Source organism: Vigna umbellata, chromosome 8 (assembly GCF_029865625.1).
Source record: "Vigna umbellata cultivar VRB3 chromosome 8, Vumbellata_1.0, whole genome shotgun sequence".
Classification (NCBI taxonomy): domain Eukaryota; kingdom Viridiplantae; phylum Streptophyta; class Magnoliopsida; order Fabales; family Fabaceae; genus Vigna; species Vigna umbellata.
The window spans coordinates 19,135,468-19,205,559 of NC_142172.1; the positions used below are offsets into that span (position 1 = coordinate 19,135,468).

A 70,092-nucleotide genomic window follows, 5' to 3' on the forward strand; every position below is an offset into this window, starting at 1 on the left:
TTATATTTTAAGAGGTAAAAAATGCCATTCACCTCTACCCCTAATTAACTTGTCCTGAGGCAAAATTATATTTAAGCAAGTATAAGTATGAAACTTTGGAACACAAGTGCATGGTATTGAATCAAATGATTTGATTAAAGAAGTATCATCTTTATACACCTAAGAAGGAAACATTGGCATGCCAAGAGTTCGGAGTTTTGTAGAAATTAACTTGTGAAAAGGCTGATTTCATTTTTTTTTATCTTTTCTAGAAATATTTATAGAAAATTTTCCCATTGATACTCATTATGTGAAATAATGACTCACTAAAATGAGTAATACATTATCACATGGATTTTTAGGAAGATGTTCACTCTTAAGAACTATTGATCTTACCATCTATCTTTACATAAGAATTTCATAAGAACTAATTTGTACTTTTATAAGGTAACTTGTTGATGTTGGTATAAAAGCTTCAAATTTAAAGATTTAATAATAATAATAATAATAATAATAATAGATGAATTAAAAATCTTGTACGAATATGGGTTTATGTCATAATTTGTGGTTTAAATTTATTGTAAGTGATTTCTTTATTTTTTATGTTGTTTTGTTTAAATGACTACTTCATGGGAAAGTATTTTAATTTGTTTAAAATTTTAACTTTTACTATTAAAATGTTCTTGTTTAATTTGTAAGAAAAATATAATTTAATTAATTAAATTTTTTTATTTTAATATGTTAATTTTGCTTAAGCACTTCAAAGTCTAAAAATCGAATAAAATAGTTTAAAATGTATACTTTAGTGATTCCAATCCTTTAAAAATATGTTTTACCATATTAAAATTCTGCAACAAAACATTAGTTTCATATAAATTCAATAACATTAATCTATTAAAACTTGACAATTTTATATAAAAGATATCTCAATCTATTTGGGTTATCCATTTGGAACAGGTTATAAATCATTTTTGAACAATGAAATTAGCTTTACAAACTAAAAACACACTTCTTAGATCGTTATCTTTTCTTCTCATCTAGTGCTACACTTAATCCATGCGATCATTTTCCTCTTTCGAATTTCCTTGGGGTATGGGCTATAAATGCCAAGTCCTTTCTTCACTCTATTCCTTTTTTTTTCTTTTTATTAGAATTCACTTCAATGAAGACCCTGAATAAGGAGGAAAGAGGAATGGAAGAGATTATGGTGGAAGCTATAATCAAGATGTACTTTGGGATGTTAATCAAGATGTTATAGCTGCCCAAGAATTCTCTTCATCTGCAAAATAGATGCATAAATATCAAATTTCATCGAATAAATGACTTCAAACAATGTATCATTTAACCGTTTAGCAGGAATTGCTCACCATGCATTACAACAATGGCCCCATACCATTAAGTATGGTCAGCTACATAGATTAGATGAAGCCACCAGACTCGGGAAAAAACCAAATTCATATGAATATTATTTGCAGATCCCTTTTAATATTTTTTTCTCTCGTGTCTGTTATGGTCTCCCTTTACCCGTTTTTCACAGCAAATAAAAAAATTCTTGTAGATTTTCTTCGATGGCACGTTGAAAAGCTTGAAGGAGCAGTGAATATAAAGCAGCCGGAGCAACTTCTCTAGCTGTTGCCCCGAAATATCACATCAGATAAGAACGTAAAACATGTACAACAAAAAGATTCTTAAAACTATTATAATATAGGTCTATTTGAAACAAACTTCTTTCTATATATTTTCGGAATAAAAACAATACATAAAGTAAAAATAGTGATGTATAAACTAATTTTTTGAAACTACATCTTATTAACTTCTCTAAATTTAATGTTTACCTCACCTATAAACTAGTTTTAAGTTAAATAGAGATCTTTGTTTCATTTTTTTCCTTCTTATTTCTCTCTTTTAAAATTATTTATGCAGAAATCTCTCCAAACATATACTACGTAACAAACAAAGGACTTTTCCTTCCAATTCTGAAAGGGTAAATGAAGAATTTAATCTTCAAGCCTTAAACTAAACAATCTTCTGTCAAGAAAAATCTGTACACCTAACCACAACATCCAGGTCTGCCCCATAACTAAAGCTAATTAATTAATTAATAATAATAATAATAATAACAATAATAATAACAATAATAATAATAATAATAAAGGCAAAATATGATGTCAGTCACTTCAGATTTGCCTTAGAAACCATGTGAAATTTAAAATAACATTCAAATACACTTAAGCTCCAATCAACAATAAATATTACCTGGAGTCGAAATTGAAGGTAGTCGGAAAAAAGGGGGAGCAGTTCCCTGGAACAGGATGCCCTAGTGACTACAAGCAGCATTCCACTCAGTAAACTTTCATAAATCACAACCAGTGAACGCAACGATGTATATTGCAATCGGGGAAGGCCTAGAAAATGTCAAAGAAATATACATCAAACAACCTTTTTCCTTTGCCATGTTTCCCAAAAGATGTCCTGTTAAAGAATTTAGGAAAAGTGAACAGATATTATATACTTGAAAAGGATAAAAACAATTGGGATTTGAGATAAAAGAATACAGCACATTATCTAGTCCAACATATGAAACCCAAAAGTAACTAGCATTTAATGACCATAAAAGTTAATTAAATTGAAACTAAAACTTCTAACCTTGTTTTCCACACATGTAGTGATCATTTGTCAAAAAAGCTTCCTCAGCTTCATCATTCCCACATTTTTCTCCAAAGCAGATGAATAACTGACTCCGATATCCGAAGGGAGCCGATTGCCTTCCTTTTATTGTAAAAGTGAGGCAAATCTTTATTCTAAAAATCCACCTTTACAAAGCTCATTTATTATATAGGTTTGGACATCTGGATGATAGCCTCTAATGAAAAGATACTGGGAAATCTTCCGTGCAGTCTTTGGCCTCCCACTTTTGTGCAACCCATTTATAAGTATATTGTATGTGCGCAAATTTGGACTAATACCTTGATCAACAATTCCATATTTTAATAGTGCAATTGCCTTGTCAAGTTGCTGCCTGTTGCAAAAAGCATCTAACAAGATATTGTAGGTTACAATATCTGGAACCAAATTCTTGAAACACATTTGATTAAAAAGATTCACGGCTTCCACCAATCTTCTATTCTTGCAACAGCCACTAATCAAGATGTTGTAACTCCAAACATTAGGGGCAAAACTTCTTTCAAAGATGAGATGTTTAAAAAATGCAATTGCCTTGCCAACATGCTCACTACTACATAAAGATTCTAACAAGATATTGTAAGTGGTTACATCGGGAGGTGGACCCCAATAACGCATTTCATCAACATGCTTCCGTGCACGAGAGATTTTCCCAGATTTGCATAAACCATCAACCAGAGAATTGTGAGTTATAATATTTGGAACTAAATTCGTAAGACGCATATGTTTAAACACACTGAAAGCTTCATCCACTCTTTCAATCTTGCAATAACCTTTAATCAAGATGTTATAGCTCCAAACATCAGGCACCAAACCCCTTTCAATCATCCCATGAAATAATTTTATTGCCTCTTCCACTCTATCAATCAAACAATACCCATGCATCAAAATAGTATAAGTAGTAATGTCAGGTTGTTCACCTCTTTCAATCATCAAATTAAATAACTCTCTTGCCTCATCCACTTTTTTGTTTAAACAATACCCATGCATCAAAATAGTATAAGTAGTAATGTCAGGTTGTTCACCTCTTTCAATCATCAAATTAAATAACTCTCTTGCCTCATCCACTTTTTTGTTTAAACAATTCCCATTCAGCAAAGATCTAACTTCTTTCCGTTGGCCCGCACGACACAAACCATAAATTAATGAACTAAAAGTGAAAATATCTGGGAAAATTCCCTGAACAATCATTTTGGAACACAAAACACGTGCCTCATTTATATGTCCATCTTTGCACAAACCATGGATAACTGTATTGTATATTACAATATTGGGCTTAACCTCCTCTCTCCCCATCTTCTGAAGCAGTTGAATGGCAGCTCTTGTGTTTCCCATCTTACTCTTACACAGCCCATTGATTAAGGTTCCATAGAGAACATCATCAAGCGAAATCCTTCGAGCAACCATTTCATTGTAAATGTGTAGTGCATCCAGCATCTTATCATTAATACAAAACCCCTTCATCAGCGTAGTAAAAGTCACAACATTTGGTTGACAACCCCACTTAAGAATCTTACCCATTACAGAGAATGCAAAATTCATCCGACCCATGTGGCAGAAAGAGTTGATCAAAATGTTAAAAGTGACAGTAAACGGCACAACACCCTTATATTCCATTAGGTTATATAGATTGATAGCTGTCGCATAGTATTTCATCTTCACAATCATTCCTAAGATTTTGGTGAATTCCACAATCGATGGCAGGGGATGCATATCAACCATGCGATGAAACAAAGCCACAGCATCATCAATGCCACAAAATCTGTAAGTGCTTTCCGATGGCAATGGCTGCGAATGTAGATGTATCCTCCTCATATGTGGCATAAGAAGGCGAGGAAGTTTCAGGAATTGCATACCTTGCCGTATACCACATGTGCTCTACTCCAAACACAACACAATATGCTCACTAAATTTCTCAGTCCTTCCCCATGTCCTTCCACGAGGTTTAACAACGAAACAGTAGAACTACATGGAAGAATGAAAACAGCTCCATTATCCATAAACTCTTTACTTTCTGCACTAACTAAAACAGAGAAAATATAAATTAACAGACAATGAGTATTGTTCAACAAAATAACCACAAACAAAATAAAAAATATAAGTTAAAAACCAAATGGGTATGTACCAATTTTTTTTTTCTCAAAAAAGTAATCCTATAAGAAAAGGAACTGACAAACAGGTAGCAAAGAGAGACATTTTGACAAACAGAAAGAGTGCATAGAGACACATACGTATTGAAAAACCATCGTTTTTTTAATAAAGAGAGATTGGTTTTCAGTATATAGATGTAATGCAAAATGACTGAGTCATAGCTACAAATTGAACAAAGTTGGGGGAACATAATATAACATGATAGGAGTGCAGAGAGTGAAAAGCGAGATGGTGAAAAATGGTTTAAGAGGTTACTGGAGAGGCAAAGACGTGAACTTGAGTATGGTAGAATGAGCGGCAAGAGTTGTTTGTGTTTCTTCCGTTTGCTGAGGCAGTGGGGTGGTGGCGGTGGTGCCCTCAACGTGAAGAAAACACAGCATGAGTCCACCTTAGGTATTCTTCAGTTTAAACTTTCTTCACACCATGTTTTCCAAACGAAAAATTAATAAAAAAAATAAAGTGAAAATGGAATGTTATAAATATAATAAACACAATTAAAAAAAGACCGCCAATTTATGAAAACGTAATTTTAACAACAATTTTTTTAAGGGGTGTTGCTCCCTCCACCTCCACAGCCTTCTCCCTCCACCTTCCCAATTATCTTTAATTCCAATTATATCCTTAAAGTTAAAATTTTTTATTTTTATTATTTTAATATTTTAATATTTAAATATAAACTAATATAAATATACATTATTAAAATACATTAAAAAGATATTCAAAAATAATAAATCAAAATATTAAAATATCTAATAAAATAATAACAAAAACATAAAATTAAAACAAAGCTTAAACGGATGACATCCTTCAACGGATGTCAACATCCGTTTAAGGCGAAACGGATGTCGACATCCGTTTTGCCTTAAACGGATGTTGACATCCGTTGAAGGATGTCATCCGTTTAGGCTTCGTTTTCATTTTACGTTTTAGGGTTAAAGGATTATTGGAAAGATTATTGGAAAGATTATTGGAAGGGTTTAGGGTTTAGGGTTTAGGATTATTAGAAGGATTATGACTACGTACCTGGAGAGGAACCACGACAAGCACATTACACCACAAACGCACTGCACCACGTACTGCACCGAAAGCAAGAGGAAGATTGCTTGATAATTCTTTTCACGATCACTGAGCTTTGCAGAAAAATATTTTACTCATACAAGGAACTACGTAGGTTATCAGTGAAATATGTTATAAATGAGTAAAATTAAAAAACAATAATTCTAAAAATAAAATTTTACTGAGGGGCAAAATAGTAAAGGGGAGGTGGAGGGAGAAGGCTGTGGTGGAGGGAGCAACACCCTCCATTGGATCACTAGCCCAATAATAATTTAAGCACTGGTACAATTACAATCCAATCTTTGACCTGGGTGAATGGACGACCGAACGGTGCTGAATGTTAACCGTTCGGTCTCCACTAGGTACTATACAATCTTAATTCTTACGATTTGATGGTTAAGGATTTTGTCGCTGTAAATCCACGTAAGATTAAAGTAAAACTACTATATTTTTCCTAATTTTTAAAATAAGAACATATTTTTTTCATACTTTCAATATAATAATACATATATTCTCATTAGGTTTCTAAACACATTTCTTAATAAATAATACTTATCTTATGAAAAATAAAAATTAAAGAAATTCTTATAAAGGAAAACTTGAATAATTTAATTATAGAAAAATTGTTGTTACTCTTTCTAAGATGTCTTTAAATGAAGTTAATATATCAATCTATGTAGCCAAAAACCCCTGTTTAATCTGTCCCATGTACAAAATCTACTTGGACAATTAGCTTTTAACACATTTGAGAGAAAAATGTTGGTAAAAGAAAATACATTATATTTTAATTTTAATTTAAAGATTAACCTTTATTGTACAATAAAGTAAACTATTAATCATAATCCTTATTTTATTTATATTTATATATTGATTAAATTTATTAAATTTTCTTAATTTTAATAAAAACAATTGAATTTTTTTTATTATATTCATTTTATTCTACCTTAACAAAATAAATGTATTTTTGTATAAAAGAATTACAAGAGTTACACTCTAATTATAAACAAATTATCGGTTATAAAGTAAATTTACTTTTTTTAGTACAATTAATAATTATTAGTTGTTAGTTATAACATTTCGGGATCATGAACCCAACATTTATATATTTAAATCTTAGAGAAAATTATGAATATATTCTTGAAATTCTAAAAAGACATAATTTTTCCAAACCTTAAACAGAAAAAAAGGATCGAAGAGAGTAACGTGTAATTTATTCTAATACATTTGCGACATAAATATATATTTCATATCATAAAATAATTAGTTTTTATCTTTTAATTTATTTCATATCATAAAATATAATTGACAATTTTTTAAAATAAAGAAAAACATTTAATGTTTTTGTAGCATTTATGGATAAATATCAACTTAAGATCAGTGATTTTTTCTAAAAAAAAAAGACTTAATTTAAACTAACCTTTTAATTGTCTTACTTTTCTTTTTCTGATATATTATGCAAAGATTTTATAAGAAAAAACACAATATATAAAAAAATTATATGCTTTTACCGTTTCCTATATAAATCCTTAAAAGGGACAAATTAAAACCTATGACTGAACTTTAAGAATTGCAGTTATTAAATTACTCTACTTTGCCTAGAACCTGAAATCATTGATAAATATTTAGCATGACGAACTGAAAATTTTCTACTATTGCAACATCTACAATGCCCCTTTAGGCAAGAATTTCTACAATAAAGATAGATTCATGAACTTCGTTTCCGATGCCTAATTCTTTGAACTATGGAAAACATTGTCGCATGAAACATTTTATGCATCTGCTAACAACTGCACAATCTAACAGTAAAACATTACTCTCTTCACATTTTCTTTCAAGGCTGGCAACGGCTTCACCACGCCGCACTCTCCACCACCTCCTCTTGTAGCCTTCGAACCACCACCACCTCCTGAGGAGCCATTTTCTTGCATGTCTGGTTCCATGTAGAACCGTGCTCGAAATGCAGCTAAGTGTGCGTAATATGCAGGAGGAACTGCACATCAATCAAATCCATTAAGCTTCATACTTTGCAAACAAATTAAATTTCAACTAAATCAATCACTACGGCTTACCAACAGACACTGAGCGTGTACACCTTGCATATGTATAACATAGATTGTTTGTCAAAGATTGGATTCCATCTGCTGTAAAGTTGTTTTCGTCCCAAAGAACATGATAATGAGCAGGACGACTTGTACCCTGCATCATAAGACAAACAACAATCATAATTCGACCAAATTACAGCTTTAGAGCTTCCTCTTGATAAGGAATCATGTTTTTCTCTTCTTAACCCAACAAAGAGATTAATGTTTCAGTACTTCCAACAAATGCAGAACATTATCTCTCACAAACCCTTTTAACTATCTAAGGGGTATCAAAACCTTGCAAAAAAAAAAAAACAGTTTGCTTCATAATCGACATTGTAATCATAAAGCTCAAATCTTCCACCTGGATACCGGCATGACTGCAGAGATAAAAATCAAATTCTGTTGGATGACAGATTTTAGAATCCACAACAGTCCCTGTGAACAAAAATGATCTAATTAGACAATCACTGTAAACAAAAAATAAAATTACTCATTTATTTGTTTACATGGGCAAGTGAATTCAGGTACAGTCATCATACCAGGCAATATATTTCCACTCTTATCTGTACTGTTTCTGTCCCTGTGGTTGTTTGCAAACAACCGAGTATGGTGTCTTTTTTGTACAACTATGAAAGTTACTGGAGGTTGATAGTTTGGTTCTAAAGAAGCACATGCCTGCAAGTATATACATATATATGTATTTTTGTCACAACATGTTTTATAGATTAAACAATTAGAACGTATGTGGGAATGTGTAAAATATCCTGATTCTGACCTTTCGAATTGCATCCAACTCGTAGAGTAGAACTTGGTAAAATTGCCCTTCACTTACACCATCCCTGTTCGAATTTCTTGTTAGCAGAACAGTTTCAACAAACTATAATGTTTAAAAAACTAGCCATTGCCTCATAATTAACATACATTAAAAATACATACCTATAAAATATAATCCTTAGAGGCTTTTGTCCTGTTGCCTTTCTAAAGGAAATCAACAAATCTCTGCAAAAAACGACACAGAACAAAATATTTAGATATAGGGGGAAAGTGAAACTTGCATTGCCAAAATCCCATCATTCCAAAACAAAACATTGAGAATTAGAAATGAGGATGTCAAATCTCTTGTATTACCGGATCATGCCACCACTAACTAAGCCACGAACAGGGTCATGCCACATTTTGTACAAGTCTTGTATAAGTTCCTGCCTATGAGCCTGAGCACACACTAAACCGGCATATTTTGTCACTTCAGGCCAGTCTTGAGATGCTACTACCTATAGATTAGTAATGGTAATAGATATCAGCAACCACAACCCAAAAGATTTTCACTGCAATATTATAAAAACCAAGACAAAAGCATACAGCTGCAATTGAAGGGCTGGAGTCTTCCCCATTTTCAGGGTGAGTAACATCTGCTCCAAATATTATAGTCGGTATGTCACTAACCAACGGTATTCTACAACTTACAGCATCAACCAAAACAGTGTTTCTACCTCCCATCTGCATTAAGTAGATGTCAAATGATCATTAAGGCGTTGGAAGCCTTTCAAAGCAGTTCTGACAATATCCATAAAGCAAGGATTGACTACATTGACCAGCATGACAATGTATTTTAGCGACAAAAGATAAAATAGTATCAATTTTACATCACTTTTGTATGTCAAAACACTCACTGCTGCTATGCTAAAAGCTTAAGCTAATAGTGAAATGCAAACGTTTTTTATTAGTCCTATCTGGATCAACTACTGAGATGTGGAACCCATTACTGGGAGTTTAAACAATGCCATAGGCAGCAAAGCCTTGACTAGCCAACAATTTATAACCATTTACACATGATTTTTATGCACAAAAATGCATCCATACCATAACAATGAAGAAAACCATATTAGACAGAATTGTCAAAAAATTGATAGAAGTTGACAGTAGACTTAAAATTCTTAGTTGGGAAAGTGCAATTTCATGTAACTGGGATCTGAGAGAAAATAAACCTTGACATTGATTTTCAAAGACACATTAGCCAGGTACTGCTTAGTGATCTTGAAGACATGCTTCGTCAGACAACATTGAGAAATTAAACCAAGGTCAGTTTCACAAATACGCTTTAGATCACCTGAAAACAAAATAAAGTTATGAGTTATGAGCATTTAAACTTGGAACAACGCTTATATGTCTGTCAACTGAAGTAAAACAGCAATACATAATCATGCACTTTTATCAACACTGAAGGTGGCTTACCGTAGAGAGAACCGTTGTTGTCAGGTAATATTGCTAATAAAAGCTCCAATTCCTTTCCTTTGGTTTTGTTTGATGACACATGATAAACATGCTTTAAAGCTTTCTCCACATGCTCAGGTTTGGCATTGTAGATGGGGATAACAGGCTCTGGATTAAATTCCTACAACCAAAAATCAATATGAATTTCAAGAAAGCTTGCGCACTCTTCAAAAATAAACAGAATAGAAGAAAAACTACCATGCCAGATACTTGGCACATTTGAGCTAGTTCGGTACAAAAAGAGAGAGCAACAGTGTCTTGTACACTTCGTGAAAAATTTATGCATGCCCACCGGCTGACAGTCATCCCATTTATCATTTTCTGAACCATTCAACAACAAAAAGGTAAAATATTTGCGTTCATAGTTGCTTGAAAACGGACCATTGTAATATCAATGTTCACCATGAAAACATTACCTTGTTCATCATATTCCATTGACCAACTTGGGGCAAACAATTCTTTTCTTTCCCACTTTCATGATATTTAAGCTGGCAAACAAGTACTAGATATCAATGAACAATGGCAAAAGAATTAATAATGTTTTATCTTGCCTCTGTTGGTGGAGAAGCAAATTACCCATGGGGCAGGAAGAATTCTCGCTTCTACCGAAGCTAGCTTCTCACTTATTTTAATCCCAAATTCCTTTGCATAAGGATCTTGATCATAAGCATTGTGCTGAATGGTCTGCATAAAGAAAAACTGAATCTTAAGTTTGATGGCCCAAATTTATATTTTAGCTTCTCGAAGTGTAGAGATATAAATGTCATGGTTGCATGCATTCTTCCTTATTCAACTTTACTTATTTAGTAGGATTTATTTTTCTGCAAGATCTCCCTCACGTGCTTCGAAGTTTGAAATATCATTTGCATCTTCCAATTTCAGCATTGTTTGAATCATATTATAGGCTGCAAGTTTTATACTATTCTGACTTTTAAGGTGTAAGTGACACACAGACAAGGGCTAGAACATATTTTTGCTAAGTACAGTTTAGGAAGGAATAATGAAAAGTGAACAACATAAATAGTGGCCCTGCAACCAAATATAAACATAGGTACAGTTATTCCTCTTTTCTTAAATTATGATGACAATAATGAATGTTAGCTTATTTGTAGTCATACATTCAGAGTGCCGCAGAGAGAAATTTTAACTGAAACTGCTTACAGCAAATGTTCATCAACTCAAAATCAACAAAATACCCGCAAAATGTCACTTTCACGATCACGGGGTCTTTGACAAGTAACTTTCAGGAGAGCGGTGATTTGCTTCTCATTCAACCTTTTTGTATAGCGTTGTCCCTCAACAATTTTGCAGGCCTGAGGAACCAGAAGTAAGAATGAAAAATAATTACTAGAAAGAAGAGAAGCTATGTCAATTACCAGGAATTCCCCTTACCTCCATTGGCAAATAATTTGCTTTCTTTTGATTTCCTACTTGAAGGCAAGGAAGGTGAGTATATTTAATTGTGAAACCATACATCTCTTGAAAATATTCAACTACCGACTTCATAGTTGAGTTCTCATCAACAGGAAACCTAAAAAGATACAACCTTGCCATCAAGACAACTTGTGGAAAATAAATGGAACTTCTTTGAACTTGGTGACAACAAGAGTTACTGCATATCATAAAATCAGAATTTTTACTCACACAAGTTCTCTGGTCGGTTGCGAAGTCAAACCAGAAACTCGGTACTTTCTTCTAACACTCCCTCTGTGGGTTACTTCAACTTTAACTCCTCTGAGAGCTTTCTTAATCTGTTAGACATCTTAAAGTAGTTCTGTAAGTTTTAGTACTAATACTATAACAAAAAAATCATCTATGCAAGCTTTGTTCATGTAAGTACTTTGATGCGATCAGCGTCAGACAATTGCCTTGACAGGATATCTTTTCCTAATAGCTGGCCAACATATTCCACAACTGGAAGAGGTTCAATGAACGCAGCAGAAGCCATATCTATGAAATGCAAGAAGAGTACAAACAGAAATTGAAGTTATAAAACAGTACTTCCCTCAGCAAATGATATCCATGGTGAGTAATATACCAATATTGAGGGAAAGACCCATCTGAGTGGGCCTTATGCTTTGGTAAAATCCACACCAAGACTCCAAACCTTCCCCAAGCCGTTGGGGTGTTCTAATATCCGGTGAAAAGAATGATCTCCCAATTGGACAGAACCTACAGAAAAAGCAGATTCTGTGAGAGACAAACAAGAACATAAAAATTCACATATTCTGTCAATTCCTTGGCAAAACTACCTCTTAGATGATAGCTCTCTTAATACAATGTCAAGAATTTGGAGTGCCTCTTGTGGAGCATCAGCACGTTTACCAGCCAGAAACTGGCCCAAGTGATGCAAATTCGCCCTAGCAACAAACTTGATCACCACTCTATATTCTCTTTCCCTTCTGAAAATGGGGCAAGTGTCAGTTGGTTTGGAAATTGAACTTAACTCAAATGCATACAGTAGATACACACAAATGTTTTTGCTTTAAAGCCAAATAAACGTATGAGATTATTATATAGATTTATATATTCAGTATGTTTAAACTGTATATATGCAATAAATCTTACTTGGGGCCATTAACTCCATCCTCATCATCCACAACCTTTATCTTAAACTCTCTCCAGGAAAAGGGAAGTGGCCCTGCTGTGTACAGACTTTTTCTGCCATCATATGCTGGAAGCCTCATCCCAAGGTCAGACTCTTTATACAGCCTCACGAGTTCTGCTATTATGGACCTGTTCACAGCTTTGGAAGAGACTTCAGGGGTGATACTGACCTACAAAACACGGTAGGGGCAACAAACAAAAAGAACAAAACTTCAGACCAAATTTAAGGAGTCATAAATGTTACAACTGGGAAAAGGACAGCAAAAACATAACCCCATTCAGATCCTTCTGCAATCGAATAGCACATATAAGAGGGAATAACAGGAAGAGCTTAAATACTTCCAAAAATGGGCACAGTAGAGTGATGTATGAGTCACTCACAGACCCCAACTTATTTTTTCTTGCAGATGGCTACAGTAGCGTGATAGAGGTCAAGCAAGCAAAAGGAGCTTACATCATACTGGTTTAAGTCCTTGTCTGGTAACTCTGCAAAGAAATGGTTACCCTTCACAATGCACTTTGTTCCAACTTGTCCAAAGCCAGGCCTAGGAGCAAAGCTCAAAGACTTGCTTGATGTAGGGTATCCCATCTCTATTTCACCACACATGGTGCTTCCATTTTCAACACCAGTTGTCACAATAGGTCTCATCAAAACATCCCCTTGATCACATTTTCTGCCACCCCTGCCCCTTCTTCTCCCCTTGTTCCTAGCATGAGATGAAGTTTGGTTGTGGGGTTCTTGTGGCAGTGGTGGTGGTGGACCTTTGCCATTTTGAACAGCTCTAGGAACCTTCTTAGCTCCATTCATGGGGTTCTGCAAATGGGGCTTGATAACAAGATGTTGCTCTGAGCTCTCCCTCATCTGTCTCACTGGCATGTTCACCTTTTGTGCTGAGTGGTGGCCAATGGATACACAAAAGAAGATACACACTTTGTCAAAGATGACCAGTTTTTGACGTTTAGTCTTTGCTTATAACAGCAAAGCAGTGCCAATTGCTTCAGCCAGGAACAAACAAACAAAGATAGAAAATCAATGAGTAGTAATTGCTGTAAAGTAAGAACCCAAAAAGTAAAACTTAATTATTTCGAGTTGTGTTCTCAGTGGACGGACTAATGCATAAAGTAAAATATGGTGATGGTATGCTGTGAAAACTGTAAAGTACATGCATTGTTTAAGGATACAAACATTATTACTATTCCTTTGCAAAACTTAAAAATCCAACAAGTCACCCTTCTTTCAGCAAGCAAACCCAAAAATGGTGAGCTGGTAGAACCATAGGGCTAAGTATCACAAAAAAGCAAATTTTGAGAACATTTTCTTCTGCCCTTTTGCTTTAAAGGAAATCCCAATGCAATTTAGGAGCTCGGTCATAAAGTTTTTTGTGTCACTCACGAAATATCACAAACAAACGTAGCAAGAAAAAAATTAATCAAAAGAGAAAAACTTATTATAATAAAATATGATTAGACATATATATATATATATATATATATATATATATATATATATATATATATATGAAAATCCCATAAAATGAAAAATACCCAGAAGACAAAACCAACTCCTTAGACCTGTCTCCTCCTACCAAAAACTGAAAACATCACCAAACACAGGCACATAAAAAACACTTGAATAAATAAACAAACAAAAAAATTGGAATAAAAATATTGACTGTACAGGTTTGAAACAAACCTTTGAGGACTGCCTTGGAGTAAAGAATAAAACAACCAGAAGAAAACAAAAATCAAGAACAAAACATCCTAAGTGAAGAGAATAAACATTGAAAAGGGCAGAAAAATCACTGTCTAGAAGATTTGCAGACAGAAAAAAATTATAAATAAATATTAACAAAAAAATGTCATGCAAAGGCTATGCTACATAGCAAAATGCTTTCCCCGACAAATGCCTTGAAGCGTAAACAAAGTCAGAAAACGAAAATCGACTAACTTGAACGGAAAAGACAGAGAAAAAAAAAACACAACTTGAACTCACCCTCTTTCTCTATGCTAGCAAAGAAGGCCTTATGGCTAACAAACCAAGTAGTAGCCACGTGAAAACTGGTATGGGGGTGATTGGAAAGATTGAGAATTTAGAAAGACGGAGAAGGGAAAACAGAAGATAAAGGGAGAAGATGATTGTGGTAGTGGTGATGAATCTTATACACGCATGCAAAAGAGCTTTTGGTGTTTTCTTTATCACGTGTAAAAAAAAAGGCCTCTGCCTTCTCTCGTATTCCCTCTTACTTCTTCTTCTCTCTCCTACATTACACCCTTGTTGTTGTAGCAGCACAGGCTATGAAGAGAGAGATATTAAAAAATGGTGAAAGTTGAAGAGAGAGAGGGTAATGAGTCCAAAAGAGGTACTGAGGATTATAAAAGCAATGATACAAGGAAGAAGAATAATTCGAACTTGCAGTCCTCTCTCTTGCAGGCTTCTGCAATGTTATTATGTATGCTTTCTTTTCTTTTTCATTTTCAAAAATAAAAAATCAATCTTTAACTTCTACAAGAAAACAGTTTCCATAGAAGAGTTTAACAAGATATTAAATTTAAACATGCAAGTATATTAATATTAGAAAAACACAATTATAAGAAAGATTTTTCGTGTGAGAAATTCGATAGTAAAATCTGATTGATCGTCCCAATGCAAATGTCGCAATAATCTTTACTTTGTTAAGTGTTCACTGCCCATCATCCACTTACGGGTAAGCCTCGTAACGGTCGATTCAATGGTTTTTGCATTCGGTGGGGTCCACTTTCCAATTGTTATGTTACTCTCTTTTTAACGCCACTTTCTTTAGTTGGAGTTTTGCGCTGTGATTCACTGCTTCTCGGTTCACGGCATCGTCCTGAGGGCCAGCGGTTTGCACGGTTGATGCCTTCAAATCATTAGATTCATGACCATACGAAAGGGCTCAGCTTGAACCTCGTTCATGATTCTTCACTTTGCTGGGTGCGGGTGCACTGTGCCTTTGGCTAATGCTAATCATTGGATCAGATCATGGGGTGTGACTGTGAGAGAGACAAAATCTAAGCTCACTATTTTTTTGAGATTCTTTTTTACATTTAATGATGATTAATTTAAATTCCATTTTAATTTTAAAGTATACAAAAGTTATTTTTTATTTAGTGTTATAATGGTTCTCGAAAAATAGAAGTTGTGTTGGAAATTATTTGGAGGAGTTGTTGTGTAGTGTATGATGATATGATGAGTGGGGACCCACGAGAAATGAAATCGGACGGTGGGAAATGGAAGTAGGTTTTTGATGAAAGCACACTCAAGTATAATTTGGAAGGTTGCATGTTGGAAACCTGGTAGGGGATCATTACTTGTTGACCCCAACAACACACATTATACTTTTCGATCTAACTTTTATTTTGTTGCAGACACTACCATCCCATGCTTATCATATTCCTATGTTTTTTTAAAACATATTATAAAATATATGTATAAGGATGTTTCATTCATTTCAAATTCATGTCTTCTGATTTTAGGTCTGCATTTAAGGTGTTATTTGTTATGGAATATCTTTATTATTATTTACAGATGAAGTTATTTAAATATTGTAATTTTAATGTTTATTAAATAGTTTGTGCATTTAAAATAAAATAAAAACTATATACAATTGTTGAATTAGAAGTTTTGTGATATATGGTAAGTTTAATGATTTTTATTATAACTGCTTTAAGAATTACATCCATCGTATTTTTTAATAGTATATACTATTTTTTTAGAAAGTACGTTTGCTTATCTTTTAGTTTTGTTCATTTAAATATAATTTAACAGTCTATATTTTCTTTTTATTACTATTACTAACAAGTTTTCATCACAAAGATATGTTTTCTAATTAAAAAAAATCACCTTCGAACATGTAAATGAACCGTCAAAGACCATATGGGAAAGACATGACCTACATGTGATTTGCCCAAAAAACAAAGAGGGTGTAATTATTAATTAACTTTAAGAACTAAAGTATGTACATTTAAGAATGATTATAGCATATGATTGGTAACTAATGCTGTACGATTAAGGTTACATTACTCAGGAATAGTTTTTCAATTAAATTATAGCAATTTCATTAATTTAAACATATGAAAGTGTGGTTGCGACTATATATACTCACATAACTTATCTAACTATAATACGAGAATGAAAATCTACGTTAGGGTGTAATTATATATTCTTTTTAAGATTATTTTCTACATAATACTAATTTTATTAAAATTAATAAATTATTTAATAACGGATGAAATAAATTATTTAATAAATTAAAATTGATAATTATTTAAACCCTAAAAAAGTTGATGTATGAACCTAAGTCCCATACACGAGGGTGTGGTTCCCTCTCCAAGAACCTTTGTTTTGTGGTGTTGTTTTGGACCACTTTGACAGTGTTATGATTCACTGTACAACAACACCCTTCTGCTATCTTTTTTTCATTTTCTTTGATTTCTTCTTTCTTCTTATTTTCCCTCACTTTTAACTTTTTCAATAAGTCTTTCTCCACTTCCAATCATTTCCCATACTTTCAACCTATACCCTCTAAAATCTAACATCAATAATACAATCAACTATCTAAAAGTAATGAATGTTAGAAATTTTATATCAATTAAAGATAAAAAAATTCGTTTTACAAGCTAATTTTATAGACTAAATTATATTTAAAAGTTTTCTTCTTAAGAAAATAATTTATTTTTTATTTTTTAAATAGTCATCGTGTATTAGGTGATGGATTTATTCACGTCTCCATGCACGTACGTGTCTTTTCTTTTATGGTATAGACGACTTGGCTCTTCTCCCTCTCTTTCTCCAAAAGTTGTTTGTTGCTGAGTTATTTTATAACTATGTAAAAATTATGTTTTGTGGACAAAAATGCAAACTCTTATGGTAAAAAAATATTATTTAAGAAAAATATCTATGTTGTACTTGTTACAAAAATCATCAAATGTAGCTGAAATGCTATTTCTCTATCTTTGGCACTAAACATGAGAGAGGGAAAAGGTGTGTGTGAGGACCATGATTGTCCTATAAAAGATAATGATGGGTTATTAGATGGCTTGGGATGCATGCTCACATCATTCTATAATACATTTATTGCACCAAATCATTACCCTCCCCAGAGATGAGGACAAAACTGGAATTCTCAATCCCAATATATTCTATATTTTTCATTCTACTATTATTATTACAATAATAAGTCTCCATAACACATAGTTTTATAAGATTATGTTAATTATAATAATGTGAAAAATGTTAAGACATGTTTGATTGAAGTGATGATCATCTTCATCATGGTGCTTAACACAAACAAGCCATTACCTTTTTTTTGTTTCTTTAGTATCATCAAAGTTGAGTAAAGGTTAGAAGGTGTATTCAGAACAAGGCTTATAAAGAAAGACATTGTACTATATTATATATTTTGTTGCAAATGAAAATGTTTTCCTACAACTTTATTCACATTAATATCGTCTATTTTCCAAAACATCTGCATCCTCTCCCAGCTAAATAACAGTACATCGTATATGTTTCATCGTTTTTATTTTTCTTATATGTATAATTAAATTACACTTAATTTGCTTTAATTAAATGCTACTTTAATATTTTTTGATTATGTTATAATTTTTCTTACTACTTGTTAAATTGAAGTTCATATAGTTTTAACTCATAACTCAACAATAGCCTTTCTGCTACAAATACACGTACGTTATCACACATTATATTTGTATAATTTTTTATTCGAATTGCAAAACTTATTATATAATAATTTTATATAGAATATTATATCCTAAAATAAATAAAATGAGAAATATGAAATATGTATAATGTAACATCCCAAAATATAGTAATTACCATAAATTAGAATTAATCACATTTACATAATTAAACAGTGCAGTCTTAAAAGAACAGCTATCAAAAGCCGAACGTTAAACAGCTACAGCGTTACCAAAAATCAATACAGAATAACCAAGGACCAAGACGAACGGTTTTACAAAAACTAATAACCGAACGTCACAAAAATTCTAAGCAGACTAATCCTACTGGACGATCTAAGTCTCGGCCTTCACTTCGACGTCCACCTGGTTTTCTTCTTCAACCACTTCCTCCAAAAGGGTGTCTCCATCTGCTCACATCCACACGGATGATCATTGCATTGACAGAACGGACGTACATATACAATAGACAACACAAGGAAAACGCAAGGGTAAGCTTAGGTAATTTAATTCATACGACCAACATACAAATCAACATAAGCAATTCAACATACAAGAATTATCATAATATATATATACCAGTACAGAATTAATCATCCAAAACTCTCATAAGACAGACCGTCCGGACTGTATGAAACCATGTATCTACAGGCGTTCGCGCACCCGGGTGATGTGATAACTGGGATACACTCAACAGCTGCCACCCGAGGTTAGCCCTATCAGTCCAAAGTACTCCTAAGGACTAGGATCTCCTGCCGTTCCCACACATGACCTACTCCCCTCTATGTAAGGACGAGCACCACGAAACATCAGGATGAACTGCCATGAGTAGCTTTACCACGTTCATACAACACAACTTCTCATATTCCAACCATAGAGTCGTTCCTCCTTGGAACGCTCGTTCAAAATCCATAATCATAGTTTCATCTCTTATACTGTTCGCACATCATAATATCTCCTCTAAATCACATTTTCATTCTTAGTTCCACTTTCATAAAATGACGAGCGTTCAATCCTCTTCATAATGAGGACGAACGTTAAAAGCGAGATTAAAAGGTTCTCTTTTCCGAAAGAATAAAGTTGACACACTTTCCATGACGAGTGACATGTCAATTTGAGTCAGTTAAATGAACTAACTCTAGAACGATTCGATTTATACTTAGAATAAATTAAGTACCAATATTCAAGGTCAAAACCCACTGGATAGAAATACAAAAGACTAGTATTAAATGTACCAAGAGCAAATTTAGTTAGGGTAGATCGACTGTCAGTCAATGACCGAACACCATTTATACAATTTGGACGAACACTATTTACGTCCGTTCAGAAATCAAAGGTAAAGACGAGCGTTCAGTATAAAACCGAACACTACTTAGGACGAACGCTAGGTAGATGATCGAGCACTAATTAGAACGAGCGCTCGGTATAAGACCGAGAGCTCATTAGGACGAGTGCTAGGTATACGACCGAGTGCTACTTATAACGAACGCTTGGTATAAGACCGAGCACCGATTTGGACGAACGCTTAGTATAAGACTAAGCGCTACCTATAACGAACGCTTGATATAAAACCGAACGTTACAAATATATATGACTTCAATTAATTTAAGATCGTCGTGTACCACTAGGCTGAGCCGAACGCTCAATCCTAGCCTTTCAAGAGAGGACGCTCGTTCTCGAGCGGAATTCTTTCCAAATGAAAGAATTCCAGTTATCCATTTCCTAGAGAGCCGAACGGTATAAGACCGTTTGATGACGAGCGTACATTATCAAGGTAAGGAATATCATTTTTCATATTTTTCATCTATCTTAACCCAACATTTCTCATACGATTCATATCTTATAATTTCCTATCATTCATAAATCACATACTTTATAGAATTCATATTATCATATCATACTCTACAGAAATCATCCATTTTCCAATTCATACGTTTCATCATCAACATACAGTTCAAATAATATCAACCATATACATTCAGCACAACAGTGCTCGTTCATGCATACGTGCAAAACATACATCTCCTACATCCAGTTCTTATCATGTTTTCACAGTACATACAAGTATCAATTAAAATTACTAAGCTTCCCTTACCTGGTTCAGTAGTGAACGCCCTAAGAGAGTGATTTTTGACTCGTCCAACTATGGCTTTTCTACGCTCAACGACTTCCTCAAGTCCTTCACTAAATCTAATCAAAAGAAACGTAGAAGAATTGAGGTTACACCCTTGCATGCAGCTGAATCTGGGCTCGCATGAACTCCAGAAACGAGCGTCTAGATTTAAGAGGCTTACCGGTTTCAGAATCGGAATTTGTTCGGTTCAGACTGAAGCTCACAACTCCGGGAATGCTCCTATGGTTTCTGAAATGTGATCGGAGAAGGGGATGGTGAGTTATAGTAGAGAGAAGATGAAAGGTTCTAGAGAGAAGGAGGAGAAAAAAATGGGGTCTGAGTTTGGAGGGAAGAAGATGAGTGCAGGAGAGTGAAAAGGTTTTCCAGAAAAATTCACTTTGTTTCTTCTCACGTCCGCACGTTTGTGCATCTCTCCCGTCGACACTTGTACCCCCCATTACTGACTCCAATTTCCTCTCGGTGACACTTGGCGTGGATGGCAGAGTTATGAAAGTGCGTTTTTAATGCACTGCAGAGGGGTTTTCCATACATTAATTTTGATTTGACAAGGTTTTTATCAGAATTAATTTTCCAGGGTCCACATATAAAATATTAAAAAAGATAAAACAAAATTTTCAAATAATATAATACTAAAACGATTAAAGATCTCACATCTTTGATAATATATAAAAATGTAAATCTAACCTATTTCTATAAATCAATTATACTAAAACTCCACCTGTTAATAACGATTCTAATGATAAAGAAAGTAAAAATGAGTTTTTATTTATTTATTTATTTGAAAACTTAATAAATGCACTCCTGATATTTATTGTGTTTTCATATGATTTGCATTGCAATAAAATAGTTTTCTTTTAATATCTGAAATAATATCGCAGTTGCACACTAGTTATAGTAAAACCCTAAAATATTATTGCATTTTATTTACTATCTATCGAGTTTAGAATAATAACACACAAATATATTTAAATGAAAAATATTATGAATTACTAACTGATATAATATGCATAAAGATATATGTTGGTGGAATTCTCCCCATTATGAAGCATGCTTCGCATCATAATGATACTCAGATTCTGCCTTCTAACCACTTATTTTCTTCCATGAATGAAGATCTTCTTCATTATGAAATTATTACAACTACATCATAAAATAAACTATATAATTATTATTTTAATGTCTTAGGCTTCGTCTTCTCTTGTGTCTGGAAATGCACGCGTGTATTATAACTATTCCTTTTGTAATAAATCATTATGATTATCTTTGCGGATTAATCAGCAGATAATCTGGAATTTGAGTTTGAATTGTACAACTTTATTAAATATCCAATACAAAAAATTTTGTAATATTTTCATAAGATTCGAGCATGATATGAAAAAAAGAGAGTTACTGATGTTGGAAGTCTCACATCAACTAGAGATAGGCCAATTTAGTGTATATAAGTGGGTGTAAATCTCACTCTACAAGTCGATTTTGTGGGGTTGAGTTAAGCTTAAAATCTACTTCTAACATTAAAATTGTCTAATCTCACATTCGAGACATGTATACCTCGACGTGACGGGATGTGTTGAAAGTCTCATATCAACTAGAGATAAAACCAATTCAGTGTATATAAATGGATGCAAACCTCACCTTACAATCCAGTTTTGTGGGATTAAGTTAGGTTTAAAATCTACTTCTTGACATAAGAAAAAAACTGAGTATATGATATAACCTTTTTCTATTATCAACTTTACTCATTCGTAAATGATTTATTATTTATATGGTTATCATCCACTAATCCTATAGCGGAAGCCCCACATTCACCTTTTTTTCTAGAAAAAAAAAGACAGAAAGTGGGACAAGTTCAAAGAGAAAAAGATGTATATCTTTGTCTTTTATGTGTTTGATTTGGGCCCCACAACTGTCCTAAAGTCCATGGGCCAATTAATCTTTTTACTGGGCCATACAATCCATGTTCCGTACAGTAAATTGGGCCACCTCGGTACTCCCTGAGACCAAAATGCAGTGTTTATTGTAGTTGGAAAACGCAAACGAAAAAATAAAATAAAAAGAAATAATGATTTTTGCAAACTATGTTAGTAATGTTACTTTAAATTTACTACTTTGGTTCCAAAACAATAACTGAGAGGAGATTGATGATTTAATGAAAAGTAAATAAAAAAATGTGACATGATTTTTCATTGAAAGGGTCCCAAACTTTTGTAATTGCTTTAGTGTCCACTTTATGCCTTTATTGGAGCTGACAAAAGGATTGAGGTGGTCATGGGCCTATCAGCTGCAAAGCTAAGAGAAAAAAAGACATTTTAAATCCAATTTGATTCTTTTTTTGCTTTATTGTGCCTGCAACTGTTCATGGGAAATAAAGGCCCAACATTATCATTTGAATAAAAGATTTTTTCTATTTTCTTTTGTTGAAGAATTTTGTATATGCATGCTTCCTATGGTATGATTGTATTAAAAGTGTAGCATAGTGATTTCTTAACTTTTCTAGCAAGAACCAAAGTGAAAAATAAGTGATTACTTTTAGGGAGAAATTTCATGTATTGACAATTATATAAACAATGAGTGTGCATTATTCCCCCAAATCAGCCAACATTCAAGGTGAAAAGTTATTGTGAAGTAATTTTTTTAAAATGGAGGTGCAAATATCAAATACCAAAGGATATGTTTCTATAAAGTGAAAAATGAGTTTGTGAATAAAGTATGTGATGATGATTAATCATCATATTGTGAATGAATCCAATTTAGATGTTTTCAGTGATGCGCCTCTACAGTCTGCTTCTTTAATTAGTATGTTTGTTGCGAAACATGTCACTCTCAACATCATTTATAACATTTATATTTATCTCACAATGCTTCTGAGACATTTTTTCATTATTTGACTTGTAAAAGAATTTATTTTATAAAAGAATTAAAATTAACTTCTAAAGAGACTGATATACTTTATGAAATACTTTATAAAAGAGAATATTCTAATACTGAAAGAGACGATAAACCAGTTCAAAATATAAGAAAATCTAACAAAAATTGGTAAAATATTGATATTGAAATTTCTAAAGTAAAGACTTGAGATTTTTTTTAAAAGTGAAAATATTATTTATTATAATTTTTTTAATATGTTAAAGATTTTTCACTCATATATTTACTTTTTTTTTCATAATAAATTTATTTTGACCTTTTATCATAAATTTTGTATGGACTCTCATGTTTTTATAATAAAATCTTCATGGTAATGTATTGGGAAAAACATATTATAAATATTAAAGTTATGTTATTTATTGATAATTGGAAGTGTTTATTTTATTGTTACCTATTTTATAAGATTCAAATCCCAATGCATGAGGTGACCAAAGACCAATAAAACAATCTTTGTCTGACTATGTTTTTGTTCTTTTCTATGATATATATATGTTGCATTTTGTGCTTTTGACTTTTCCAGTGAATTTTGGAGAGAAGTGCTTCATGTCATTCTCTTTCAAAGTTCAAAATTATTTGGAAGAATGATTAGATTAGGGAACAAGAACATATGCATAAAAAAAAAGTGTTATGCAATGAACAATAAGGTTGTGATGTTGTCATGAAAAAAGCTAAAGGTGGTCTGATTAAGTAAAAGTTTGCATTTTGCAAGTTTCCTTTTGAGACTGTTATCATATATCTATGTACTGCGACTCAGGAGTTCATTCATTCATTTATATTCACAGCTACCAATAAAATTAGGCTAAGTGATTGATTAATTTCATTTGAATTTAAGGTGTACAAAATATTAACTATTAATTGGAGTTTCCTAATGCACGAAACCAAGAAAATATATTTTTATTTTTTAAGCAACAAATTATTGTTTTTATTTTATTTTATTTTATTTTATATCCAAAATAATAACACCAGAATACAAAGAAGGAACCACTCTGTCTAGAAAACAGGTAATTGCTATTTGTATCAATGAATATTGATATTTCTCAATAACATTTAATTTTAGCAATATTAATTAAAATTATTATTTTTAAATCACTTCCCTCTTTACAAATATAATCGTAAATTAATTATTTGTATTTATATTTAAGTCTATCTTACAGTTCTTTTAACAATTTTGTTGATAGTGAATATTCATTGTATATACATATATGTTTATGCTAATTGTGTAATAATTAGTCATTTGACTCGTGTGTTTTGAGACGATGAATTTTGTTTTCCTTAATAATTTAAAATAAATTAAAAAATTACAAATAGATATTAAACTTTAAGTAATAGTGATAAATATGATTCAAAATAAAAAAATATTAATTTTAAATTTATAATTCAATGCAACAATCTTAAATATTCACGATCATGAGAACATTAATGATATCTACAATTATGAAAATACTAATGATAGTAATATTGTTTTGTTCGATATGAAGGTTAGAAAAAGTCCATCTGTGCTTTAATTTTTCTCTTTGAAAAATTAAAGAAAATAAAAATACAAATCATTTTTCCAGTTTTTCTCTTAAAAAAATCTAACAAAATAAGTGTTTAAATAAATAAAAGCAAATGTGTAAATAAATGTATAAATGTACGTAGAATAATATAACGCATAAATGTATATAATATAATGTATATAATGTATAACGTATACATAAATGTATTAATAAAAATGTAGAATGTATAATATAATATGTATAATGTATAATATATAATATGTAGCAAATATATTTAATATTTAATATGTATCAAATTATTTTAATGTTAAACCACTGAATAAAAATGAAAGCCCAATCAAGTTTTTAATTTTCAATCCATTTTTTGAAAAAAATCACTTTTTAAAAAAGTCCATTTTTCCTTTATTTTTCTATTTAAAAAATAAATAAATAAATGCATACGAACACACAAAAAAACACACACACACACACACACACACACACACATATATATATATATATATATATATATATATATATATATAATAAAATAAAAGTTCACCGAATGAAAATACAATTCCAGACCCAACCTATGAAAATGAAGGTCCATCTACTGGTTAATCAAGTTTTTCATTTTCAATTCATTTCCAAAAGAAATTTCAGATTTTCAAAAGGTCCACCTCGCCTTTAATTTTTCTCTCTAAATAATAAAAGAAAACCAAAGAATATAAATTATACGGACATGTGTCTATACATTTAAAAAAAAATACTTAAACTTTAAAATGCTTTTCAAATTCTAAATTACAGAAGTTACTTTTCAATCTTAAAGAAGTTAAACTTATCATACATTATAACATTTCCAGGTATATAATATTTCTTAAATCCTATTTCTGACGATGAAACAAACACTTCTGTTCTTTTCGCAGCTTAAAGAATTACAAAACTAATTGTGATTTACAAACCCAGCATTTTCTACTTTCTAAATATGATACTGATTTATATAACATCTCCATATACTTGACAGATAAGATGATAAATGTAATTACCTATCATAGTCATTCACCTTATTCTCTTCATTGCAAGGGGATTACCATACTAAGAGCCAAAGTCAGAGACTCTGCCAACAGCTTTTTTTGTTGTGGTGACTGCAATTCAAAATACATAAAAGAAAAACAATTTAGTAGGATAATTCACATTTAAGAAGCTACTAATGATCCTGTGATATCCATGGATAAGCTGCACGAGGGGTTTATCAAAGAGATTTCCATCAGTGAAATTCATTGCCTATAAGCTCTCCATATCTTGTTTTTCTCTACAAACAATACAACTTGCTTCTGAAAAGTCATATACGGAGAAGAAATAATTAGGTACTCTGTTACAAAACCATAATCAGGTACTCTTATTTCTTCCTGAGATCAATTCCAGCCTTCTTTGCAACTGCATCAAGTCCATTCTTCTCTATGGTTTTCAATGCCTTAGTTGATAAACGCAGCTTCACAAAGCGCTTCCCCGCTTCCCACCAAATTCTTTTGTACTGAAGGTTCACAAACTGCAGTTTCTTTGTCTTATGGTTTGAAAATGATACTTTGTTGGCCCTGTTTGATTTCTTTCCAGTGAAGGGACAAACTCTCTCTGAAAAAAAAAATACAATAAAATCACAGCATTAGAACAATCAATCACCAATCAACTAGTTTTTCTTTTTTATTTTTTTGAATCAACAAAAACAAAATTTATTCAAACTTGTAGCCAAACGATCACAAGGTGTGACCCGCCAAAAAATGCACATCACGGATATGTATAAAATGTAATCTACATGGAAAAACAAAATAAACATCCACCCATTTGCACATATCTCACCCCAAAAATAACAAATTTAACATAGTAACATGATTGCAGTCTATGACGCACACATTCGATGTGGCCATACGAAAATTCTATTTTAAAAATAACAAGATATGTGTAAGATGCATATTTAAAAATTTATAAAATATAATAAATATATGATTGCAACTGTACATATCCAATTCATAAACACACATTTATTTGACATTACCAAAATAAATAAAAAATTATAAATCATTGTCATAATAACTTACTTTCTATTATTTTCATACAGGAATAGCACTGCCAATCTTAGTACCCTTTTAAAATAATACATAAAGAAAACAATTTCCATTTTGATTTATGAAGAGACAATATCTCCATGTTTCTGTATTACACGTACTTTATGTTTCTTATAGTTTAATCAGTGCTTCGTAGATGTATCAGAAATGGAAGTGTGAAGCAAATTAAAGTATCAGTGCTTCATAGATTGCAGTTAAGAATCACACAGTAATGACAGTGAAGATGACTCACGCTAACAAGTAACGATATTAGAAAATCGTTAGTTAGGCATGATCTCTTGAAGTTTGGCTTGAAAAATATTTTCTATTTTCAATTTTAAATAAAAAAATCCAGAATAGTGAAATTAAGAAACAATGAAACCCATAAAAAATGTTTTCATCGTTTGTAATATAAACTTTTGAAATCAGAGAACAAAGAAAAGAATATGATAGCTTAATAACGGAAAGAATCAGAGCAATTAATATAGTGCATTTTACATTAACACTCTGTATTATTTCTTCCAAATTCACACAATACCCAAGCCTTTGTTTCCCTACAGTAACAATCTCTTAATTTTAGAAATACACTACACTATACTGATACCCTATAACCTCAGAAATACATTGCACCATAAACTTCCTTAATTGTTTGAAATATATCACGCCGATACTCAATTGCTAAATCTTATAGTTTGGATTTGGATCCAACTTCACTCCATAATACTGGTTTGTAAAGTGAAGTTTTTACCCTACTTGTATATTCCTTTTTAACCATTTGACTAGCTGCTGTGGGACTAAAGAAACCATCACTCTTGAAGTTGCAATTTCGGAAACTCCAAAGAGAGTCACAACTTAGCCGGGCTACTGCTTTTCCAACACTTAAAAGAATACATTACACCATATACTACCCCAGTAAGAATAAAAACAGAAATTGCCATTGGTGAGTGTATAGCTAAGCACATAAGTAATATATCATTAGCATTTAAAGAGTAAATAAGCTCAGAAATGGATACTAAAAATTGGCATTACCTTTACAACCCCTATCTTAAAAATAACTAGAGTCACATATATTATAAACAAAATAAATATTTTTTTACTGAAACAATTTAACTAAAACAATCTCCCTCTCTCAAGAAATAATTTCCTTTACAGATTAAAAATACAAAATATGGATACAATTTTGAATATATGAAGTAAAAAAAGGAGATGATTTAGAGATTTTGAGGGTGGAGGAAGTATATTGGTACAGATAATTAAAAGAAGAAGAAGAAGAAAACAATGTTGGAAGAAAATTTCCAACTGGCTATACATTTCCTAATTACTAACGGGGACCAACATGAATGTTAGGGTTAACGAATTGGGTGAAATTCAGAGAAATGAAGAAGTAACGGGAATTGCTTACTGGCTACGATGGGGAGAGGTGCGGGGAACGAGGGAGAAGCGGTGACGGGCGGTGTGGGGAATTTGGGGCAGCAGATTCTGAGGCCGCTCAACTGCGAGCTGACGAAGCCAAGATCCGCTGAAAGTCAAAATCAAAATCATTGATTTCACAAACACAAACAGAGAATAAAAGATGAAGAATGGAAGAAAGAAGGAAGAGAAGATGAGTGTTACAGGGTTTGTTGAGACCGAAGCTGTTCCTAAACGACACCGTACAGCTTGCAGAACTCGCCATTGCCATTGCCATTGTCATTGCTTCTGCGTTTGTTATCTCTTCAAATTTCCTACTACTTGGTACCCACACACCATGCGCTGCACCCGGATAAGATGAAAATAAAATATTATAATTAATTTTATCCATATTATATCTAAACATATTTTTTATTTATTTATGATTTTTCAATTTTTTTCTTTTGAATAGATAGGCCAGATGCACCTAATTTTACGATAAACTTAGATATATAAGATTTATAAATTATAAGAGAGGATAATGATATTTAATCATAAAGGCTTTTTTGATTTTGGAGGATGAAATTCTTTGGAAACTCTGTTAAATTTTGTGAGTAGTGACAAAGAATTACTTCATTCCATGCAACCCAATAATAGCTTTACTTGTTATTATTATTCTTTTTTCAATTTAATTTGAAATCTAACAACTTGTAAGAAAGATTTCAAATGATTTAACCTAACTATATATAAGAAAGACGAATACTACTATTTTAAATTATCTCTCGTCTCCATGTGAATTTGTAAATTATGATCCTTTTAACGAAATCAAAACCAATGTAATAAAAAAAATATTACATTGAACTTTTTTTTAACAAAATTAAAAATTATATTGAAAGCACAATTTTTTTTAAAAAAAAACTCAATGAATAATTCTGAAAAATTATAACTATTATACATAAATTGATTAGGTAAGTTTGTCATTATTATACAAACTTTATTTGTATTTAATGAAAAGTTGGTCTGGACTATGAATTGTTCAAGCGTCTCTTCCTAAATGCAACCAATTTTCATTATATAAGAGTGACTCAAGAATTTGAAAAAGTCTAAAACAAACTTAAAAATAATATCAGTTTTAAAACCATTTTTTAAGGCATAAAATAATTAGTACTATTTTTTTAAAACATTTTTGTTAAAATCTAAAGTAATTAATATTAAAAATATATTTTTGAGACTTTTTTTTAAGGTCTAAAACAAGAGTTTTATAGACCTTGAACCAACCCTATCACTATAGAATTTTGTTTCTTTTTTCTTTCATTTTAAGATATTATTTAACAAAACACGGTTATATATATAAAATTAAATTCTTACAGAAATTAAAATCAAAACTAATTATCTTACAAAGACTACAGTATATTAAAGTTATAAGAAATTTAATCATTTAATTTATCGCGTTAGAAAAAAGATACTTGTGAAAAAGTGCTTTTTTGTACTAAAAAAATACGATGTTTTTATAAATCATTAAAAAAGTCAATAGAATTTCTTAGTCATAAAAATGATAATAGACAAACTTTTATAAAAATATCACTCCTTTGACAAACGCAACAAACTTTTCTTGATGTTCCTTTCCAAGAGTTAAACAATTGAGAAGGTGTGAGTTGTTAAACTTCTTATCATATAGAAAAGCAGAAAGTACAGAGAAATAATGCACACAATGATGAATCCAATGCCAAAAATTATGGTACTTGTTTCCCAAGCCACCTTGCATACAAAGAATCATCTTTATGTACCAGAAAAAGATTAAGTCCTAATCATGATCATCACACAAATGGAAAAGTAAATAGACAATGGCTATGTCATTCTCATTCTTTGCAAATTGTTAATGGACATGTCCCATGATCCTACCTGTATTCATCGGTTCCTTTGTCCATTCAGACATCCTTACTTTAGAAAAGCAAAAGCCCTTTGAGGTTGAATATGTTTTCCCAAAAGCTCAACAACAAACAGCATAGGAACAATGATGGTTTGTTATAACTTGTTAAATTGTAATGACAGCATTTTTTACAACATTTTAAAGAACACATATGCATAGGGTATATAGGCTAAGGCTGCTTAATAATCATGGACTCACCGAAAGTGAATGCTGTTTGGTCACATTATCTTAGATTATGAAGCAATCATGGTCTAAGTTTGTAATGCCAGATAGATAAAAAAGAGATGAAGTTTTACATGTGATCAATTACTTTAAGGGTGTGATAATTATGCAAACATATCTGACCCAGAATGAAGAATATGGAGCAAGCAAGACCATGTTACTGGCTATAAACACTCTGGCAATGTCGCATAAATGAAGCTGTCCTCAAATGTCTAAAGTTAAGAGCATGTGAACATCATCATCAGTATCACTATCATGGTATGGCATAGCCTTGTTGTTCTTGGAGATTTTTAACTCCGAGCCTTTTTAATTGATATATCTTGTTCTATTATAAGCAAATCAATCGTGTGGGGATTATAGCATAATCTCTTTGCATTGGTTATATTGCAGGATTTGGAAAGCTGAGCATGGGCAACGAAATGGGTAATAACAACACATCTGCTATCAAAGGTACATGTTTTTTTGGATTGCTGAAGAAATTTTGGTTAAGTACAGTACAATTTTTCCTGTCTTTAACTCTTAATTTCATTTTCCATTTTGCAGAGGAAGATAACTTAGGTGAAGCGGAGAAAAATGGTTTCCAAGACGATACTAATGAAACATCTATAGCCAAAGATGTTGCGGAAAAAGCTTCAATTGATATAACAAATGAGCCAGGGAAAGATACATGGCAGGATGAAGGTCATGCAGAAGATGTAAAAGGGAAAGCTCAAACAATTACAACAGATGAAGCCAAAGATGAAGACTCTCAAGATAAAACTATAGGCTTTGCTTCTGACCATACAACAACAGTGCTTGAAAATGATTCAATGAAAGGAGATACTCATGCAAGTGATGTAAATATGGAAAATCAAACTCCTCCAACAGCTGAAGCTGAAGTTGTTCGGGAGAAAGGTGCGGCAGCACTGGCTTCCGAAGATGCAACAACTGAACTTGGAAAAGTTACACTGCAAGAAGATAGTCATGGTGATCGTATGAAAGAAAACATGAAAATGCTTCCATCGGATGAAGACAAAGATGTTCAGGAGGAAGAAGCCGAAGCTTTTCAGGATGAAGTCACAGGGCTAAATTCTAACAATACGGAAAGCAGGCTTAAAAATGATTTGTTGGAAGAAGATACTTGCAAAAGTGACTTGAATATGGAAAATAAAATACATCAGCCAACTGCTGAAGTCGAGGATGTTCAGGAGAAGACTACAGGAATGACTTCCTACTATTCTAGAAGTTCACTTGAAAATGATAAATATGAAGGAGACCCTGAGGATGATGTTAATGCAAATCATCAAAAGCACAAAACAGTTGAAGAGAAATTCGATCAACTACACATAGAAACAAGCCTGGATTTTGATGATGAAACAAGTGAATTTGATGATAAAACTCATGAAGATAAACAAGAAGCTAATGCAGTAAACCTTACTGCCAATGGCAAAGATGTTCAGGAAAAATCTATCATCCCAGCTTCCGATGCTGCATTGAAGTTGACAAATTCTTTTGAAGGTTCAGGTTGGTAATTTCTTTCAAAATGATGCATATAAAATAACTAATACTGATTGTTCAAATCTCACTTAGACCAGATGTTATCTAGTCTTTATAAGCTTCAAGCAATACTTAGCTTACGAACTGATTTTGTGGAATTGATTTTGGTGAGTCCAAGTTTTAAGATGATATTTAAGTCTATCCAAAATATGTTATTGGGTCTCCTGTTTTTGTCTGTACTTTAGATGTCTGTCCCTAGGAATGAAAGGGTGTTGTTAATCTGGTCACCAACTTTTGTCCAACTTAAGATTATAAGGTCAACTTCTAAGGGTAATCTACAAAAATTACTCATAATTCTGTTTTATAGGAGATGAAATAACTGAAGTCAGACAACCTGAAAAGTCTCCAAGCGATGGATCAGTTGAAGCTAAAGGTGGAAAGTCTGAGAGCTTGTCAAGTTTTTCTTTGGAAGGCACTGAAGAATATGAGAAGCAAGAGGCGTGCTTCAGAGAACACTGGATAGAAACATGTAATCATCACCTTAATAATAAGCCTTCAATCCAACAAGGTCAGGATTTAAGGCTATACTTTTAATATTTTGGTCGCCCTTATCCACATTTTCTAAAACAAAATTGAGTTAGGCCTTATAAAAGATTGATAACGATTCTGTTTTGTAGGGGATGAAATAACTGAAGTCGGACAACCTGAAATGTCTCTAATTGATAGATCAGTTGTAACTGAAGGTGGAAACTTGGAGATCTTGTCAAGTTCTTCATTGGAAGACACTCAAGAATATGTGAAGCAAGAAGAGACACGCGTGAGAGAACACATGTTAGTAACAGATAATCATGACCTCAATAGTGATCCTTCAATCTTACAAGGTTAGGACCTTTTCTAGATATTTTGATAGTCTTGTCCATATTTACTTGATTAATTCCATTTGAGTTAGGCCTTCTTATCTAAGAGTAATTTACAAAAAACGTACTTATAATTTTGTTTTATAGGGGATGAAATATCTGATTTCAGACAACCTGAAAAGTCTCCAAATGATGAAGCGGTTGAAGCTAAAGATGGAAACTCTGAGAGTTTTTCATCGTTTGAAGACACTGAAGAATATGAAAAGCAAGAAGAAACCTGCTTGAGAGAACAATTGTTGGTGGCATATAGCCATCACCTTCATAATGAGCCTTCAACTGAACAAGGTTAGTACAGTTCTGTTAATTTTTTGACAGTCTTATCCACGGTTAACTGATTAATGCCAGTTGAGTTAGGTACCAAACCAAATTCTGAGAGTAATTTATAAAAAAGACTATGATTCTGCTTTTATAGGGGATGAAGTAACCGAAGTCAGTCAACCTGACACTTCAAACGATGGATCATTTGAAGCTGAAGCTGGAAACTTTGAGATCTTGTCAAGTTCTTCACTAGAAGGCACTGAAGAATACGAGAAGCAAGAAGAGTCATGCTTGAGAGAAGAAATATTACTAACACATAATCATCAGCTTAATAATGAGCCTCCAATCCAACAAGGTTAGGACAATTCTGTTAATATTTTGATAGCCTTGTCCATATTTACTTGATTAGTGCAAGATTAGATCCACTTGTTGAAATGTTTTAGATTTTAATCCTAAAGTTAAGCTTCCAAATTATCAGAGATTGTAAGCCCACACTGAAAATTTAAGATGTATTTATTGTCTTGATTTGAATTATAGCAGATGTAGAGGAATCAACGGTTTTAACATTGAGTGCTGTGAACATGTCAAACAATATAGAGATTCAAGAATCAAGTGGACATTCTGACAATGATGAGCCAGACAAATTTCTCTCCCAACAATCATTTCTAGGCACAGACTCACTCCTAGAAGATAATTTGTTGGATACTAATTCTCACTCTGAGCATATTAAGGATGATGGCTTAGCTAAAGAAATGAAATCCCATGTAGAATTATGTACTGACATGTTGGATACTACATCTGATTCCCTAAGTATTGACACCACCACCAATGGTAATTCATTGACCAAGGTAAATTATACTACTGAGGATTCCCACAACTCACCTCTTGAATCTTCCGTTGTGGTTAGTCCAATTGAATTTGACCATGAGGAAAATTGCAAGGTACCATATGGAAAAAGTATATTAAGCAGAAGTGGATCAATGGAGAATTCACATGATTGCAATTCAGATCAATGCATCAAATATTCATTGAAGGAATACAACATGGTGTATATATGTGATGTGTCAATAGAGTCTAATGGGGACTGCAATGGAGAGAGAAATATGTTACTTGATTCTGATGTCTTCAGGCTTGCCACTAATGATCAAGTTGAAGAATCTAAAGTCACCGAGAATGGAGTACCATTTGATGCTTATATTAACAACTCCAACAAGGCTTCAGAGGAAAGTGGTGCTACTTCAGAAGAAAAACATTCTGCGGTTCCTGAAGCCAAAAGGGTTTCTCTTATTGAAGGTTTAGCTGATGTTGATTGCAGACATGATGAAGGAAACGAGAATAAAATTGAAGAAATGAATGAAAAGCCAGAAGTTTCAAATGTCATGATAAATACTTTTGAGGGGACTGAAATGTCAGAACAGTGCAATTGTGATCTGGTAACTATAAATCAGGAAGAATCTTTTCCCTTGCAAAATAATTCCTCTTTGTTGCATTTGTATGATGACCATCAGGACAATGTAAAGCAAGACAGAAGTTTTACTGCTACCAGCATGCCAAACTTAGGTTGGAAGCAAACAAACAAGACCAAAAACTCTGGCCACACCATTGACAACTCTAATTCTTCTGAGTTAACAGTTCCATCTCTGGACTTGGATAATAAAGAAGCATTTGAGAAAGAAGATAAAGAAGATCCAGAACATGCAGAAGCAGAACTAACAACTTCTACAGCTACCATGTCCATTGTTGAACCATATTCAAACAAGTCCATTGAAAATGGTGCAAATGAAACAAAGGAAAGTATAACAAGGCCCAGTACTGAATCAAACCCTGACAATCCAAACACCTCGAGTCAGATGCAACAATCACCAAGCTTCAATCTCAACCTCAGAAAGGAAGCAAGGCCTGGAGAATCAGATAAGATTCCACTGCTTCATCAGAATAAGTCTGCAAATGAAAGCTTCTCAAAACAGAATAGTATGAATCTCATAAACTCAATGCCTCATTCTCAGTATGAGCAGTGCATGTTACACAGTGAAGAAATGCCAGTGGAAGAGAAAATAGTTACTATGGAAAGAAGTTACTCTAGGAAATCTAAAGCTCCATTCATAGGCCTCTTAAAAGAAGAGGAAGAAGCTCATCTTCTAGGCATGGCACGGACACAAGACAACCATGCTGGCACAAGGAATAGAGTGTCATCTACTTCACCTAAAAAAGATAAGCGAAAGCCTCGATCTTCCTTCTTCAGCAGCTGCATGTGTTGTGCAACTGTACCTTGAGAATTACACTTACAATTCTATTTTACTTTTCTCCTTTGTGTTGTGAGTTTCTTTCTAATTTATCAAGGTTTTAAAAACAGTCCATAATTACAGTGGTGGTTATAACGTCAAGGCTTTGAAGATTTCATGACCACCATGTGACAGCAATTGCAACCTTAACTGTGGCATTTCTCGACAAACCTCCCTAATATCAAAGATTTCATTGTAACTGTGACTTCAATTTAAAGCCTTGTAATTTGTTTTTTTGAAAGTGAAGTTTTGATCTGGAAAATTCTGATGGGCAATTTGGCATCATGGTGAGTTCAACCAACAGCGGGGACACTGCAGCAACCATGATCATTGGTTTCCGTGCTTATTTTCTGATGCAAGTTCAAGATGAAGTGAATAGACCAACTTTTCTGCTTTTGATTGTATGTTGTAACGTTTTTTTTTCTTTCCACAGTGAACTTGGACAATTATACTGATAAAACCTCATTCTTGTGTTTGACTTTTTTATGCACAACAGAACGAATATATTTATATATATATAATCATGAATCTGCATGATTAAAAAAGTATTGACCAAAAAAACATATATATAAAAGAAAATGTATCTAAAAGAGAACTGAAAAATAAGAGGCAACAAAATGTGTCAGATTTAAGTGGCCTCCGCTGGTAATGAGACATTAGAACAGTAGAAGAATATGAGACATAATATGCCTTAAAGACAGCTAAGTGCAAGCTCTGTTATGACTTGTACACATTATTTTTGGAGAAATCATGGTAAACATAAAGTCAGTGTAACAACTAATATGAAGGAGTGTTGTTTATTTGTTTTATGTATATCCCAAGGCTACTTCAGAAAGAGATGAAAGCAAAAGCAAAAGTGGAGAAAATGACAAAGTTCTCCATAAATTTTCTGATGATAAATTTTCTCATTCAGCAGTCGCTGTTGTCAAGTGTTGTTATATGTCGTGTTTTTGTTTCAAGAAAAAGACATATTTGTAGGGTGGTTGGATCTTAGAAACTAAGTTTGAAAGTACGAAAATTCATTGGCATTTAGAAAGCCCTGGTTCAAGAAGTTCCCAGAACTAAGAATATGAGACAGAGGCGTTATATTTATTGAGTTTGAGTCTTACATTGTCCTAAGATTTGTGGTGTTAAAGTTTTTAACTTTTTATTACTAAATTTTATTTTTAATTTAGGAGTCCCAAATAAAAATTACTTCAAGTTTTAGTATCAAATAAAAGCAAATAATTAAACTTATTTATTAATTTCAAAAACTTTCTCACTCAATTAAATGTTTCTATTTTAATTATTATTCAACGTGTGATAATTAAGTCAAACACTACCCGAGTAAATATATCTGACTTTGACTGTGTTTAAGGAACAAGGTTATATATATGTCAACACACCTCTTGCAGAAATTTTGGGACCTTAAAAAGAAGACTTAAATATAATGTTAGATAATATTTTTATATACTTTTTATAACTTAGTCATATTTTATATTAAGACATTCTAAACAATAAAAAAAAAACAATGAATAATATGAATTAAATAATAATAAGAGTTGAAAAATTACACTTTGATTTTTTTTGCTGTAACAATTATATATATACATATATTAAGAATACTTTTAAGGAACAGAAGAGTAATTGCTAAATTAACTTAAACCGTGTTTAGTGGATCAAAATTATAAATGGTTCCACCTAGCTTAACTTATTACATATGTTATCATGAAAATATTAATTTAATATAGTCTATTATGATTTGGTGAATTAAACAAGTCAATATACCTAAATTTGAAAATAAGAAAATGAAAAATATTTTTAAATTTTTTATACATTTAAGAAATATAATACGTAAAAATTAAAACTCCCAGAATTAAAAACTTTATGTAATACATCACGACTTAGAAATTTAAAATTGTCATAGTAACTTATTTTTCAATCTTCAAACTTGACGTGCTTTTAGCATTATTCTTATATAATCAAAGCTTTTGAAAGTTTTACCCGATACAAAATTCCAAGTAATATTAAAGTTTTAATTTAATGTTGTCGTTGTAATTAAACGTTGTTGTTTTCATTTTTTTAAATCGCTCAACTTAAATAATTCAGGTCATAGGAAAATCAAGTCTAAATTTTTAATTTATTATAAAAATATTTTCATTTTCACTTAACTCGACGCGGATGGAGTTAACCTATAACTATAAACTTATTTTAATCGCTCGTTATTGTGACAATATTTGTATTATTCATGTGTTTTTAAATCGTAAAATTCAAATACAATTTTTATATTTTAATTCAATATATATATAAAAAAGTAATAATTGAAATAAAGTAAATTGCAGCATACATTAACATGTCATGAAGGAGAGTGGCCAATATAAGAAATTCTTAAACCAAACTCCATTTAATTTTAAAACATAATTAAGGAATGTTAAACTGAAAATAAAAAATAATTATGGGTTGGAATTTTGAACAAATGAAATGATATATATATATATATATATGTGAGATGTGAAGCTAATGTATATTGGTCATTCACATCATGCATATGTGCTACATTAATTATAGTACAACAAACGTTAAAAAGAAAACATATGAAAGTTTCATCCAACGGTCATCATCATCTTCACAAATTCATCATAGTTAACTTGACCATCACCGTCCAAATCCGCTTCTTTGATCATCTGCGCCACCTCCTCATCACTTAATTTCTCACCCAGATTTATCATAACGTGTCTCAACTGCATAACAAACAAACCATTTTAATTTTATTTTTCAAACTTTACCTAAGATGGAAACTTTATCTTAAAAACCAATTTTATAAAATTAAGTTAAACTTAAAATATACTTTTTAATAATTAAATATTTTTATTTATAAGTTATTGATATGTATGGAAAGATTAATTGAAAAAAAAAAGGCCACCGCATGAATATCAATAATTGAAGGAGGAAATTTGACCAAGATGGGTTGAAAATTTTAAAAGGAAGAAAAAACCTGCATATGCAGCTTCTGCTACGTAGCCAGAAAAGTAAACGCACATTTATAGAAAGATATTGAAAAGGGAAGAGATTCGGTTTTGTTAAAGTTTGAAGAAACGCTTAGAACGCTTTGATTTGTCATTGCCGTCAAAGAAAGAAAATATAAAAAGTGAATAGAAAGAATAAAAAGTTCATATAATATATACCTCACTTGCTGAAATGTAACCGTTTTGATCTTTGTCAAACACCTTGAAGGCCTCTTTGAGATCTTCCTCTGCATCAGTTTCCTAAATCAGAAAAATGAGTTAATCTCTGGAAGAAAAGCATGGTTTGGAAGTATATACATATAATCATATACTTACTTTCATTTTCTTGGCCATTAAGTTCAAAAACTCAACAAATTCTATGGTTCCGTTGCCGTCTGCATCGACCTCGTTTATCATATCTTGGAGCTCTTCTTCCGTGGGGTTCTGATCCAGTGATCGGATAACAGTGGCCAATTCTTCCACAGTGATGCACCCTGTCAATTCAACATATATATAAAAGTTATTAGCATTGTTATATTTCTGAAATGAAAACTGAAAAAGAGAAAAAGTGAACTCACCGTCTCCATCTTTGTCAAACAAGCCAAAGGCTTCTTTGATCTCACCAATCTGTTCTTCGCTCAGAACATCTGCCATGGTGTTTGTGTTTATGCTTCACTCAGAAAATAGAGAGAGAAATTTGATTGATGTGTTGTGTATATAGAAATTTTGAACCTCAACGCGGCTATTTGTAGAGGCTAGCTTCAATGTAGAAAGCCTTATTTCTTTTTCAATTAAAACTTTTTCTTTTTAAAAACGTATAATTTAGTCAAACCACGTTGATGACTCTGGTGTGCTCCATTCTTGATATTGTTATGGAAATTTTATGAGTTTTAAACCTAAATCAATGTAAAATAAAATTTATATATTTTAAATTGATTTTATTTATTGTTGATACGAAATTTTTAATATATTTATCATATTATATATAATAATATTTTAATATAATTTCAAAATTATTTATGTTAAATTAACTAAAAGTGAACTTAATTTATAATATATAAATTTCACTTTATAAAATAGTTTTATAGATGGGTGAGAATGTAGATATAATGGCTTTCATATTTGTTTAGTGAAATGCAGAAATATTATATTGGGGGATGAAATTTGGATCAGTTAATGAATATGAAAACATTAATTAAAATTTATATAAAGTGATAACTGTGTTTGTGAAATAATAGATTATGGTTTTACTTAAAAAAGAAAAGTAAATATTTTTGTAAAGATTGAATTTGATGTGAGAAGGAAATTCTACGTTTGGCGTTGAATGCATTGATCGCTTTCGACGCGGTTTGAGAATTAGAAAAACACGCGTAGTGTTGTTGTTCTAATTAATTTCCATTGGGAACAACAATCGCACGTAATGTTCTTTCATTGGAAGGGGTCAAAATTTCTGTTTCCGTTATAAAAATTTACAATAATAGTAATAATTAACTGACAAAGTTAATTATTATAATAATACTTTGGAAAATGTTAATGGTAGGTATAAGAGATAACAATTATAATAAGTTACTAACGTAGAAAATTAATAAAATTTTTTTGTTAATAGTAAGAATTGAACACGTGTTAAAAGTGTACGACGTGTGTTTCATAATCTCAACAAATAGAAAACGAAATTAACTAATTCTTATGGAATGGTTGTACTTTCAAATTCAAACTAGGCTAACATTTTTTTGAAATCTAGAAGACTTCTTTTTTTAATAATTAATCAATCATTATTCTAAGTTGAGAGTTAATGAAATTACTATTTTTAGTCATGTTGGTTTTTCGGATATGTTTCTAAACTTTTGTTTCCAATCCTAATTGCTTAGAAATTAGAATATTAATGGAATATTTTAATTTAACAACATTGGACGTCCATGAATACTCTTTAGAGTATTCAGAATTTGAATAACTTTTAACGTGTTTAACTAAATATCACATTATAAGTAGAGTTATAGCATTTAATTTTTAAAATATATTAATTAAGAATTTTATCTAAAGGTAGCTAATATTTTTTTGTATGTAATATGTACATCACTGAGTTCCAAAAAGTGTGGATTTCCACATGCATATTTAATCATTTTTCTACATCCATCTACCAAATATCCAAGTATAGATTATATAGACAAAAATATTTTATGCTAAAATACTAAGTGACAAATTTGTATAATTGTGTCAAGAATCATATTATTAAAACCCATATTAGTACTAAGTATTAAACACACATCAACGTTAAATAGTATAATTAAAGCACTTTAATTAAATACTTAGTTAAATACGTCAATAAAGAATATAGTAAGATCATGTGGGTCATTCTTCCTAACGACACTGAAGTCTCAATTTTAGAGACAAGTTAGTAACATTGATTTCAATAAAACTTTAACTTCCTTACAAGTATAATACTATATATTCGAACTTCTTGTTATGAATAATTAATATTAACTAATATCAGCTAATGTGTTTGAATGAACAAATAATGACACCAAGAAAAGAATTATTAATTTTAGTTAAAACTAATTACATTAAAAAGTGCTCAATCTTACAGAATTAATTTCCAAGTAAAATTTCAGTTAAGATGGAATTTCTACAAATCCTCATCAAAGACATATATGAGCTAGAACAATGATAATTACCCTGTGGTGTACATTTGGTACAAAACAAAGAAAAAAAAAAGCACACCATTTTACTGATCCTGACACTGTTCATCGAACAAGAGGCTACCACATCACACATTCTATTCTTCTTTGCCAGATGACAGATACAAATTAAACTCAGCACATCTTCTGCTTCTGTAAAATCCTCTCCAACAAAAACAGATAAAGCTAGTAACGGCAGAAAACTAAGCTAATGGTTTTGAAGCATGTCAAATAGAAGCAACTCTTTCCTCCTACTTTTGAAAGGTGGAAAGATTGAAGTAAGATGTTGAATTGTTATACCCTTCACACTTCACAAACACTTGACCATCCTACTTTTTCCAATCTCAAATGGGGATGCCCTTTGGAACAATTTTGTCTTTGATCCACATGTAGATTGGTACTAGTACGTAGTAAGTGGATGCAATTACACCAAGAATGAACCGGTAAAGAAACACTAGTGGATTTACAGCCTTCTTCACATCCTCTACCTTGGGACCAAGCTGCATAAAGCCAAGAACAGAACATAGTTGTGTTTGAGAAAAAGCGAAAGCTGAAATCTTAAATGAATCTTAGAATAGAAAGAAGAAGAAAGAAAAAGCAATATTATACGTACCTTGAGGGGAGAGTCTCCAGACAAAGGCTTGACTCCTGTGACTGAGCAACCCATGATGAGACCGTGCCTACGCACCCCACGATACCATTTTGGACCAATCCTTTTGAGCTCAACATCTTTGAATCCAGCCTTTTTAAACCATTCAATGTACTCTTCCTCCTTGGGGAAGAGCATCCACACATCTGCAAAGAACCGAGACAACCAAAATGTTGGGTGGACTGGACCAATAACACAAGCTTTTCCCCCTATCCTTAGCACTCTGTAGGCTTCTTTAATGCCTCGCTGCGGGTCTGGCCAGTATTCAATACTGAAAAAAATCATCATTATTAGACTATGTGATTAATTAGATTGTTATCAAGGTAAATATTGTTGTTACCTTCCAGCAGAAACGTATCTATCAGCATAATCAGTTGGAAATGGAAGATCTTCTGCATCACCCTCAATTATCTTGCATTCTTTGAGGGGCTCCTTCTGCTTAGCCTTGGCAAGCTGGTGGGGTGACTGATCAAGAATTGTAACGTTTTTGGCATCCACATGCTTCACTATTCCAAGAGTTGTGAAGCCAGTTCCACCTCCAACATCCACCACCCTCAGGTTACTGCTGTAGAGATCGGCAGGCTCCAGCGCCTCGTCTCTCATGTCTTCGGTCCAGTGGCCAGGATTTATTATATGATCATACACAATAGACAGAAACCTGTAGAACCAAAATGCCTCCTTCTTGTGCTGGATGAACCTAGGCTGAGAAGCAGGCCTAGAGGCTGAGATGCTGCATCTGAGGGTCATGTTTTTTCTGACCCTGAACTTGTCATGAGACGGCACGGCCTTCTTGAAGAAGCACTTGTCGTTCAAGTTAACAGCAGTTGAGGCTAAGCCAGTGATGAGCTTTGGATTTTGGGCTCCATTGAGCATTAAGGAGGCCATGACTGATATATATGAAGATAGGACAATAATACTACAGTTGCAACGAATGGCACATTGCGTGTGGAAAATGGAAAGCAACTATTGATGGTTTATGTCATGAAAACAGGAGAGTAACAGGGTCAGTGGAGCAGTGAGAGAGAATTGCTGGAAAGGGCGGTAGAGGTATAGTTGTGTAAGTAAGAATTATGCGGTGAGAGAGAAAGACAGATTGGTAGATGTGCACCACATATCCATTCTGGAGCTAGCTGATACTTCCCACTTGTGCCATACAATCACTTCAATTTCATCCGCTTTGGATTTTCTCTATTGACTAGTTTACATCACCCTCCATAATTTTTTAAAATATTATATGCTTTTAATCATTACTTAAATTTCATTCAACACTATTCATAACTTCCCTATACTACTAATCTTAAACAAATATTTTTTTATAATTTACATTTTTGCGAATAATATATTTTAAAAATCATATTTATTTAATATCAATAAACGAATATTCTGGGATGTTTTGCACTTCCTTTTGAAACCGGTAATGAGCGAATTTACGTAATGCTTTACCTAACACGTGATTATGAGCAAATATAGTTGAATTAAGAAACAAATTGTACGAGTGAAATAGAATATGTATATATCTTTGTCAAAACAAGAGCAGAGTATTGATCCTACGAGTGAAATAGCGTGTTTTGAGATGATTTATGGCTCCTGAACTTGCTGTATCTCTGATTCAGATGGTTTGGGAACTTCCAGAATTTCAGATGGTTTGGGAACTTCCAGAATTTCAGATGGTTTGGGAACTTCCAGAATTTCAGATGGTTTGGGAACTTGCCTGAGCTGGACGGAGTTTTCATAGCAGTTAAAGAAGCCATAATGAGGGAATTTCTCGTACCAGGTTTCTTCATTAACGTGTGTGTCCCAGTGCTCCCCAGAACTGCTCTTGCCGTACTTGTGAATCCAACCAGAGCCATTGTGTTGCTCACCCCAGGTTCGGTTCCACCGTTCTCCATGCTTACCCTCCCACCAGCTCTCCCCCTGCTTCACGCCGTGAGCATTTGGATCAAAGTTTTCGTCCCATTTGTCACCCCATTTCTCCCATCCACCTTCCACTGATCTTTCAGCCCATTTGTCAGTGTATTTTATGCTCCCACCATACCCGTCATATTTGCCACCCCACCTGCCAAAATCATTTCTGTTCATCAAAATCTCAACATCGAATTCTCAAACCACACACACAAGATCCCTCAGAACCACTCCTCTCATAAATGCAAGCAAATAATATATTCTTTCAACTTTTAATCATGTCAGAAAATCAAGCTTCACCGAAAAAACAAATTGCATAAAGCTTAAACATCTTGTTTGAAAAATAACTCTAAAATACTCTGATGAATTCATAAGCTTAGACAGAGTTGACGTTCTGACTTTGAAAACGTATTTCCTTGAATTTGTACAAATATATTATCGCAGATTAAAAATTTTTGGTATGATGGCATGAATCACATAAACGGAGCTCAGAATAATTCAGTCCGTGCCACCATTTTCTGAGTTCTTAATCCTCCCAAAATTGTGCAAAGTATCATTTGCAGTCGACGAGTCTTGAACAAATATACACTTCAATTGATTATTGAACATTTTAAACAGTAAGGTCTAAATACTTTAAAAAGAGCATTCAAATTCCAATATTGACAATTACCTTTCATGCCAAACATGGGCGTGCCCTGGTTGAAGTGGTGTGTTTGGGTCAATACTGCACCACTTGTCTGCCCATTTTTCTGATTGACCAGCGGCATTGTAGCGTTCCCCCCATTTTTCCTGCCACTCATTACCTTTACCATTACTTCCCCACTTGTCTGCAGTTTTCTCAAAATTCATAAGCCCATTTTCCTGCATGGGAAAACCATACTTCGTATGATTATACTGAAATGAAAGAACGAATCTGTTGTCCAAGACCTATTTACTGATGTGGCTACAACTACAACTAACGCATCAATAATTGGCAAGGTACGGTAGAGACCAGTTACAGAGAGTTTGAACGGAGGCAGTAATGATGAGTTCTAGAAATAAGCCAATCGTATTTCAGCAAACTGTATGAGAAACTATAATAAGAAAGCTATTTATATGCAAATTAAATGTGTCAAATTTTGCTAACCAGACTCATGGATTCTCTCCAAAATTCGCGCCAAACATTTCCATATGCGTCACGGCCAGATTTCTCAGAACCAAGTTCCTTATAGCCAAAATCATCAGAAGCCTCCCAGTACTTCTCTTGCCACTCAATCTCTTTGTCGGCACTAACACCTCTGGTCATTGTCCATCTGCAGATCACGCCATCAGGTCTTCGCTCAATTCCAGTGTCTTTCCACCATCTTGTTCCATCCGGATTCACTCCAATGGGTGACCATTTACTGGCCTCACTAAGGGCATTTGCTGCTTCTTCGGCATAGCCAGAACAAGATTCACCAAGTAACTGTTCCTCTTCCAGGGTAAGAGACGAGGAAATTGACTGTGGCTCAGATGCAGAATCCGCTTTCTCAACCTCTAAAAATGACTGAAATGGTGGAAGAGTGTCACTCTGTTCGCTTTGAGAAAGTAAACTCTCAAATGGAATAGTGAGAAACTGCGGTGTCCGCTCCTTCTCCACAACTGCACTGGGTAAAGTTGGACGAACAGAAGCCTTGGTATTTAGCTGCAACCCACTGTCCTGATCTGAGGGAACGTCGCTTTCCACGGGAGGAGTCCAGGACCAAAAATCAGGGCCAGGCACACCATGTCCCTGAGCTGCTGACTCTTGCACAGGAATAACCCCACTCCGCACTCCGATTCCCGAACCCAATTCTATCACATAATTAACAAACAAAGAAAAAAAAAACAATAAATGAGAAATCGACACTTTCAATAACATCTCTCAAGTATAGTATCAATTTCTTAGGGAATAAAATAAACACAATAGCATCTTCACAGAATATGAGATTAATATACCATGTAACCTCAATCTCAGTGCTAACTTCAAATTTTGATAACTAGAATACAAGAAATCAATAGTAACATTTCCATTAGAAATAAAACTAAATCAAACCACTCCATTTCTTAGTTAAGAAAACCCAGCGAAAGAATCTTCACAGAACGTTATATTGCAATCTTCAGAATTCAGGCAATTCACAAACCATGCAACCTCAATGCTACAGAAGCATTGATTTCCTTATTATTGTGTTTGCCGTTCTTTATTAAAATAAAAGAACGCGGCCGCATTCCAAGATTACCAACGCAGACAGATAACAAAAATGCAACCAAAATTTAATTGCAATATGTAAAATATTAGAAACCTTGATTTTCTTGATTTTTAATTATCTTTCTTGATTATTGAGTGATAATGTAAAAGACTGAAAGAAAGAAGCGAAAGATATCGAAACAGGTAATTCGGTTATACCGCGCTGTTGTTCGTCGTGGCCGTCGTGGCCGTCGTCGCCTTCGTTGTCGTCAGAACCAGCGGAAGCGCGATCCTGAATGAGTGCCTTGGCGGCTGCGATGGCGGCGGCGGCGCGGTCGATGACCTGCATCCGCTGAACGCGGTCGCGCTCATCGGAAGGGATTTGGAGAAGCTTGTTGAACTCGCTGGTCTTCTTCTCCAAATCGTCATGCACAGTGCCTCCGTGACGCGCCGAGGACACGCGCTCGGCGATTGTCTTGAAGTTCGCGCTCTTCCGCTCTCTCTGAACCGCCTTCTTCCACATCTCCAAGTAGGAGGTGTCTCCGTCTTCTTTTTCTCCTGTTGCTCCACGCGCCATCGCTCTCACTCGCGTCCATTCTCTGTTTCCGTGTTGCCGGTGAAGGTGCACCCAACGATGTGGTGCACCAGCGGCACAAGTTCCGAAATGCATTGAGAGCGAAGCGTGAGTGTGTGAAGAAGATAGCTGATCGGAAAGGAGAGTGAGTGAGTGAGTGAAACTGTGAAAGTGAAATGTGGCGCTGAGAGTATTTATACGGTGTTGAATGAGAGGGAAGGGTAATATGGTGAATGTCAATTTTGTTAATAATGGCGAATTTTAAGGGTTTTTATTTAATTTTACTTTTTTAAAAGGTTAGGGACATTTTCTTTGTCTTCAAGCGAGGAACCCAACCCCGTATTATTAGGGTGTTCCATAAACTTTTTCCAAAGCTTCCTATTTAGTTTCTTTTTCATTTTAATTTATTTTTAGTTTCACATTTTATCTCCTTAAATTTTTATTAATATATATATTACTTTCTGTGACTCTCGTTTTCCGTGCATGGTACGCTGCTTAGGTTTAAGAAAATGAAAGCAACGGATGAAATCACGTGAAAGCTGTTAAAGGTTAAAAAGGTAATAACAATGTTGATCTTGATGGATGAAAACAGTTGCATCTTACATCTTTTGTTTGCCTCACCATTACAGCTATGACTCCCTTTGCCACGTGGCGATTTAAAGACATGCAAAAGAAATCCCATGGTGTGCGTTGGAGTGTTTCAAACACTTACATCTGTTTCTCCATGCATGCAAAGTTAAGAACATTTTCCACTATTTCATGTAATCAACAACATACAGCATTCGAGAACAACCACGACCAAAACAAAAACACAAGAATGTCTTCGTCAATGTCTACATTAATCTCATCCTCTCTCTCACAAACCCTCAAAATAAGAACCCTAGTTTTTCCTCTCTCTCCCCACACCCTTCTCACTTCCAAAACTCCACCATCCTCAATTTCCCTCACAAACATGTTCAACCCACAACCCAATGAAATACCCCAACCGCAACGGGTCCCACCCGAGATCCCTTCCCTGCCAAAGGTTCAACCTTCTCCTCTTCCCAGTGAGCAACCCGTCATTCCTACCCGTGACCCGGAAACCGACCCGCATGTACCACCCGAAATAGTCACTGATCCGGCTCCTGGCCACCCGAATCCCAAACCGGATGCCCCAAAACCGCCGCTGGCCCCACCCGGGATTGAGATTCCACTGCCAAAGCCGCCTGAAAAGATGCCAAAGCAACCACCGGAAGTGGATCCACCGCGGCCGCCGGAGATTCCGCCGCCACCAAGTGCTCCGCCGGATATAACGCCACCCACTGGACCAAGAATCTTTGGGTAGAACAGAAGCATGGATAGTATGATGAAGAAATAGTTATTAAGTTTTTTATTTATTCTATCATTTATATTATATCCTACCAATATACTGCAGAGTGGTGTTTTTCGTAAATAATATTACATAAATGTTTTCTGTATTTTTAATTTATATTGTAATTTTGTTGTAGGTGTACACTCTTTATATTAAGTTATACAATACGAAAGTGTAAATTTTGTATTGCTTTTCTTTAATAAATGAATAGTTGTCGCGACATTATCCAACAATATAAGAAATTATTGTTTTTCTTTAATAAATGAATAGTTATCGCGACATTATCCAAGAGTATAAGAAACTGTATTTGATGGAAATAGTTGACTAGGTGTAATCATCTATATCTTTTTATTTTGTTTTTGTTAACATCTTTAATTTATTAATTAATTAATTTTTGTTCTATTTTATTTAAAATTATGTTTTCTGTTTTAGATTATTGAAACATTTTTATAATTAAGGTAATCAACTTCATTTTATTTTGTCTTCCTTTCTTAAATTAGTGAAACATTCCTATCAAGTAATTAACCTCATTCTATTTGTCTTCTCCGTACAAAACACTTTTAATAATTTATTAAGTAATATAAAAAATTTCTATAATTTATATATTCAAAAATTAATATTATAAAGTTCTCTTAAAATTTTCTTTTAAGCCATATTTGATAGTTTTAACCTTTTTTATATGGTATAAATGTCCATTATTTATCTGGTATCTCTAAAGGGTATTGTCTACGCATATATGCGTATATATTTTTTTAAAATTAACAAAATATTAATGTAAATTATTTTTTTCGTTTAAAAAAATTAAATAAATTTTGTTAAAATATAAATTTCAAAAAAATATTTTATAAAATAACTTTAATTTTATATGTCTAAATAAAAAATATATATAATTTATTTTTAAATAGTATTGTATAATTAATATTTTGTTACCAATAATTTTATTTTGTCACTTGAATTTATAAAAGAATACTTCATAAATTTTATTAATAATAATTGGTGAGTACATTATACATATACATTTGTGTTTTATTTTAATAAAGAATATAAACACAAGTTTATATTTTGTTTCATTACTTAAAACAAATTATGTTTTTAAAATTCTCTATTTTTTCTTTAAAGTTTCAATTCTTGAATTATCTATCTGACTATTAGGATCCACCTAAGATCCACGAGACAACAACCAGAGACAATAAGGTTTACGTTTCTACCCGATCAATTTTTCAATAAAATGAGTAAGTTTTCATCCTCTTTTCTTATTAATTGTCTATGATCATGTTAGGAAAACCTCTTTGAATGTGTTCTTTTCCTAGTTCTTTGTCAATTTGTGGTCCTAAAGACTTTTTTTTATCATAATTTGGTGATTCGTTGGTGTTTTTAGAGTTCCTTGTGCAGGGTGTGTTCTAAGAGTTATATAGTTTTAGTGTAAGGTAAGGTAATTTCAGTATAAGGTAAGGGAAGTTAGATATTAAACTTTAATTTATCTTTATTGTATAGGTTTGGTACTTGCTAGTATGTTAAATTGACTTATCTTACAAATTTTGATATTGTGTGAATGATTATTCATATGTGCTTGTTTGAGAATTGGTTTATGATTAAATATTTTGGGATGTATTTAAGATGATGAATTTCATGTTATGAAGTTGTGATGATGGTTGAAACAGGCTAAATTGTGCAAAGGCTAGTGAGAGGTTAAAATTATATGTTTTATAATTGATTTAGTAGGTTTGAGGGGGTGAATTATGGAAATCTAGGTTTAATGTGATGATTGATGGTTTAAGATAGTTTATTTGCTCTTTAGTAACTTAATTAGGATGAGAGTTGGTTTATATGTGGTTTATAATGGAATGGCAGTGATTTTAGCATGTTTACAATGTTGTTTTAAAGGGATTTAGAGGTTTTAATAGGTGAAAGTTTAAAGGAAGTAAGTTTAATGTAAAACAGAATTTTTAGGTTCATCATTAAGTGATTTAAAACTGATTTGAACTTTAATAATGGTAGGAAAATTGATGTAAAACTCTTTAGTAGTTGATATGTTGAATTGGCTTGAATTGTAACTAGTTTTATGGGTTTTGATGAGTGAGATTTTGAATTAGAAGGTTTAGGGTAAAAAGGATGATTTGAGTCTGTCATTTATGACTTGTTTGTACCTTTGGTTGATTGAAATTGGTATTAGAAAAAGTAGAAATGAATTTGGGTAGCTTAGAGAAATTGATTTGGTTTGAAGTGGCCATATTGAGTTAGAATGGTCTTTTCTGAGGTTTCTCAGTGTCAATAAAGTCTAAGGGATTAGTTGAAGTGGTGTAGGAAGTTCCCCAGGTCATAGAAATAAAGTTTCAAGTTTTGATATGGCGCTGAGCGCCTCTGTCATGGCGCTTGAGTGTCATTTTCCAGTGTTGTTGAGGTTGAGCACCAGGATTCTAGGGTTGAGCGCCAGGATTCTAGTGGTTGTAGCACTGAGTGCTAGTTTCTAGGGCATAGTGTTACTTTTGTAAGTATGAGTTTAAAAGGATTTTTTTGTTGTTTAGTGGTTGTTTTTGGACTGATTCTTGTATATTGATGTATATGGAATGGTTTCATGTGATTTCTTACCATGTTTATGTGAAATACATGTATATGATTATGTGGATTGTGTGATGATGTTTACATGAGGCTATGTACATGATTAAGTATGGTGAAAACATATGGGAATTGTGGATTTAAGTATGATGTGAGAAAGGAATTCCAAAGAAATATATTATAAGGTTGTTATCTTGTTTAATGTATTGAAGTAGGGGTTTCTAGATTGGGGAATGATCCTGACACTCTTAAAGTAAAGATGAGTTATTTTGTTGTGGAGAGTAGCAGGAGGTCCTAGTTTATGGTCATTGGTTTTGGCCATAGATGTTTGACGAATTAACCTTAGTGCATGACATTATGGTTATGGTTGAGGTTGTGGTTATTATTCTGAGCAAGTTGCTCCACCATACACGGGTGCAGGTTCCCCATGAGTTTGACATCAATACATATATTCGAAAAGTTGGAGTATAAGGTTGATGGGAATTATTTTTAGATGTTTCTTGATTCATAATATAGATGTATATTGTTATTGTTTTAAAATGTATGTATATCCTTTTGGTGCTCTAGCTTACATTGCTTTTGTGTTGTTTGCTCTTTTGGGATGATCACTGAAATGATGTGAACTTAGAGAGACGTTCTTTTCAATTGCTCAAACGAAAAGAGAGTGTGAAACAGATGGAAAGTCGAATGATTCTACAGGTGTAGATGTTACCTTTGTTTTCATTCAATTAGTGATTCTATCATCATATATGTAATATTTTATTTTAGTAATATTATATTATTAAAATGGAATACATTAAACTTTATTATTTATTTAGTATATATTATCAATTGCAAATTTTTATATTGCATGGAAGAATAGGATATTAAATTTACATCTTATTTATTATTTAAGTTTGTGTATTGTGTAAGGATTTACATCTATATAGTATTTATGAATATTAGGACATACAAATTTATGGATTTTTGTACCATATGTAATATCTAAGGATGAGATAGATAAACCTCTGAATTTTTTTATTTAAGTTTAAGTTTATGTATTATTTTTATATTTAATATTTTGTAATATGATATTTTTTACTATAATTTTTCATGTAAGTATTTCGAGACATGGATAATAATAAGGAAGACAAAATTTGTATGTGTGGATGTTTTTCAAATTCGTTTCTGTTTTGGCGAGAAATTTAAGAAATTCCTAAATTAGTTAGATATAGATATAAGGATGGGTAATTGATGATATTTTCAATTGAGTATACACATAAGAATAGAAATCTACATATCCATCTCATTTCACACACTATAAAAAATATTGAATTTATTGATTGATAATATCCGTTGAAAATTACAAAAATTCATTCATAATTGATGTTTTCCAACATAATACCAATGAATGGAATACATTGATAAAAGTATTGTGGATAAGATATATTATAGATATATCCATGACAGATTTCAGTACATTGGAAAGCATTCTCTTATCATACAAATATATTGGACATAAACATTAACGTTTCAATACAAAATTGATAATGACAATTAGACAATAAAATCTACACAATTTAATAATGTTTCAATGCATACATGTTTACAAGACAAAACATATAATTTTTAAAAGTATGTTTATAAGTAACAAAGCAATGTGAAATTATTTGAGGTTTTGAAATCTGGTATGGAATTTTGAAATCCAGTTATGTGAATGATGTATATTCTCTAAATTTTGAAATTTAGTTTTATTTATGTATATACCAGAATTCGAGATTCAAGTGAAATTCAGGTTTCGAGATTTTGAAGTTGTGTTTGGTCACCAGAGATTGAAATTTTATTTGTGTTTGTATGATTTAATTACTTAATATATAATTTGTTGTAGGGGCAAAATGTGAAAGGCAACTAAAGTTGGAGGTGCAAGAAGAAAATAATGGGATACAGGAAGAAGCTCCCATTGAACTGTAATAGTACAAACTCCTATTGTTAGGCCCATCGTACTAGTTGGCATTCTTGGGCCAATATTAGGCTCATCATATTAATATGGCGTTCATGGCCCGTTTTTAGGACCACTTTGAAATTATTTTGAACAAAACATTGCATTACATTTAGCTCTATAGTTGTTATGTTATGCAATATAATAAAAAACATGTTTCAAATAATAATTTAAAGAAATGACTTAAACAAGAACGAAATAAGGGATCTTTTACAATGCCTAAAATTCGATGAAGATTTTGAAGCACTTTTTCTCACTGAAACGATAAATGATCATATTTTGAATTTTTTTAAAGAAAATATGTTTGTTATTGGAATTTATTTGAGAATGAGAGCCATAAAAGAAGATCGAAACCACACATTTATTATGAAATGCAGCAAATATGAACATCAGAAAAAAGAACATGTTACTAAAATAATTGAGAAAATTAAATGTTTTTGGATAATGATAGAAGAGAAACCTCTGGCTGTGAGATTGCCACACATTGGAAATGCACAAGAGTAACAGCTTCTACACTGCCAATTATTAGGTCCCCACCTCCTCTCAATTTAATTACATAAAATTATTTTATAACTGTGTTATAAGAAAACGTGTACGTTTTCATAATAATAATAATCATAAATATCAATATGATCAATAACAGAATGATACGTAAATGATATTAAAATATTATAAAAATATCGTTATTCTTTTTTATTCCACCAAGAGATAATTATGTTACCACTGACACAGGAAAACAAGAAGAAAAAAAAGATAGAAATGTTTAGGTGAGGACTAGGTATGATGTCGAACACGGCCTTCATTTTCAATAACCTTTATGTCCTGATGAGTCGTTATCTGTTATTTATTTTATACATCAACATAGGAAAATGAGGCATTTTCATTTTACACACCAACTTTTGTACCAATTGATACAAACAAACACTAACATTTTTTTAATAATGCAATCACTCACTATTCTGCCATTCGTCATCGCTCTACTCCACACATATCAATGTGGTCTACAATCAATCCCATGAAAAATAATAATAATAATAATAAATAATAATTGAGATTTTATTTCACAAAGTAAAATAACCCATGAAATTGGGTCTAATGGCATGATGTGAAAGCAAGGTTAAATATATAAAATTCTTTTATAATTATGATCGTTTTTCAAAGGTTCGTCACTTTGTATATGGTTCGATTCATATAAAAAAATGAAATTTGTAATTTTTGAAGGAAATGTAGGACCTCTCCTTAATTAGTGACACTTTTGTTCAAGTCACACAAAAAGTAAAGCCATGGCAAAATTAAAGCAATTTTCATGTTTGGAGGTAATAACCATCCCATGTTCCCGAAAGATTTAGAGCAAAAGATGGGATTTTTGAAAAAGAAAATTCAATAATTTCAGCAGACATCATCAAAAGATGTTCACTAAAGATGCATCAAATGTCTTCCATCATGGAAAAATAAATCCAATGGGCTTAATCCATTCAACATCATTATGCATCACTAATTGCCAACCGTTTCCCTTTTCAACATCATAATACTCAAAGATCATGAAATTACCTCTCATAAGCTTTCTCAGTTAAATTATTATTTTTTTAATTAAAAAAATAATAATGTTTCGGATATTAATTAACCATATTCATGTGCTGTGCACACGTCTCTTTCCAAAACTCTTACTTAATGCTTTAATTACTTTAGGCCTCATTGTGTCATGCAATTCTTTAATTGCCATAGCCAAAGTTCACAACTAAAATTTATCATTCTAATATTTTAATACACAAATTATGAAAAGGAAAAAAATTCATAAATACCATTTGACTTTGTATGCTTATATTAAGAACAAAATATCATTTCATAATTACATTTTGTAACATATATAGTATAAACTATATTAAAGAGAAACTACAAGTGGTAAAATATACACTTATCCATCTAAGATATAAAGTGTTATCTTTACAGTCATCCAAAAACAACTATAAATTTAAACTTTATATATACATACTGAAGAATACTCCAAAACTATACACAAACGTCTACTAAACTAAGCCAACTACTCAGCAGCATCACCTCCATCCAAAGCTTGCTCCAAAGAAACCTCTTCCTCCGCTGCTCACATCCAAAGGATGATCATTGTAGAAGAAGAACATCAGAACATACAAAATACAAGCACACAACAAGGTAAGCTAGTTTAAACAAAGATTAATCATACATCAATTTATTTAACTTCATACAATCATACTATTCATTCACATCACATAAACTCTTCACACATAATACCACACTGACTTTGACTGTCCGGACTTAGAATGATTGTCGAGCTATGGCGGGTCGTGCACTCGTGGTGGCTTCTACTGCTTTGCAAATCCATTGCCAATGGGTTTCACCCTACCACACTCACGAGGTTAGTCCGTTATCACTCACCTTGGGCCATATTGGAAGCACCCAAGATTAGGACCTCCTGCTACTCCTCACGACATGGATCAATCCTCTCTACTTGAGAATGAAAGACCATTGGAGTTTCAGGATAACCCCCAAGACTAAGCTCCTGCATTCATTCTAAACTTACTTGAATCTCAACTAGAGATTTCACTTTGAATCACAACATAGGGCACCACCATGTCTCCTCTCCTTGAGGATCATGGAATTACGTCCATTAACCATACTTTGAACTTTACACTTTGAAACCACCAACTTACACTTTGAAATACAGCATACATCAATAACTAATGATATTACATGATACAACTTCAACTTACTTCATACAACACTCAATGTTTCTTTTAAAACAATCTAAGATCAAAAGAAGAGTGAACTAGAACTGAAACCCTCGCATAGTGCACACATTCACATAGCGAAACTAGAGGCCTCTCGCACAGCGACTTGGCTCGCTGTGCGAATCCTCAAAAAGAGATCACACCCTCTAAACCATTCGCATAACGATTATACTCGCTAGGCGAATAAACCATGACTTAAATTAGACCTCAGACCCCTCGCATAGTGTCCCAGCTCGCTATGCGAGAACCTCAAACAATGGCTCATGCTCCTTAAGCACTCGCAGAGCGAAACTCATTCCTTGTTCGAATAAAAAGAATAATAGTTCCAGACCCCAACCAGTAGCATAGCGACTTGATTCGCTATGAGGATTGACGAACAGAGAGCAACCCTCTCAATCCATTCGCACAGCGCACCCATTCGTTGTGCTAATTCCTTGGCAGAGAGCACCTCGCCAAGGTGACTCGCTATGCGAATTCATTCACACAGCGAGTCTGCATAATCTGCAAACATAATTATGCAACTCAACCACAACTTATCAATTCTACTCAATTTTCTCAACTTCTAACACTCATAGATTGTTGTACAAACTTAATTAAACTTGACTATGTGATTCTAAACCTTCCTAACATCAATCTAAAGTGTTTATGCATCAAATCCTACTCTAAAACCTCAATTTCCTCAACTTAGAGACCCAAATTCCAATTTACCACTTTGAACTTGATTTTGACCAATTTGATGACTCAAACAAGTCACATATGACTTATCTAAACTGCCCCAACATACCATAACATCACTTGACCTCTAATGCTCAAATTCACTACCTCACTTCCTCTAAATTACACTAAACAAGCTCAATTCACTTCACTTTTTATCTAAACCCTACCATAACAGGTTTCTCACACAAAATACCTCCAACCAGTTAAATCACCACTGATAAATTCATCCAACTCAATTCATAAACATCACAATACAGTTTCATACATTAAACATTCCAGTACATACTATTCAATCTACTCAGCATACAAACAGTGTCCCAAAACAACATACTAATTCAGAATTTATCATACATACATATCATACAACCAATTGAGATAAAGTTTCTAGCTCCCCTTACCTTAGAGATTATCAGCCTAACTCACAGAGATACTCTGACAATGCCTTACAATGCAAGGAAACTCAACAGAAACCTACGACTCACCAATTGGTGATAGAAAACAACTCTTAGAGCTTGAATTTAACTAGAAAGTGAAGGAGGAAACTGCTAACCACATGCAAAGCATAAACGATGCATGTTCACAGTCCAAAAAGGTACGAATAACAATGGAAACAACTTACCAGCTGAAGAACAAGAAATTGATCGGTCCAAAACGAAGCCTTCAACGCCAGGATCGCCTAGGTACCTCCTGATCGTCGAACAGATAACTTAACAGTGAGAGATTGTAGAGAGAAGTCAGAAAACTTTGAGGAATAGAGTTCTAGAGAGATAAGGTGTTCTTAGAACAATGAGAAGTGTTTATAAAATTTTATTTATAGTATAAGATGATTTTAAAGTTAAATAATCTGTCTCGTTATTTTAATACACTTATATGTTCTATAATACTCTATTTTCTAGGTCCTTACACATTTTTTATCCTAAAATTATTACTTTTATTGTTAAAAATTATTGAAAATATTTTGTTATAAAGTGAGGTTCTTTAGGTTTGGTCCACCCTGCATATGCAGTTTGTACGATCATAGGGTTTGTTTGATGTAAATATTAATTTGATGTGCGAAAGGAAGAAAATGGTTCGCACCAAAACTCAAGTTGAAGAATGAAGTAGCACAGACAATGAGCTGAAGATGAAGAAGGTGAAATGTTAAGGTTCGGAAAAGGGACATTGTGATTGCAGCTACAGACCATAGTAGTACACAAAAAAATCCCATAAACAAAAACAACATTGTTCTTTGATGTTACCAATGAATGCTGGGCCACATAAGTTTTGCTGATAAATTACAATGGAGCATATCTTTCATTACATTTTTCATGTTTATGCTAAATTCTTCTTTCATTTAACACAAAACTTTATCTTTTTTTTATCATTCAGTCTAATTCAATTCTAAAAACTAATTAGTAAGGTTTGTATTATATATTATAAATTGATTTAAGTTGATGTAAAACTTTTAATACGTTATCTTATGACGCTATTAATAAGTGAATTTTAAATTTAATTTAATCTCACCGAATTGATTTGATTTGTAAGATGAGATTTACATTCACTTGTATACTTAAATTGGTCTTATTTTTAGTTGACATAAAATTTTCAACACAAATATACACATATTGAAAATAAAACTAAACATTAATAAATAATCAAATAACAACAAAAGAACTCAACAAACAATAAACTTCTCTCTAATATATTTTGATTTATTATACTCTTATAATAAATTTTAAGTTAAACTAAATCTCATTTTAAAAATTAATTTTATTATATTAAATTCGATTTAAAATTTACTTTTTAAAATTTTTAATTTTTTTTTCATTTCCTAAACAAAACGAGAAAGTGAGAGATTCAAATGATGAAAACTGACGAAGCTCAACTTCATAATTCTTTATCATATCCTCTTCATTTTTCTTATTCTTTTGGCCAAACCAAATGCAAGGTAAATGAAATATCCCTTTCATCTTTTTCTCACTTTTCCCTTTTTTTTTCTTTCATAAAAGATTCATTGAATTCTTGTTCCCCAATTCACATTAAGTGAATTATGTTATGTTACTTATAAAAATGATATATTATTTGTACTGAAGAGATGAGTCTGTGAAAAAATATGATGAGAAATTGACACGACATTGTACAATGGTAGAGTCATCTTCAATCCTGGTCTGTAATAACTCTTGTTTTCACCATTTTAACTCTCACATACGACAAACCCTTCCATCATTTCAACCTAAACTTTCCATGCTCATGAAAATTTGAAATCTCCACACTGCTAAAATGACGCATAATCTACCTACACTATCATTGCAGCATCAATGAAGTCCATTAGGGCATCAATGTGTAGGTTTTATCATCATTCCTGCAACAAAATATCATCATGGGTAAAGGAAACTCTTTTAATCATCCTATAACATGTTAAAACAAAGGGTATGCTTCAATTCCACATTATAACAAATTTTTGGTCTCTTCTTTAGAATTCATACTTTGTTTCCTCGTATTCATGTTATGAACTTCATGAATTGTATCATATAACTATATATAGCCATAGCAAATGCCTTATAAGAAAAATAATATAAACTAAATTAATGTAAACAAAGCACAATATATTTATAAATCATATAAATATTAATGAAACCACATTTATTTAAACTCTCATTTATAAAAATTTAAATATATTCTAAGACCTTACCTTGTACTTATATTATGAATATTAAGGAAATAAAAAATTTAAATAACATTGACTATATATATTATTATTTGTACCAATTTTTATCTTTCTTCTTCTATATCACTTAAGATAAATGATGCTAAAAAGAAGAGATAAAATAAAATATATTATTAACATAGTTTTGGATGTAGGTTCAAGTAACTATTATACATACTTTAATAATTTTCTTCCAAAATCGTTCAAGTATCTGCCATAGACACTTTAATGCTTAAGTGAGGAAATAGTTCATACAGGGTCAGAAGAATAGTTTTAAATGTACAGTAAATGCGACCACTTACCTCTTACCAAGCTCTATTTATAGTTTTTAAAGTGAGCTAAGATTAATCAAACCTTAATCACAGTCCAACCTCAATCCATAACACTAACTAATACTTATATGTAAACCTGCTTTTTAATATCTTTTTAGTAAGAATATTTTTGGGATAAATCGTTCAATCTTTGCTCATAACATATCAAATAGATCTTAAATTTATTTTAGCTTCATGATTATCTATTATGTTGGATCGTTTATACATGTCCGACCATTACTCTAATAGTTTTTTTTTTATAATATAAGTATTATGTATGTTATATAGTATGCCAGTGACATGAATAAATTTGATGCCTTCTAATCATTAATTACAATTATTTAATTACAATTATTTAATTGTATATGGATATATAAATAAAAAATATAGTATATAACTATTTTTCATGGACACGTGTCGAAAACTTTAGGCGCAAACATCTATGACAGCATGGACTTCACATACACGCCATAAAGATCTCCATCTCTCCACTCTCACGCATCATTAGCTTTTCTTTTTCTCTTTAAAAATTATATAATTTTAATTTCTTTTGAAAAAAAAGTAGCATGATTAATCAATCAGTTAATGAATGAATGAAAGTGGGTGTTTTTTCTTACAGTCAAGGGCTGAACGGTAACTTCACAGGCTCAGTTGAGGCAATCATTCGTACCACGCGTCGTTCGGTCGAGAAACCTTTCCGTGCACACTGGGTGCGGTTATCAAACTTCATGGTCCAAACGACTGGTGCCACGTCGGGAACACGTGGCCTGAGAATGTCCATGTCAGCAACCTTGACTCGTTATAAAATCCAATCCCACCAAGTCACCTAATCCAGAACAATTTCAAACACACAAAAAGAAAAAACTAAAAAAAAGTATTAAAACCTTTCTTCTTCTTCACCGCCGGAGAATGAACACTCCGGCGACGCAAAGCTCCCCTTCGATAACCACTGCTCGTCTCTCCGACCACCGTCGCCACGTGTTTCATGAAAACCCTCACCTTGAAACCTTCACTCTCGTAGCCTAGAAGAAAAGAAAACCGTACATACACAATTACGAATTAAAATTTCTTTTTCTTTTTTTTTTCTTTTAACCTGTCCTCTCTCATGAAGAACACGCCCAATCCGTGACTTATTATTGACTGGTGTAGGAAGTTAGAAGGGTGAATGTGTGTTGAATAGGGTTTGGTTTTTGTTTTTTGGAGAAAAAAATTATTAGAAGCTCTGAAAAACAGAGTAGCAGAAGAAACGCATGGCTCCGATGAAGGTTCAACCGATTGCAATCGACATCGATTCCGAGAAGGTGAAGGACGCGGTGGTGGTTCGGAACGAGTCAGTGTTGAAGTCGCGTCTGAAACGGTTGTTCGTCTTTGACCGTCAGTTACCGAAGAACAACAAAGATGTAGCAACAGAGTTCGAACCGAGCTCGGTGTGCTTGGCGAAAATGGTGCAGAATTTCATGGAGGAACAACCTCCGGCACCGAAATGCGGTCGCAACCGCTGCAACTGCTTCAACGCAAATAGCTCCGACGAAGACGATTTCGATCTCTTTGGTGCACCGCCACCAGAATCATCCAGTACCGACGCCGCTGAATCTCTCAAGGTGGATAATCAATCTCAATTATAGTCCAATTTTATTTTAATTTATCACAGTTTCTTTGATTTATGACAATTTTGATTTTGTGATGAGCAGACTTTGATCCCCTGCGCGAGTGTAGGCGAGAGGAACCTGTTAGCTGACGTGGCTAGAATCGTGGAGAAAAACGGCAAGTTGTTTAAGAGGAAAGACGATCTGATAAAGGTAGTCGCGGAAGCACTTTCCTCCGCTCTCGGTTACGATTCTTCCATCTGCAAATCGAAATGGGAGAAAACTTCGTCGTGTCCTGCTGGTACTGTTAATTTACTGTGAATTTCAATTTGAGTTTGGATTTGGAGTTGAATTTGAATTTGGCCGACTGAGTGTGTTTGCGTCTTTGGTTTAGGTGAATATGAATTCATAGATGCGATTGTGGAAGGTGAGCGGTTGATCGTGGATGTCGATTTTCGATCCGAGTTTGAGGTGGCGAGATCCACGGGAAGTTACAAGGCAATTCTTCAATCGCTGCCGTTCATCTTCGTTGGAAAATCTGAGAGACTGAAGCAGATCGTGGCGATTGTCTCCGAAGCGGCAAAGCAGAGTTTGAAGAAGAAAGGAATGCACGTTCCGCCCTGGAGGAAGCGCGATTACATGCTCGCAAAGTGGCTCTCTCCGTCCAGCGTTAGGGAGAAGCAACCCCCGTCCTCCTCCGTGCAAGTCGCCGTAGCTCCACCGGAAACAATGTACTCCGGTGATGCAGCGTCGAGGGAGAGCGATTGCGGTGAGTTGGAGCTGATCTTCAGCGAGTCACCGCCGAAGAACGAGACCGAGTCCGAGTCCGAGGCTGATTCCGGCAAGGAGAAGGCGGAGTCGCCATCACCTACCACGGCGTGGCAACCGCCAGCGGTGAAGCCGAAGAGCGTCGAGAGAGGGACCAAGGTGGTTACCGGATTGGCCTCTCTTCTCAAGGACAAACCATAGAAATCTTTTTTGTTATTTTTCTTTTTTTTTTTTAGTTCCGAAATTAAAAAATTAAAATATAAAAGAGAAAATATCGGATGAGGCTCCCTTTTTTATGAAGTATTTTTGTTTTCCCTTCTTTTGTTATCAAGGGAAAATTTGTAAGAAGTAACTTTTTGTTATTTTATTTTTGGTTCGCACCATGTAAGTGTAAGAAGCTGCTGCCACAGCAATATCATCTGTAATAAAATCAAAAGCTGAAATTAAAATTTTTCTAAAGTTCATAAAACTGAAAAAGAAAAGAAAAACCACCTGAGGATGCATGCATGGCGCCGAGAGATTCTTTTGCTTCGATTTCCCAAATGTCAGTACTATGCTTCTGCTATGATCAGAATTTTCTTTCTTTCTTTTTTATTTGTTTTGAACAGAAACCACTTTTTCTCTTTTTATTTTATTTTTTTAATTTTTCTGTGAGTGTTGGTTTTGGTTCATCATGATTGAGAAAGTGCAGAGAGAGGTTACAAGTTACACGACCCAGCAACTTTCAAAATTTTTTTTGGCATCGTGCTACTACTCACAACGTTCTGGTCCCTTGAAAGGAGACAAGGAAGTATGAAACTTTGCTATCTTAAATTTTCTCATCTTTTCATGAACACTTGATTAAGGACTTCAACTAACTCCTCCTTTTTATTCTTCTAATTTTCTCTAATATCCATTGAACTCTGGAATGGATAAAGATGAAGAAGCATTGAATATGTGTAAACTACTGGTATCATACTTAATAATTATATTATATGGATTAGATTATATAAAAATAATTTATAGTGACTGTGGAATGCTGAAAACGCAGGATGGAGCAGCAGAAGAAGGAAGAAGGGTCGTGGCATCTCGAATTTCGTGAGGATTGGGAACTCGTGAAGAAATCAGTTGAAGGAGAAGAGACAGAGAGGGTAAATTATTATTATTATTATTATTATTATTATTGCATTTGGTACATTAAAAATAATTTTCTTTCTTCTTATTTATTTTATCTTAAAATCTTTTGGAGTACATCAAAAGCAAAAGAGGAAAAGTGAAAAAGTGAAAATCTCTGCTCCTTTCTCTCACCAAGCAATGCCCTTTAAATGAAACCTGACAGAATATGCCTAATTATTTCCGATACTGTTACTCATACATACTACAAGCCACTACCAACAAAAAAATAAATAAATACTATGTTTAATACCTTAAAATTTTAAAAAGTTTTTCAAATTTTTCAATAATTAAGAAATAGGAAAAATATATTTTGGAATTGTTTTTTGAATCCACAGTTTCTGTAAAAAAACAAAAAGAAAAGGAAACTCAGATTAGGTGAGCAGTTACTTTGACTAATGAAAAATTTGATTGTGGTCACTGTGACTTGACTTTGGGCACATATTAATCAGAAAGGAGAAATATATTTCTATATAGTAATAAAAAAGAAAGTATACAACAAGTTATAAAAATAGAGAATACAAAATATAAGATAACTCACATAAGACGGAGAATTTATCAATGTTATATCTTTCTATAAATTCAAAGAGTAATAACCAGATAATTTAACCAGTTATTATTTTGTAAATTATTATTTAATTTTCATAAGTTGAGATAGCTTGTATGTTTATTTCTTTCTCTCATGATAGGATTAGGAATTTAGGAGACTCTTGTGAACTAAACATAAATAATTCACAATGATTGCAGTGGGCCCCAGTAATCCATTGCGATGCCCAACTGCAGTATATAATATTTGAAGAAAATAGGCATTTATTTATGATATTACTAATATTGCAAAACTCATTTATAAAGCGAGTGGGCCCATCACAAAGCTCTCCTGTCAGAGCAAAAAATAGGGTCCTTTTCCTTCTGCCTTCAAAACTTTTAAAAACAATAAACATCACCATTGAAAATTAAAAGAAAAAAATGTATTTTTTAAAGTTTGCAATAATAAATAGACATAAACTGATAAATAGGGTGATGAAAGCAACCCCACACCTAACCTCTAACATAAGAATGGGTTTTAATTTTTAGTTTAATGTTGGTTTGTTTGGTTGTAGCCCATTCGATAGAGAAAGGTTACTTAGGAAGTGGATTTTTTATTTTTTTACAACCCTTTGCCCAACCCACACGAAATATATACCACCCTTTCTTCTTTACTTTCTCTTAATTATTATGCAATTTTTTAATATTTTATACATCAAAATATATCTTTTTATTAATTTTAAATACTAAAAATATTTATTTATGGTGCCTAACCTGGAGAAGAGTTTGGGAGAGAGAAGCAGTGGGAGTTTGAGGAAAAAGAAAACAAAGTGAAAAGCCTTTATCCTATGTTGATTTGACATGTCTCCTTTGTTCTCACAAGCTCCTCTTTTCTTTCTTTATTGCCACTCATATCATCATACCATATCATAACATCATACCATATGGATGTGGATCCACTCTCACATCCATCATCCATAATGCATCTTCTCTTATCATAGCTATGTATAATTATCATTATGAATCATTCTTTCAAATACACTTTTTATTATGGCTTAATTACCTACTTAGTCCTCATGTTAGGAGGTAATTTTCTGTTTAGTACCCAGTTTTAAAAATGTAGACATTTGGTATCTATGTTTTGAAATTTGTATAAATTCAATCTTATCCAGCTGGGTGGAATAGCTATCAAATGTTTGAATGCATCTTCATTAACGTCCTTAATTTCTCGCATCAATTATAACGCCGTTAACTGGATAAGATTGAATTGATACAAATTTCAAAACATAGGTACCAAATGCCTACATTTTTAAAACTGGGTACTAAACAGAAAATTACCTCCTAATATGGGGACTAAGTCGGTAATTAAGCCTTTTATTATTCATTCTCACTATTTTATAATTTTTATTTTCAAAATCACCTTTAAATTTAATTAGCACCAAATTTTGTTAAAATGGATTTCAACAATAATTTTGATACAACAAAATACAAGTAGGAAATGAGATTTACATTCATTTATTTTAAATTAGTTTTATCATTATTTTTATTATTAATTTTTATTTAAATTTCTTTAATATTTCACATTGTATTTATCTACGAAACAAGTATTTGAAAATATTTAATAATAAAGTGCATTGTATTAAAATTGGAAAAGTACATAATTAGTTTAGATCTAAAAGTAGTAAGTTAATTTGGTATAAAGAAAACTTGGAATGAAGGATTTGTACAAATATAAAGGAGAAGACATGTTCCAAAAAATTGCTTGTAAGAAGGGAATTCTTGTACATTAATTTATTGCGTGAAGCAAACACATTATTATACGAATCCAGATAACTAATTTATCAAAAATACGTTACTTACATCAAAGGCCGTACACAAATTCAGATAATTAATTTGTCAATAATAGTTGCTTACATCGAATACCGTAGACCTTAATTGGTGCTTACGTAATTGTTTATACATATCTTATTCTTAAATAATTTTTCCTTCATTATAAAGAATTAGCATATTGAAGTATTCTACTAAAGACACCTACAATTCTTAAAGATTCCTGTTTAATTCATATAACTATTAACCAAATTTACATAAATTATTGAAATTGAAATTTTGTATTCCAAATTTTTCTTTTATCATATTTAAAAAAGTAATAGGATGATATTTATATACTAAAACTATTTATTAAAAAAATATAATTTAATTTTTTTCTTCTACATATTAATATATGTAAATTTAAAGAGAAAAATACATCATCATAATCCATTGATGCAATAAAAGAAATCTTCACTATATAGATAAATTTTCATTTTAAATATTTAGTAAGAGATGGTAATTAATTCATGATAACACAATGAACTAAAAGGAAATTGCATTGTGATTAATTTATTTTCTTTCAAAAATAATATGTATTTTTATTTTTAAAAGTATAATACGAATAAAGTATATTTTATTGGTTAGAATTTTATGACTTATAATATTTTAAAAATTATTCGATGCTCAAATTAATAAAAGAGTTTGACTTTTTTAGATAAGAAATAATTAATATGAATGAATGAGTACTTATTGGTGAAATACTATATGTATTTATATGGTTTATGGACAATGTGACTTATGCAATAAAATTAGTAATATAAAAAAAAATATTAAGTATTATCGACAAATATAATGATTTATTGTATACACAACGAAATAATAATGATAATGTGACACTTTACCTGATTTATCAAATATTTTGTAAATATATAATATTAATAAATATTATGATGTAATCAGACTACAGATATTTGGTTACATATGTTGTTAATATATGAATATTTGCACCAACAAATATATTTTAGAATATTCTTTAATCACTTTAAATTAGCAAAGTTGAATGTGTCTTGTTGGTCCATATGATTTAGCATAGTTTTTAGGACAGGTATGTACATAAGCTCCCCGTCTTGGGAGTTTGATCATTGTGTGGGAAGTGCTTGTTGTGATTATGATTAGCCTTTTGGCCGACCAATGGTTGACTTTTAGGGTTTTGCAAATGGGTCGACCATTAGGTGGAGTTGTAAGTAGTTGTCTTTAACCATGCGAGTGGATTGGCTAGACTTTGTTGTTGCCTTACCTTAGATGTCTCTATTGTATAAGTACTACTGACTTAGGTAGACTTTGCTTGGTGTTGTCGACTTAAACGCACTTCATTTTGTGTTGCTGACTTAGGCAGACTCTAGTGTTAGTTTAGGCAGACTTGTGCTTAATGTTGTTACTTTGGTCAGACTTTGTTGGGTGTTGTCGGCTTAGTCATGCTCTGGTGCTTGTATTGCTTGGTTAATGATAATTTTATTGGTAAATGTAGAGCATTAATGAAGAGTTTTTCTAAAACATCACATTGATTACCTTGAGGTGTAAAAAAGTCCTTCAATTAAATGGTTCTGATCGTGGCTAACATGGCTACATCACAATAGTTGAACTCAAAGAATGAAACATCAAAAGTTATTCATAGTTGAGAGGGAAATGATGCTTGACTAACATTCATTTCACTTTGAATTCTTTGCTTTTATACTTTGTTTCTTCATAATCTTTTTTGCACCTTTGGCATTTCTTTCCCCGCATGTTGTACATCTTCTTTGTTTGCTTATGTGAGTCGCCCTTGTTTCCTTTAAGCCTTTCTTTTCGTTCCTGCATTTGCTTTGATAATTGGTATGTCTTCATCTTCCTCCTCTGATATTGGTTATGGTTGTCGTCGCTCTATCTTGGAGAGAGATATCACTCCTATGAGCCCAATTCTCCTCCTCTTTTTGACGAGAGGGTTTCCTCAATGGATCCCCTCTCTGTCACCCCTCTTGTGATGGCTTCTCCTAGGGTCACCATGATGGTTTCTAAAAGGTAGAAGAAGGCAATAAAGAGTAGAAGGACATACCTTTGCAACGTGGGTTGAGTAGCCTACACTAACGACCAAAAGGCACAATGGTTTCCCCATTAGGGATCTTATATATATCTGGATTCAAGATGAGGTGACCCTTTTATGCCTTTGAGTTTGTTAGCATTTGGATTTGATTTTGAAGGACCGCCACTAGGTTGGACTCGATTAGTCACATGATTCTAAGCATGAATATTCTAAAAAGTAACAAGATTTGAGTGGATTGAAAAACTTTGATGTATACTCCTAAGGATTGGGAAGCAAGAAGAAATTTATTTGCAAAAGACTTTACGATGTTGAAGTCATTAAGAAAGTTTGAAATATTTAAAGTAGGATACAATGAATATAAGTGAACGTATATTTTCTGGTAAGATATTATATATATATATATATTTGAAGAGTTTATAAATTTTGTGACTCATATAATAAAATTAATAATATAAAAAATATATAAACTAATTTCGACAAATATAATAACTTATCATATATAATAATTAACGATTTAATAGTGATACCGTGACACCTTATCTAATTTATCAAATATTAGTTAAATAGATTATATTAATAAATTAGGTTAGCAAAATTAAACAAGTCTTGTTAGAATACTTGAGTTAATATATTTGTTGGATTCTTTGTATAAATATTTTTTTTGAATTTTATTTTGAATTAATGTTGGACTTGAAAATATGACGTAATGAAGTATCAAAGTAAAATATCAAGTTCGTTGTTTTTATAAAAAATTGGTTACTTTCAACAAAACTCTAAACATGTTATTATCAATGATGAAATTACAAGTTAAAATAATGTTATAGCATTGAATTAAATTCCAAAATAATATAGTTACCAAATATTATTACACTTAAATTAAGCTACCAATTAACTTTGATTAGATAGAGAAAAATATGATTTAAACATTAAAATAATTGAACAAATTTAAATACGCATTTATATATGTTGAAATCTATTTTGAGTGGTACAAACTTTTCTACGTGGTTCAGTTTGTGTCAGACTATATGCTATTCATTGTTTAATTTAATTACAAATTAAAATAAGTTTAAATAAAAAGATATTTTCAATTTACTAATATATGATATATTGAATTTATTTAATAATATGTGGGGTATTTTAAAAATAATAAAAATTATATAACAAAAATATATTGAAATTATTATAATGATTTTACTATATTCAGCCAGAGATATTTTCTCCATGACTTGATTGACATAAGTATATGATCGAATAAAGTGCTCAGCAATAAAATCAAAAGCATATCTAAATTATTGGAGGGATGAATGGGTTAGTTGACTAAGTTAATAATACCATTATCTTGTGATGAATTTAAGGATTTTAGTTTTTGCTTTAATCATAAAATATTATAGAATCATTTACTTTTTATTGCCTTTTATCAAAAACTTCTCATAGAAATTAGAGAATTGAATAGTTTACATATAGATGGAATGTTTCTAATTAAGAATATCTTTCACAATGATAAGATATATAATAGCTTATTAACTATGTTATAAATTAATTTATAATTTATTACTACTTTTCTGTTTTAATACACTTGTATATTCTTCTTAATTTCTTTTTATTTATTATTATCTATTTAATTTTTATAGATAGTGTTAACTATGTGCATTTTATAATATTTGATGGATTACTTTCTAATTTTTTTATATATTTTAAATTAAAAAGTTTAATATTATAAATTGAAGTTAGTAATATTTCATTATATGGTGTTATATGGAAATAACACACAATAAAAAAAATTAAGAAAGGGATTTACTCCAATAATAGTTTAAATTTAGAAAAAAATTAAATTAAATTCTATCATTTTATTCAAATAAAATGAATTATTTAAATAAAAAATTGTATATACAACTTAAAAAAAATATATAAAAAAAGTACTAAAAGTTTCAAAAGAAATTGAATCATACTTTATAAAAAGTAAATTTATAATTGTAAAATAATACCAAATTTTTTAAATGAATTTTATTTATACAATAAAACTCATTTAATTGTGTTTTCTTTACTTCAATAGTGCAAATGAAGTACACAATTATATAAATATAAACTATACAATAAATGTATTTGTTTATATGAATATATCTTCAGAGCTTAAAGATTCTCAAAATATATATAGTACACAAATTGTAATATAATAAAATCACAATAGTTGATGTGTACCATTTTCCACCAATGTTTGTAATAAAATATGATTTTATTAAGTATGATCATGATAATAACATAAATTTTTTTTTAATACAAACTTCTATTTCAATTTTAAAAATTTGATTTATGATTTTTTTTATAGAAGTTTAATAAATTGAACATTTTGTGGTTGGAATTTTAAGAAGCTTGTCCTATAAACAGTACTGAACAGGGAAACAAAATTAACACTGTAGAAGACATCATATTATGTTGTTTTGGATGTCATGGTAATGTCTACAAAGCATTCATAATCTTAGGAACATAAACACACGAATCGGAGCCAACTTTTTTCATTATCCAAACAAAAAGTAGAAATACGACGCTCTCAATCATCTTCCAAAAATCAACATTTTATGACCCCACACGCACAAAACCTTCTAATCAATGTTTAATGTATTATGACACATTAGTTTTATATTATTAAAAATCACAATTTATTTATTTATTTTATTTACTATTCATGCTTTCTTCCAAAATCTAAAATAAACATAAATGATTCAATATTAGTCCATATAATAAAGTCAGATTATGCCGTGAAATATTTAGTTTGTAGAAAACTGAAGTATTATGATAAAATTAAATAAGTTTTGATCATTGACTTGTATATTTGTGTATAATAGGAGTTCAATCTTTGTTAATAGAATATTTATCATAAATTTTTAATAGTGTTGAAATTTTGAATTCACACATGGATAAAGTACTTATTACTAAGTCCAAGAAAAAACTATAACTAGTATAATTATATTTTCTTCAAATATAATTCATTTATATATATAATCAACATGATTAACTGAACCAACAGTGGATGATGTTATGATTTGTTTACCATTATAAAACATTATTTTTGTGGGTTGAATTAGAATAATTTATGATTGGTCATTTTTTGTGGTATTTTAGAGCACAAGTTGCAACCTATTTTACCAATAAATATTACTGGAGAGTCACGACTCACTCATGCGACAAAACT

At 32.1% G+C, this 70,092-nt stretch overlaps 8 protein-coding genes across 15 annotated transcripts; 2 read left to right on the forward strand and 6 right to left on the reverse strand.

Moving 5' to 3' along the window:
• Positions 1-903: 903 nt before the first annotated feature.
• On the reverse strand, positions 904-5,308 carry LOC124838162 (uncharacterized). 4 transcript variants are annotated; one of them, XM_088095915.1, is made up of 5 exons: positions 5,068-5,308; positions 2,626-4,684; positions 2,236-2,451; positions 1,347-1,608; positions 904-1,258 (listed from the first exon to the last, which is right to left on the reverse strand). In XM_088095915.1, the coding sequence occupies exon 2, from the start codon at positions 4,513-4,515 to the stop codon at positions 2,776-2,778; it is 1,740 nt and encodes a 579-aa protein (XP_087952041.1). In that variant the 5' UTR covers positions 4,516-4,684; positions 5,068-5,308; the 3' UTR covers positions 904-1,258; positions 1,347-1,608; positions 2,236-2,451; positions 2,626-2,775. The 4 variants fall into 4 exon arrangements, with proteins under 4 accessions (XP_087952041.1, XP_087952040.1, XP_087952042.1 ...); XM_088095914.1 differs by lacking the exon at positions 1,347-1,608 and having other exon boundaries at positions 2,626-4,626; XM_088095916.1 differs by lacking the exon at positions 1,347-1,608 and having other exon boundaries at positions 2,236-2,384.
• A 2,046-nt stretch (positions 5,309-7,354) lies between these two features.
• Positions 7,355-15,181, reverse strand: LOC124838161 (protein argonaute 10). 2 transcript variants are annotated; one of them, XM_047313683.2, is made up of 22 exons: positions 14,824-15,181; positions 13,285-13,721; positions 12,792-13,000; positions 12,476-12,625; positions 12,262-12,395; positions 12,064-12,173; positions 11,868-11,974; positions 11,616-11,754; positions 11,420-11,536; positions 10,800-10,907; positions 10,640-10,711; positions 10,422-10,544; positions 10,185-10,344; positions 9,938-10,059; positions 9,312-9,449; positions 9,081-9,223; positions 8,889-8,951; positions 8,728-8,791; positions 8,492-8,627; positions 8,314-8,387; positions 7,938-8,064; positions 7,355-7,858 (listed from the first exon to the last, which is right to left on the reverse strand). In XM_047313683.2, the coding sequence occupies exons 2-22, from the start codon at positions 13,705-13,707 to the stop codon at positions 7,665-7,667; spliced, it is 2,913 nt and encodes a 970-aa protein (XP_047169639.2). In that variant the 5' UTR covers positions 13,708-13,721; positions 14,824-15,181; the 3' UTR covers positions 7,355-7,664. The 2 variants fall into 2 exon arrangements, with proteins under 2 accessions (XP_047169639.2, XP_047169637.2); XM_047313681.2 differs by having other exon boundaries at positions 13,285-13,826.
• Positions 15,182-26,321: 11,140 nt separating this feature from the next.
• On the reverse strand, positions 26,322-28,956 carry PRPL28 (Ribosomal L28 family). Its single transcript, XM_047313690.2, has 3 exons — positions 28,790-28,956; positions 28,578-28,694; positions 26,322-26,705 (listed from the first exon to the last, which is right to left on the reverse strand). The coding sequence occupies exons 1-3, from the start codon at positions 28,866-28,868 to the stop codon at positions 26,473-26,475; spliced, it is 429 nt and encodes a 142-aa protein (XP_047169646.1). The 5' UTR covers positions 28,869-28,956; the 3' UTR covers positions 26,322-26,472.
• Positions 28,957-30,712: 1,756 nt separating this feature from the next.
• Positions 30,713-36,127, forward strand: LOC124838157 (uncharacterized). 3 transcript variants are annotated; one of them, XM_088096655.1, is made up of 8 exons: positions 30,713-30,974; positions 31,107-31,166; positions 31,260-32,219; positions 32,560-32,760; positions 32,870-33,073; positions 33,197-33,394; positions 33,522-33,722; positions 33,905-36,127. In XM_088096655.1, the coding sequence occupies exons 2-8, from the start codon at positions 31,124-31,126 to the stop codon at positions 35,638-35,640; spliced, it is 3,543 nt and encodes a 1,180-aa protein (XP_087952781.1). In that variant the 5' UTR covers positions 30,713-30,974; positions 31,107-31,123; the 3' UTR covers positions 35,641-36,127. The 3 variants fall into 3 exon arrangements, with proteins under 3 accessions (XP_087952781.1, XP_087952780.1, XP_087952782.1); XM_088096654.1 differs by lacking the exon at positions 30,713-30,974 and having other exon boundaries at positions 31,007-31,166; XM_088096656.1 differs by lacking the exon at positions 30,713-30,974 and having other exon boundaries at positions 31,008-31,166; positions 33,908-36,127.
• Positions 36,128-38,059: 1,932 nt separating this feature from the next.
• On the reverse strand, positions 38,060-39,369 carry LOC124838158 (calmodulin-1-like). Of its 2 annotated transcripts, XM_047313678.2 has the most exons (4): positions 39,212-39,369; positions 38,970-39,127; positions 38,814-38,894; positions 38,060-38,369 (listed from the first exon to the last, which is right to left on the reverse strand). In XM_047313678.2, the coding sequence occupies exons 1-4, from the start codon at positions 39,285-39,287 to the stop codon at positions 38,232-38,234; spliced, it is 453 nt and encodes a 150-aa protein (XP_047169634.1). In that variant the 5' UTR covers positions 39,288-39,369; the 3' UTR covers positions 38,060-38,231. The 2 variants fall into 2 exon arrangements, with proteins under 2 accessions (XP_047169634.1, XP_047169633.1); XM_047313677.2 differs by having other exon boundaries at positions 38,970-39,367.
• A 1,913-nt stretch (positions 39,370-41,282) lies between these two features.
• LOC124838164 (2-methyl-6-phytyl-1,4-hydroquinone methyltransferase, chloroplastic-like) lies at positions 41,283-43,220 on the reverse strand. The gene is made up of 3 exons (XM_047313689.2): positions 42,298-43,220; positions 41,922-42,228; positions 41,283-41,808 (listed from the first exon to the last, which is right to left on the reverse strand). The coding sequence occupies exons 1-3, from the start codon at positions 42,840-42,842 to the stop codon at positions 41,653-41,655; spliced, it is 1,008 nt and encodes a 335-aa protein (XP_047169645.1). The 5' UTR covers positions 42,843-43,220; the 3' UTR covers positions 41,283-41,652.
• A 155-nt stretch (positions 43,221-43,375) lies between these two features.
• Positions 43,376-46,792, reverse strand: LOC124838163 (protein LIKE EARLY STARVATION, chloroplastic). Its single transcript, XM_047313687.2, has 4 exons — positions 46,264-46,792; positions 44,986-45,671; positions 44,530-44,720; positions 43,376-44,013 (listed from the first exon to the last, which is right to left on the reverse strand). The coding sequence occupies exons 1-4, from the start codon at positions 46,712-46,714 to the stop codon at positions 43,536-43,538; spliced, it is 1,806 nt and encodes a 601-aa protein (XP_047169643.2). The 5' UTR covers positions 46,715-46,792; the 3' UTR covers positions 43,376-43,535.
• A 13,032-nt stretch (positions 46,793-59,824) lies between these two features.
• Positions 59,825-61,787, forward strand: LOC124839411 (uncharacterized). The gene is made up of 3 exons (XM_047315226.2): positions 59,825-60,583; positions 60,674-60,869; positions 60,963-61,787. Exons 1-3 carry the CDS (start codon positions 60,233-60,235, stop codon positions 61,535-61,537), a joined length of 1,122 nt encoding a protein of 373 aa, XP_047171182.2. The 5' UTR covers positions 59,825-60,232; the 3' UTR covers positions 61,538-61,787.
• Positions 61,788-70,092: the final 8,305 nt, after the last annotated feature.

What these genes read in the sequence shown, in the direction of transcription:
- LOC124838162 (XM_088095914.1), bottom strand. Translation starts at nt 4,515, where the DNA reads ATGCAATTCCTGAAACTTCCTCGCCTTCTTATGCCACATATGAGGAGG.
- LOC124838161 (XM_047313683.2), bottom strand. Translation starts at nt 13,707, where the DNA reads ATGCCAGTGAGACAGATGAGGGAGAGCTCAGAGCAACATCTTGTTATC. An exon ending in GGGTCTTTCCCTCAATATTG is followed by an intron (nt 12,174 to 12,261) that starts GTATATTACTCA and finishes TGCATTTCATAG; the next exon opens with ATATGGCTTCTGCTGCGTTC. An exon ending in GAATTCTTCCTGCCCCATGG is followed by an intron (nt 10,712 to 10,799) that starts GTAATTTGCTTC and finishes CTTGTTTGCCAG; the next exon opens with CTTAAATATCATGAAAGTGG.
- PRPL28 (XM_047313690.2), bottom strand. Translation starts at nt 28,868, where the DNA reads ATGACAATGGCAATGGCAATGGCGAGTTCTGCAAGCTGTACGGTGTCG. An exon ending in CTTCGGTCTCAACAAACCCT is followed by an intron (nt 28,695 to 28,789) that starts GTAACACTCATC and finishes TTTGACTTTCAG; the next exon opens with CGGATCTTGGCTTCGTCAGC. An exon ending in ACCTCTCCCCATCGTAGCCA is followed by an intron (nt 26,706 to 28,577) that starts GTAAGCAATTCC and finishes TTTTTTTTTCAG; the next exon opens with AGAGAGTTTGTCCCTTCACT.
- LOC124838157 (XM_088096655.1), top strand. Translation starts at nt 31,124, where the DNA reads ATGGGCAACGAAATGGGTAATAACAACACATCTGCTATCAAAG. An exon ending in TAAGCCTTCAATCCAACAAG is followed by an intron (nt 32,761 to 32,869) that starts GTCAGGATTTAA and finishes TCTGTTTTGTAG; the next exon opens with GGGATGAAATAACTGAAGTC. An exon ending in TGAGCCTCCAATCCAACAAG is followed by an intron (nt 33,723 to 33,904) that starts GTTAGGACAATT and finishes TTTGAATTATAG; the next exon opens with CAGATGTAGAGGAATCAACG.
- LOC124838158 (XM_047313677.2), bottom strand. Translation starts at nt 39,287, where the DNA reads ATGGCAGATGTTCTGAGCGAAGAACAGATTGGTGAGATCAAAGAAGCC. An exon ending in TAATGGCCAAGAAAATGAAA is followed by an intron (nt 38,895 to 38,969) that starts GTAAGTATATGA and finishes TTTCTGATTTAG; the next exon opens with GAAACTGATGCAGAGGAAGA. An exon ending in GTTACATTTCAGCAAGTGAG is followed by an intron (nt 38,370 to 38,813) that starts GTATATATTATA and finishes TTTGTTATGCAG; the next exon opens with TTGAGACACGTTATGATAAA.
- LOC124838164 (XM_047313689.2), bottom strand. Translation starts at nt 42,842, where the DNA reads ATGGCCTCCTTAATGCTCAATGGAGCCCAAAATCCAAAGCTCATCACT. An exon ending in AGATACGTTTCTGCTGGAAG is followed by an intron (nt 42,229 to 42,297) that starts GTAACAACAATA and finishes GATTTTTTTCAG; the next exon opens with TATTGAATACTGGCCAGACC. An exon ending in CTGGAGACTCTCCCCTCAAG is followed by an intron (nt 41,809 to 41,921) that starts GTACGTATAATA and finishes GGCTTTATGCAG; the next exon opens with CTTGGTCCCAAGGTAGAGGA.
- LOC124838163 (XM_047313687.2), bottom strand. Translation starts at nt 46,714, where the DNA reads ATGCATTTCGGAACTTGTGCCGCTGGTGCACCACATCGTTGGGTGCAC. An exon ending in GGAGAGAATCCATGAGTCTG is followed by an intron (nt 44,721 to 44,985) that starts GTTAGCAAAATT and finishes TTTCCCATGCAG; the next exon opens with GAAAATGGGCTTATGAATTT. An exon ending in GCCCATGTTTGGCATGAAAG is followed by an intron (nt 44,014 to 44,529) that starts GTAATTGTCAAT and finishes TGATTTTGGCAG; the next exon opens with GTGGGGTGGCAAATATGACG.
- LOC124839411 (XM_047315226.2), top strand. Translation starts at nt 60,233, where the DNA reads ATGGCTCCGATGAAGGTTCAACCGATTGCAATCGACATCGATTCCGAG. An exon ending in ACGCCGCTGAATCTCTCAAG is followed by an intron (nt 60,584 to 60,673) that starts GTGGATAATCAA and finishes TGTGATGAGCAG; the next exon opens with ACTTTGATCCCCTGCGCGAG. An exon ending in AACTTCGTCGTGTCCTGCTG is followed by an intron (nt 60,870 to 60,962) that starts GTACTGTTAATT and finishes TCTTTGGTTTAG; the next exon opens with GTGAATATGAATTCATAGAT.